We start from the raw sequence: 72,089 nt of genomic DNA, 5'->3' as shown, positions 1-72,089 counted from the left end.
TATTTTTTTAATATTAAAATATCTGTGTAATACAATATGGCAATATGAAAATAATTCTAATAGGAGTAAAGGTCAAACATAAGAACACTAAATTAAAATCGAATCCAAAATATGAAAACGTTATTAATGTTATTAATATGTAGTAAAAAAAAAATCAAAATTGGATGGAACAAACAAACAACAAACTTTGTATTTTATATAATAATAATTTAAAAACCTTCGCAGGTGTGCGCACAACAACTGACAAAAGTTTCATCGCAATCGGATGAATGGTATAGGAACGCATACGAATAGTAGAAGAAGATGATTTTCTAATTCATAAATCTTCGTTGGCATGCGCATGACAACTCACCAAAGTTTCATTGCAATCGGATTAATGGTATAGGAACGCATACAAATAGAAGAAGAAGAAGATGGTTGTACTAATTCAAAAACCTTTGCGGGCGTGCGTACAACAACTGGACAAAATTTCATCACAATCGGATGAATGGCATAAGAACGCATACAAATAGAAGAAGAAAAAGATGATTTTACTAATTCAGAAACCTTTGCGGGCAAGGGCACAACACTTGATCAAAATGTCATTGAAATCGGATGAATGGTATAGGAACGCATAAGAATAGAAGAAGAAGATGATTTTCTAATTCAGAAATCTTCGTGGGCATGCGCACGACAACTCACCAAAGTTTCATTGCAATCGGATGAATGGTGTAGGTACGCATTCGAATAGAAGAAGAAGATGATAGTTTTACTAATTCAGAAACCTTCGCAGGCGTGCGCACGACAACTCACCAAAGTTTCATTGCAATCGGATGAATGGTATAGGAACGCATACGAATAGAAGAAGATGGTTGTACTAATTCAGAAACCTTCGCGGGCTTGCGCACAACAACTGGTCAAATTGTCATCGCAATTGGATGAATGGTATAAGAACGCATACGAATAGAAGAAGATATAATGAAGAAAATGATGATTTTTCTAATTCAGAAACCTTCATGGATCTGCATACAACCACTTACCAAAATTTCATTGCAATCGGATGAATGGTATAGGAACCAAGGAAAAAGAAGAAGATACTTGTACTAATTCAAAAACCATTGCGGGTGTTACCACAATAACTGACGAAGGTTTCATCGCAATCGGATGAATGGTATAGGGACCATACGAATAAAAGAAGATAGAATGAAGAAGAAGAAGAAGAAGGAGAAGATGGTTGTACTAATTCAGAAACCTTCGCGGGTGTTGGCACAATTATTGACGAAAATTTTATTGCAATCGAATGAATGGAATAGGAACGCATACAAATAGAAGAATATATAATAGAAGAAAAAGAAGAAGAAGAAGATGGTTGTACTAATTCAAAAACCATTGCGGGTGTTACCACAACAACTGACGAAGGTTTTATTGCAATCGGATGAATGGTATAGGGACCATACGAATAAAAGAAGATAAAATGAAGAAGAAGAAGAAGATGGTTGTACTATTTCAGAAACCTTTGCGGGTGTTAACACAACAACTGACGAAGGTTTTATTGCAATCGGATGAATGGTATAGGGACCATACGAATAAAAGAAGATAAAATGAAGAAGGAGAAGAAGATGGTTGTACTGTTTCAGAAACCTTTGCGGGTGTTAACACAACAACTGACGAAGGTTTCATCGCAATCGGATGAACGGTATAGGAACCATACGAATAAAAGAAAATAGAATGAAGAAGAAGATGATGATTTTTCTAATTCAGAAACCTTCATGGGCGTACATACAACCACTTACCAAAATTTCATTGATGAATGGTATAGGAACCATACGAATAAAAGAAAATAGAATGAAGAAGAAGAAAAAGATGATGATTTTTCTAATTCAGAAACCTTCATGGGTGTGCATACAACCACTTACCAAAATTTCATCGCAATCGGATGAATGGTATAGGAACGCATACGGGACAGACACACAGACAGACAGACAGACAGACATTCATTTTTATATATTAGTATATCCTATACTCTTCCCGCAAGTGCAAGCAATAAGTTTACAAAGTTTTATCGCAATCGGATGAACGGTATGGCTGCGCATTAAATACGAACAAACAAACAAACAAATATTAATTTTTATATATTAGATAATAATTTTCAACCAGCGGTACCCAAATAGGCGGCTCTTTAACTTACGTGTGTAATTTACCGAGATAGTAAAAATAGTTTTATAAAAACTATTATTAATTATGGATTGAAGCATAAAAATAATTTTAAACCAGCGGTACCCAAATAGGCGGCGCTTTTTCTTGAGTGTGTAATTTTACAAGATAATAAAAATAGTTTTATAAAAACTATTATTAATTATGGATTGAAGCATAAAAATAATTTTCAACCAGCGGTACCCAAATAGGCGGCTCTTTTTCTTGCGTGTGTAATTTACCGAGATTTAAAAACAGTTTTATAAAAACTATTATTAATTATGGAATGAAGCACAAAAATAATTTTAAACCAGCGGTACCCAAATAAGCGGCGCTTTTTCTTGAGTGTGTAATTTACCAAGATAATAAAAATAGTTTTATAAAAACTATTATTAATTATGGATTGAAGCATAAAAATAATTTTAAACCAGCGGTACCCAAATAGGCGGATCTTTTTCTTGCGTGTGTAATTTACCAAAATAATAAAAATAGTTTTATAAAAACTATTATTAATTATGGATTGAAGCATAAAAATAATTTTCGACAAGCGGTACCCAAATAGGCGGCTCTTTTTCTTGCGTGTGTAATTTACCATGATAATAAAAATAGTTTTATAAAAACTATTATTAATTATGGATTGAAGCATAAAAATAATTTTAAACCAGCGGTACCCAAATAGGCGGCGCTTTTTCTTGAGTGTGTAATTTTACAAGATAATAAAAATAGTTTTATAAAAACTATTATTAATTATGGAATCAAACATAAAAATAATTTTCAACCAGCGGTACCCAAATAGGCGGCGCTTTTTCTTGAGTGTGTAATTTACCAAAATAATAAAAATAGTTTTATAAAAACTATTATTAATTATGGATTGAAGCATAAAAATAATTTTCAACCAGCGGTACCCAAATAGGCGGAGCTTTTTCTTGAGTGTGTAATTTTAGAAGATAATAAAAATAGTTTTATAAAAACTATTAAAAATAATGGAATTAACCATAAAAATAATTTTCAACCAGCGGTACCCAAATAGGCGGCGCTTTTTCTTGAGTGTGTAATTTTACAAGATAATAAAAATAGTTTTATAAAAACTATTATTAATTATGGATTGCGTAAAAATAATTTTCAACCAGCGGTACCCAAATAGGCGGCGCTTTTTCTTGAGTGTGTAATTTTACAAGATAATAAAAATAGTTTTATAAAAACTATTATTAATTATGGATTGAAGCATAAAAATAATTTTCAACCAGCGGTACCCAAATAGGCGGCGCTTTTTCTTGAGTGTGTAATTTTACAAGATAATAAAAATAGTTTTATAAAAACTATTATTATTTATGGATTGAAGCATAAAAATAATTTTAAACCAGCGGTACCCAAATAGGCGGCTCTTTTTCTTGCGTGTGTAATTTACCGAGATTTAAAAACAGTTTTATAAAAACTATTATTAATTATGGAATGAAGCACAAAAATAATTTTAAACCAGCGGTACCCAAATAAGCGGCTCTTTTTCTTGCATGTGTAATTTACCAAGATAATAAAAATAGTTTTATAAAAACTATTATTTATTATGGAATGAAGCATAAAAATAATTTTCAACCAGTGGAACCCAAAAAGGCGGCGCTTTTTCTTGCGTGTGTAATTTACCAAGATAATAAAAATAGTTTTATAAAAACTATTATAAATTATGGATTGAAGCATAAAAATAGTTTTCAACCAGCGGTACCCAGATAGGCGGTGCTTTTTCTTGAGTGTGTAATTTTACAAGATAATAAAAATAGTTTTATAAAAACTATTATTTATTATGGATTGAAGCATAAAAATAATTTTAAACCAGCGGTACCCAAATACGCGGCACTTTTTCTTGCGTGTGTAATTTACCGAGATTTAAAAACAGTTTTATAAAATCTATTATTAATTATGGAATGAAGCACAAAAATAATTTTAAACCAGCGGTACCCAAATAAGCGGCGCTTTTCCTTGAGTGTGTAATTTACCAAGATAATAAAAATAGTTTAATAAAAACTATTAATATTTATGGATTGAAGCATAAAAATAATTTTCAACCAGCGGTACCCAAATAGGCGGCGCTTTTTCTTGAGTGTGTAATTTTACAAGATAATAAAAATAGTTTTATAAAAACTATTATTAATTATGGATTGAAGCATAAAAATAATTTTAAACCAGCGGTACCCAAATAGGCGGCTCTTTTTCTTGCGTGTGTAATTTACCGAGATTTAAAAACAGTTTTATAAAAACTATTATTAATTATGGAATGAAGTAAGAAAATAATTTTCTATCTCAATACACATAATTTTTTTAAATGTCCCGGAAAAAAACATTCCCAGAAGAGCTTAAAAGGCTCTCAACTTTCATTCATCTGAATAAAAGTTGGGAACCCTTCACACAATTTATCATACTTACTATCGAATGAACAAAATAATTAATGGATACATATAATTAAATCCTTATGAAGCACATTTTTAGATTATGTTTATAACCAAAAACTTTGGTAGGGCCATGGATTAGTGATTCCAAACGGGTATCGGAAACGATTAAGAAATATACTGTAGAATTTCATTCTATTTTCTTTATAAATCATAGAAATTCTGACAAAAAGTAAAACAAACTTTTCCCACATTTTTTTTATACTACTAGTATGTTAAAGTAAAGATGTCGCTTGTGGCGCAATTTTATTTGGTATTAAAAAAACTGTACTGTGAAAAATATGTACGCCATAGCATATTATATTTTCGATGAATGTTTATCATTTTTTAGCATTTTCTCCCTGGTGAATTATCTTTTATGTTGAAAGTTCACTGTTTTTGTGGAATATAGCAGCACTGGCTTTGCATATTATGAGGCTGTTAATTTCAAAGTTGGTAACCTGCATATTCCACCATTTTGAGACACTCGCAAACAACAGCTGTCAAGCACATTTAGGACTACAAATAGAATATTTTATTTTTGCAAACATATTAATGATCAATTAGGAAAAGCGAGTAGTAAAATAAAATATCCTTAACGTCATAAGAATTAATAAAAAATCATGTATAGAGTTGATATATATAAAAAATGGAGCCTGATGAATGTATTCAACTTTGCACTCGATTTCCTGTTTAATTCTATTTAACTAACAATCGGAGCTGGATTTGATATTTTATGAAAATACATATGTACGATGGAATTGTACTCACAGAAATTGAGTCAAGAACAATATAAATAAAAGTATTTATGAAGGTTACCGACTTTGAAACTAATAACCTAATATTATTTATGTTGATTGAATTATTTTAAAAAAATGCAATTAACAGTGTGACATAATAAGTCACTAAAGATAATGATTATAAGGAAGAGTTTATATTTCATTCATTCATTCATTCAGAATAATTTTTATGGCTACCAATTCAATAAAATCAATGTGAAATCGCTATTATATGATACATATAAAAATGTCCCTCTAGTAATCTAGTTGGTCAAAACTCTGATGTGGTTAAATTAATTATTAAATTAAAAAATGGATAAAAAACGATAATTTGAAAGTCCGAATGAAGTTATATGTCAACCAACATGTTAAGTATTTTTCAATGTACTGCGAAAATATTATAATTTGAAAAGTGTGCCGTGACATGAAAAAGGTTTGGAATCACTGCGATAAAATAAATTTTCTTCAACGTTTTTGTACATAATTATATTTATTTCATATCATTACTAGTCCAAGTCGACCCTGGGTCTCGAAAAGGTCGCCAGTGTTAAGCTAGATTTGATATAAATAAAAGAGATTTCACGATTTTCAAAAATGAAATATAGAAAGTATGATTTATTCAAAAATATTTTTATTAAATTCAACAAACTTATCACACTACATTTTAGTGATAAAAATACCGATAAAATCTGATACCTATAATCAATGACATTAATATGGACGAAGCATCTAGAAAATAGAATGACACTCACTTTGTGTCGGGTCTGCCGGATGGCGAAATTCATATTTTAATATCGGTATCCTACGCTCAAATGAACATTCTGCTTGCAAGCGGTCTGGCGACACCGCTGGGTCTGCCCATACAAAATTTCTGACTGTCAGGTTTCGACTCCACCGTTATTATTGTGTTACAAAATGCCAATGTGCCTAGTTAAAAATTGTAAAAAAATATACTAAACACTCCAAGAAAGATGGGATATCACTTTGCATGTATTAGTATTATTTATTATTTATAAAATGCCATTTTAAGATATTGATGAATGTTTATTCAATGCAATTGAATGACAGGAACCATTGGACAGTCAGTCGCCTGTGATTCGCTGAGCTCACTTGCGTCTAATCTCCGAGAAGTCGTAAGTAACCGAGAATCTGTTTCTAACGCAATGAGTCATGACACTAATACGCCATTACAATAAAGGTTATATTACTATAAATTCTCGAAGCTTGTATCGCATATTGGAAACGGATACATCAATGGTCACGTGACATCTACCTATACATCTGTGAATGACTTTCATGCACAATTTCTCGTGCGCGCCGGGTATGAAGTGAGTCGTCCATTTAATATGTCATTGCCTATAATAATCAAAGACGGGTGTTGAACGAGCGCACATTTTACAACGGTTTTTTTAAATTGTGAGTTTTAAGAAACTTACATATTGATTAGTTAAAATACAAAAGAATGTTATTTAATTGGATGCTAGGTTTTAGAGTGGTGAAGGGTGGAAGTAAGCTGTTAGGATCTGACATAAATGATGCATATTAACTTTTTCAGTTACACGTATTTGTTTTTATTGAACTAAGACTATTCCCACAATGACCGCGTGGCTTAAGCGTCGGCCTATAGCTTTGTGGGTCCCAGGTTTGAATCCTGGGTCTGTGCAAGTACACATATTGCCTTTTCAATTTGTTTATGAGTCAGAGTATGGACAAATGAGTTGAGGAAGTGGCTGACATCCATTTCTCGTAAAAAAATAAACCTGGATCGGACATGGTTGAAAAAAGAAAGAAAACTTACAGATTGAGTTTGGAACATGACTACGTATTAACAAAGCTAATGAAAATGTTATGTATACCTGATAATTATTAATAAAAGACGGCTTTATCACTTTCGTTCTCAGATAAGACCACATTGAACTATCCATCATCAGAAATCAAATTCCGATAAAACCTATAATCAATATACAAGGCTTGTATTGCAAGCGCATTTGATAATAATGATTAGGTTATTACCCATCTAAAATGATATTTAAAATGAAAATTATTTTTGGGCTTCATTCCATAATTAAGAATAGTTTTATAAAACTGTTTTTAAATCTCGGTAAATTACACACGCAAGAAAAAGAGCCGCCTATTTGGGTCCCGCTGGTTTAAAATTATTTTTATGCTTCAATCCATAATTAATAATAGTTTTTATAAAACTATTTTTATTATCTTGTAAAATTACACACTCAAGAAAAAGCGCCGCCTATTTGAGTACCGCTGGTTGTAAAATATTTTTATGGTTGATTCCATAATTAATAATAGTTTTTATAAAACTATTTTTATTATCATGGTAAATTACACACGCAAGAAAAAGCGCCGCCTATTTGGGTACCGCTGGTTGAAAATTATTTTTATGCTTCAATCCATAATTAATAATAGTTTTTATAAAATTATTTTTATTATCTAGTAAAATTACACACTCAAGAAAAAGCTCCGCCTATTTGGGTACCGCTGGTTGAAAAATATTTTTATGCTTCAATCCATAATTAATAATAGTTTTTATAAAACTATTTTTATTATCATGGTAAATTACACACGCAAGAAAAAGAGCCGCCTATTTGGGTACCGCTGGTTGAAAATTATTTTTATGCTTCAATCCATAATTAATAATAGTTTTTATAAAACTATTTTTATTATCTTGTAAAATTACACACTCAAGAAAAAGCGCCGCCTATTTGAGTACCGCTGGTTGAAAATTATTTTTATTGTTGATTCCATAATTAATAATAGTTTTTATAAAACTATTTTTATTATCTTGTAAAATTACACACTCAAGAAAAAGCGCCGCCTATTTGGGTACCGCTGGTTGAAAAATATTTTTATGCTTCATTCCATAATTAATAATAGTTTTTATAAAACTATTTTTATTATCTTGTAAAATTACACACTCAAGAAAAAGCGCCGCCTATTTGGGTACCGCTGGTTGAAAAATATTTTTATGCTTCAATCCATAATTAATAATAGTTTTTATAAAACTATTTTTATTATCATGGTTAATTACACACGCAAGAAAAAGAGCCGCCTATTTGGGTACCGCTGGTTGAAAATTATTTTTATGCTTCAATCCATAATTAATAATAGTTTTTATAAAACTATTTTTATTATTTTGGTAAATTACACACTCAAGAAAAAGCGCCGCCTATTTGGGTACAGCTGGTTGAAAATTATTTTTATGCTTCAATCCATAATTAATAATAGTTTTTATAAAACTATTTTTATTATCATGGTAAATTACACACGCAAGAAAAAGAGCCGCCTATTTGGGTACCGCTGGTTGAAAATTATTTTTATGCTTCAATCCATAATTAATAATAGTTTTTATAAAACTATTTTTATTATCATGGTAAATTACACACGCAAGAAAAAGAGCCGCCTATTTGGGTACCGCTGGTTGAAAATTATTTTGATGCTTCAATCCATAATTAATAATAGTTTTTATAAAACTATTTTTATTATTTTGGTAAATTACACACTCAAGAAAAAGCGCCGCCTATTTGGGTACCGCTGGTTGAAAATTATTTTTATGGTTGATTCCATTATTTTTAATAGTTTTTATAAAACTATTATTATTATCTTGTAAAATTACACACTCAAGAAAAAGCTCCGCCTATTTGGGTACCGCTGGTTGAAAATTATTTTTATCGTTGATTCCATAATTAATAATAGTTTTTATAAAACTATTTTTATTATCTTGTAAAATTACACACTCAAGAAAAAGCGCCGCCTATTTTGGTACCGCTGGTTGAAAAATATTTTTATGGTTGATTCCATTATTTTTAATAGTTTTTATAAAACTATTTTTATTATCTTGTAAAATTACACACTCAAGAAAAAGCGCCGCCTATTTGGGTACCGCTGGTTGAAAAATATTTTTATGCTTCAATCCATAATTAATAATAGTTTTTATTAAACTATTTTTATTATCATGGTAAATTACACACGCAAGAAAAAGAGCCGCCTATTTGGGTACCGCTGGTTGAAAATTATTATTGTTTATATTTTTTTATTTTTCGGGATTTCGGCCTTCGGGATTCCGGCCATTCGGGATTTCGGCCATTCGGGATTTCGGCCTTCGGGATTTTGGCCTTCGGGATTTCGACCCAAACCCATTTAAATGTACACGATCCTCAATAGTGAAGAATGTAAATAAAAAGGAATATATCAAACTAGAAAGATTAAATTTGTAAGTAGAGTGCGAAAATTTTTATTTGATGTGCAGTGGTTTTAAGAACTAGAATCCCCTCTCCTCGCGTTTCAGTATTCATTCCCCTCACCTTGAAGACAGTTCACGTTGCTTATAAGTGCGCGGTACCAGTCATTTAAAAAATGACCAATAGGATGATTATAAGTCATCTTATCTCCTACTGTGAAGAAGAAAAACGACAAAATAACCTCATTCGGCCCTTCAACAACATTATCGAAAGATTTGCCGCGATGACAGGTACAAAAGACACTTAAGTTATTGGGAAAAAAATTTAATGTTGCTAAATAAAATGTATCCTAAGTTATTGGGAAAAAGTGTATATCATGATATTTGAAATTTGTGAAAATATGAACCTATTTAAGAGCATACTTCAGTGAAACGGCAAATAATTTTCAACTATAGGTGCGACGAAATTTTTGACTCGCTGGCAATCGGAGAGCGAAAGTCGAGCTGTGAACACGTCGATTTGTTTCGTGATGACGATGGGGCTATTAATTCTTAAATCGTGTAAAGATGACTACAAACGTTACCCATTTACTTGAAAAAGAAAACATGTCAATGAATATATTATTATTGTTAGTAATAGAACAATAAACAGAACATTAAATGGACGCATGTTGGATTTATATGACAAATTATATTTCGTTCGGCATGCGTCATTTTCACTATCCGCGCATCGCCTAGCGACGATCTTTTTAGACCATGCCTCAACTGAGGTATAGCCTTAAGGAAGTGGGAAATAATATCTTTTAATCCTGGCAATACTCTCACAATACTTCGAAATCGATACAATACGACTGCCGCCGCCAAGACTTACGTTAAACTCTTCGGTCTCTAGTAAAGAATACATTGTGTATCAAATGCAAATGTAACGTTTAGTTTACTGAGGCTATCGATCGATTATAAAATGAAAACTATGATATAAATAAAATAAAAATAGGTACACCGTCAAACCTCTTAGCGTAAATTAATCCATACGTATATTATACGTGCGTAAGACGTTCACTGAAACTACGACAAAGTATTTGGACAATTGAGTGGCATGCATCATTTATTGAATAATCAATTTACCTTAGGCACAAACAACCACTGGTCGACTGAAAACTATTACACAAAATGTTTGTTTAAAACTTGAGTGTATTTTTCTTCGAAGAATTGAGTGTGAAATTATTTACGTATTTTATTTCTTTTCCTTGGGCTGCGGCTTTTCAACTGAAATGTTTAAAATCAATAATTTGTAACCTAGTTATTGTAATTTGGATAATATAATAAATACCTAGGGAGAATCATAATATGAGCTTTTTCGTTTAGTGTTAATTTACCGGGCGAAAAATTATTACGCAAGCAAATATATTTAGAACCTTAATAAAAAAAACCATTGATACACATATTTTAGGTCAACCAACAGGATCAATCAAATATAATAAAAGCATATAATATGCTGGTTCCAATAACAGGTGGACACAAAAACCATAATAAATCAAATATTAAATAGAGTTATAAATAATATATTGGAGAGTTATTGAAAATGGTTAAAAAATAAAAACACGTAAGTAGTATATAATCGTAAGAAAATATAAAAAAAATCTGAAAATCCTAGTAAATATAAAGAAAGAATAAGCAATATAAGAAAAGAAAAATACAATCAAAAAGGCAGTCGTCCAGATACGGTTGGTATATATTCTACAGAATACACCTTCCCTTATAAAATCCAACAATAAAATGCAGTTATCCATCTATCGAATATCTATGGTTGCGCTTTTTGCAATGGACTATAATTTGAAGATGTTTGTGTGAAGACGAATCTAGGAGGGGGGGGGGGGGTTAAACTGGATGCCAGCCACTGACCTTTTTTATGTTTAGAAGGCTGGCGCACGCTGGTTCGGACACTCACGTACTGGTGACGATTCGGGATGTCACTCTCACGGTTCCACTTGGCTCTTGGGACAAATTATGATACCAAGTTCAGGATGGATGATAGATGTGACGTTCACTCAAACCGTATCAGATTTAGAGCAACGAAGGTCAAACAGTCACTCTGTGGCTAACGACGGCTTGGCTTTAATAAGCTTAGGTACGTTTGTTGTCTTGAAGTAACTGGTTGTAACGTAATGACGGTTGACTCATGACCCGTGACTGACTGCTGATCGCTTGGTCTTGCGACAATATCTTGGGATTTAAGGATAGGTGGGAATAAAGGATGAATGCGACCATAATTAGCCCAACCAATCTGTAAAAGTCATCTTTATTGCAATGCAGGTACATTTATTTTTTAGCTACCAAAGCAATTTTTCCGGTAGAATAAACCTGGCTAGTGTGTAATGAAAAACAATCATGGCGGATTGAGTCGAAAAACAAATACGTCCACGGTAGGAAACTGTCAATCGCTCCTCGAGAGGCCTTTCGATTAACAGACACGCGCGCTACCAAATTCATCATTGGAGTAGTCTAATTACATTACTGAAAATTGCAGCAATCATAAAGTAAACAAAAAAGTGATAAAAGTATTTCGCTTATATATAATTCCAGGAAGAGATAGGTATCTTCCTACATTAATATTTTTACAAGTTATATCGGTAGTTGTAATTTATGGTTTTTATTTTTCTTTTTATCGTGAGGGTCTAAGAATTAGTCAATGCATTGGGCCTCTATGTCCCTACTGTACCCGCTACTGTATCTTATAAATATTTTATCAACTAATATCACATATAAAAAATATTTTTAGATATACTCTCATAGTACATATATTAATATGTATAAATGTCATTTAATAATTATTAAAATCTAACGTGATAATGCATAGAAATACTCACGTTAACTTAAATGCATTTTAAAACGCTTCGCTAATGTTCGACTCACTAGTATATAGTTTCAGTGTAAAAATTATATAATACAATATATTCAAAGCATATATAAATACAACCACAAACGGCAATACGAAATAGCTTAGTCAAAATAGTTCACAGTTTCACTACAAAGGAAGTGACTCAATTATCTCAAGACATTCAGATAAGACAAACAGATAACTGCTAGGGTTTGCAGTACAGAAATCTCGCTTGATTTGTTGATCCTAAGATGCCAGAGTTAGATTAAAATGCTAAAATCCCCGGATTACAATATGATTTTCATATAACATAATCCGCGATTTTTGCGAACGAAAGAATTTATACTATTCCACTTTTAGGTTTAATTTTTGAGAGTATTCCTAATATTGTTTTATAAAAAATATGAAATAGATTTTTCTGAATCACTGCAATATAAATAAAGTTTTATATTCACTGGTGGTATAAATATTTACCAATATTGGAGAAGTTCAACAAACTAGTAAATAATCTAATGACATACTTTTCATACCGATCAATCAAGCAACATCGATTTTCTTTTATTTATTTACATATTATGTACCTTTATATCAACGAATCGTCATATTATATTTTAAAATCAATATTATACAATACTTGCTTTCACAGAATGTGCCCAAGAACGTTTATATCTGTCGCTTGAAATATCTTATTTCGAAAATCAAAAATTTCGCATACAGACATGTGGAATAAAACTTTCTTTATATAATCTCTGTAATAAAGTAAGATTTTTATATATGTATTACATTTCACCATATTCGATCATAAAGGATCATATGGGCCGCCACAGGGTAGTGGTTGTATTTACAGATTTTGTTTTTACAACAAATGGATATGATCTACATGCTCAACAATATACCAGGTCCATACTCTGGGTTCAAAAACACATTAAAAACAATATGTGAATTTGTCAGGCCTGGGACACACGACACTTAGATAATCAATATACATTTTCAGCTTACATCCGTTGGACACAACATGTATTAAGTCGTGTACAACTCCAACTTATTGGATTGTCGGATCGATTTTTGAAGCTATTCGGGAGTTATTTTAGGAACCGTCAACAATACGTTTCGTACGGCCTTTATCAGTCACAGACCTTTTACACATTTTCCCCAGGGCTCAAACTTAGGGCCATTGCTGTTCACAATTTTCATAAATGACATAGCATTGGTAATTAGAAATGCTATGTTTTTGTTGTTTGCTGACGACTTGAAACTCTTCATGGAAGTTGTCACCTTGGACGATTGTCGTCAACTCCAACTTGATATAGATAATATATTAGATTGGGGCAGGCGTAATAAACTGGACTTCAATATTGATAAATGCAATGTTTTATCGTTTACTAAAGCCTCACGAGTATTGTTTTTCCAGTACTCGATGCATGGCAGAGTTCTCTCGTGAATATCATCTGTAAGAGATCTTGGAATTACGTTTGACGGTAAACTGACGTTTAGTGGTCATATAAATACCATTTGTAAAAAGGCGCTAAATATGTTGGGCTTTGTCTTGCGTACTTCCCGGGTCTTTTCGGATGTTACGGTACTAAAAATTCTCTATAACTCCTTAGTTAGAAGCAGACTTGAGAGTGGGTCTGTCGTTTGGGCCCCGCATCAGTTGAAGTACGGCCTTATGGTGGAGAGAGTCCAAAAGAAATTTTTAAGACTCCTTTACTTTCGGCTGCATGGATATTATCCGTGGCTCTATCCGACTGATTTTCTCTTAGGGATGCTTACATACTGTAGCTTAAAATTTAGAAGGGATCTTTATTTAGCTACATATTTTTTCAGACTTATACGCGGCGTAAATGTGAACTGCCATTCTTGGTGGTATTGGCTTATGTCTCTGATAATTATCTTAGGAATCGAGGGCATCCGTTGTTTGTTCTCCCACGGTGCAGAACTAACCTGCCATTAGTAATGCCAATTGGGAGGGAAATAACCATGTTTAATGAAATCGCTTCGGATATTGATATATTCCACTTACGTGAGGGTGAATTTAGGTGGACGTTGTTTTTTAAATTCTTAAAATAGGGTCTGCTTAACTCATCCGGTGTACTTCCTTGTACCTATATACTTAATATTTTTTGTATTTACACATTTATACTGTACATAAAACTGTTTTATTAATATTTCTTTGTTTCTAAATGTCATGTTGTGAACGTCTTAAACTTATAATTTGTAATGTCCAAAATATGTAAAATAAATAAATAAATTGAAAAATTGAAAGTTATTACCCAATAAAACCTATTTTGAAAAATCTAAAGCTTACGTCCTTTTTCCTTTCTACAGTCGATATAATATGAAGTGTTTTCGTAAAATTCTGGTTAATGTACTTAATTATACATATTACCCAAATGATATAATGTTTGAGGCTTTCACGGTTGTTTTTTATCGTAGTATATTCTTGGGTTTTTCACCGTGTCTCCTTCTTCCTTCTTTACTCGACGTTTCGGGCTCGTTGCAGAGGCCATTATCATATCTCTTGATAATGGCCTCTGCAACGAGCCCGAAACGTCGAGTAAAGAAGGAAGAAGGAGACACGGTGAAAACCCAAGAATATACTACGATACCCAAATGATCATTTGTATTTTACCACGTTTTTCTTAGCTCGTATTCTTGTTTGTCCGGTGGTTGTTTATCCAACACAAATCTTGCAATCGATTTTTAACTAACTTCCCGACTAGCTAGACATTTGAAACTTTTAGAATATATCAGAACACGATGCCAATGCATTCTTTTAATACTTTTAGCCATCTTTAAGTAGAATTGAATTTATTTTCAGTTAATTCTGTTTTGTATGAAAAGTTATTTTGGAAGAAATCCGTAATCCAATCCACTATTATTGGTTGCTAAGGGGGTCCTAGCAAATAAATTATTAATATATACGTGCGTTACTATGGACATCAAAATGACAATTCAGTATTCTATATTTGTTTGTTTGTTGCAAAATAGCAAAAAAATGATTTGTTGACAATTGCTTTATTTGTCCTAAATTATTAATACATAGAATTGTTAAGTTTATATGATTCAACAGAAAATTTAAAAACGTGGTATATAAAAAGTTCTTTTTATCTTGAAATTATTATTTTACACTTTTATAAAAACATCTTTCTATGAAACGTAATTTAAAAACATCTAAGAAACATAGTCCCCGTCTCTGTTCTGGCAGAACACACTAACTGGAGAATACTAGTTTTGAGTAATTTGACTTTGAAGTTGTTAAAATGTTTGAAAACTGTACAGCACTGAGGGAGATAATATATGATCCTTTGGATTCCAACCAATGTGTTTTACCGATTTTGTCACTTGCGTCATATCTGATTACGATGAAATTAACTATTATTCATACAATTGCTACGCTTCATAAACTGAGTTAATATTGGTAATCGGTTTTTTTGGCTTAAAACAAGATAGGTACCAGTACTATTTATTTAACTTGATTCCAAGCCGACGTCGTATGTCGCTTTTAATATTTCAACCATTTTACCATGTTGACTATGATGACAGCAGTGGCGAAGACTCCATACTAGGCGATTATTTAAAGCCTACTTTCTTAAGAAAAATATTTTTTTATTTTATATTGACATATTAAATAATATAATCACATAATAATATATTCAATATGCCCAACGGCATCTTTCCTATAATTGTGATAATAATTTTACGATCTGTTCCACTATTTCAATAAGCACCATTTATGGCATGTCTCGAAGGCTTAAAAAAATAAGCGACATCTCGTTCGCTATTCATATTGACGCGCGTGTTTGAACATGTACCGTTAAAAAAAAATCGGTTAGGTACATGTTCAAACACGCGCGTTAACATAATTTTACTCCCTACTTTAATTATAGTTTGTAAATTTATGCCGAATGTTGTAGCTTAACCACCGGGGAATGCCAAAAGAAATGGCGTATATAAAAAAAAAAAACACTATCTTATTCTTAGGTCAATAATTATTATAAAGCAATAATTATTCGTAGGATGTTTATCACACTTGAATGGTCAAAGACATAGCTTATAATGAGTATCTTTAAAATTATCTTCAAATGTGTTAATCTTGCCGATTTTTTGAATAATAAAATGCCTAATTCTTGTCAAATTTGGGATCACAGAGATTACCAATATAATTTTTTATCGTGAATATTTTACAAAAATTATCTCGTCATAAATTATACTAATGGTTTTATAAATGCGTTTAAAAATTAATAAATGTAAAACATCTTAACACCACTGCACAGTTATGTACCGAAATATGACTTTATTCTAAAACATTAGAGCGAGAGGTTTAAAATAATACTATTTTATGTAACAAAAATACTTTATGCAGTCATCAAATGTTTAAAATAAATATGAAGGAAAATAAGGCTTCACAATTATATAAATAGATTATTAACAACGTTTAAGGAGTGTCCAGGATCATGGTTTGAAAATACAATAAAAACTCAATTTTGACCTACGACGAGCATGTCCCCCCTTAAGAAGCGCTTACGCTTACATACTACGTAAGTGCACATTTATTCAAAATAATTTATAAGATAATTTAAAAAAATAATTTCTAGGGATTCAATCACATATAAATATTGATTGTTGTTCAAAATAATAAATAATTTATCTCGTGATTTTTATTTGTCAGTTAGTTTATTCATTGACTAAGACAATTTATTCAGCCAATTATGTAAGTTGAAATCTGATATTGTATCTAAGTCTGTGTTTTAAATATAGAAGTATTTTAAAATGTCTAGTTTACGGGTTAAACTATAAATTGTTATGGAACAGATTCACAACAACGGATATTTTCAATATATTTTGAGCGTATTTTGCGTGTATATTTAGGAAAATACATAATTCAAATTAATTGCTCATATTTATACCATCAGTGAGCTTTTGAATTTTCATCGGTTTTTGTGTACCTACCTATTCATCAGTAGTTATGTCGGAGTATCTTCTTATTTCCTGTAAATACATCTAACAAGTGTGCTTTCTCTACAGCCTACCTGTTTCCAAAAGGCACCCTTCGCCACTGGATGACAGTAAGTAGCGATGTTCGAATAGTTAACACAGAACAAATTAACATAAACTTGTAATAAAATATGCATAATATGACAATGACATAATATTTGAATGAGCACCGGTTTACTGTCAATGTTGTCATAATAATAACAGATTTACCGAATACATTATCAGTTTGAATTTTCCATTATGTGTGCGTAAGTCAATTAACACGTTATGTGAATTTACGCGAAACAAAAAAGCGGCATGCTCATTGAATTAACGTGATTATACAACAATTTGCAAGTACATTAAAAATGTATTATCTGTTGTACCTACTGTTAACTAAAGTAATATGGGTTTTACCAATATCACTTAACTCGACTCTTAACACTTAACTAATAAGACGTATTAAAAATGGTACTGTAAGAAAAAGCATACACAATATATAAACGCACGTTCCAAATTTGAAAAAATACGAAAATAAATTAATTGTATATTTTAATCGGGTAGTGAAAGAAACGAACATGATAGTCTGTTTTAAACCAGTAGCATATCGTACATATAAAGTATTAAATAACATTAAGTTTAATTTGTGACATATTAACGCAATGAATTCTTCAATCCAAATTTTAAATATTTCTGAAGGGATAAGGTGAAAGTATTTAAAGTTAACGAGTTAACGTTTAGATGTTGTCAACCGGTTCGCATACCTAGGTTCAAATATTACAAAAAAGAACGAGAGAAAAGAAATAATAACCGCTGCAAATAAATCGTACTTCTCATTGCTACACATATTCAAATCCAGAAATTCCCAAAGAAAAACTATGACCCAGCTCTATAAAACCGTCATACCCACCAGTCTTTGCATACGGGTGTGAGTCATGGACGCTAAATATGAAAGCAGCTGAAATGGTGGACTGCTTTAAGAGAAAGATTCTGAGGCGGATATACGGACCCATGAATGATGGTGGGGAGTGGAGAATTAGGTACAACACGGAACTATACCGCTTATACCAAGATTCAAAACTCTCCACCTTCATAAAACTCCAGAGGCTAAACTGGGCAGGCCATGTCCAGCACATGCCTGAGTCACGGATACCGAAGAAGATCCTCGAAGGAAACCCAGGGGGGAAAAGGCCAGTGGGAAAGCCACGCACACGATGGGGTGATAACATTACAACCAACCAGCTGCTAAAAATTGGGAACTGGAAAAGACGTGCGGAGGATCGTTCCGGCTGGAGGACGACGGTGGAGGAGGGCCCAGGGCTCGACTTGTGCTGTGGCGCCATCGAAGAAGGAGAAGTTTAAAGTTAACAAAGTAGCGTTCGGATAAGAAATTAGTGTGTTATACACAATGACGTATTAAATGGACAACTCATTTCATATCGGCGAGCACGAGAAATAGTGCACGAAACTTATTCACAGATGTATAGGTAGACATCACGTGATCATATGACATTGCATTTCCATTATACGATATCAAGCTTCGAGAATTTAGAGTAATATAGCCTTTATTGTAACGGCGTATTAATGTCATCGCGTTAGAATTCTCGGGTTACTTTCGTCTTCCGGAGATTCAGCGAAACGCTTCCAGGCATTCAGCGAAACGATTCCAGACGCAAACTGGGAATTCTGCCCTTAATTAATAACTTTAAATATTTTTGTAACTCGTTATTTTTATTATTATTCTTTTTGTTGTGTGTATAATAAATACATGCCTTTTATCAATTAATAACACAGTTTCGAAGTATGAATACAGAAGAAAGTAGGTACCTATGATAATAATACAAGAGAACGGAGGTAGATAAATATAACAAAAAAAAATAGTCAAACACAATTAAATTTTTATTGAACGCCATTTATTCGAGATAAAAACAAGTTATAAAAATATATTATTATTGTATGTTTGACGTATGTATCTTCGTACATTTATTTTCAAACAGGCGATACCAGTTTCATCATTACGACATTTTCAACTGAAAGTTGATCCGTGGAAAATGTTATAACAACGATACCCGTATATTATCAAATCATGGTAATGATAACAATGGTATTGTTAATTTAATTATTATGACATAAACAATGAAAACAAAAAATATCAAGAAACAAGTTATAAAAAATACACGATAAGCAGACCAAACGTTGCTTAGGGGCGCCACATTATGAGGGGCGGCAAATTATGGAAGAAATACGAATATTACGTAGTTTTGAGAAAAGTTGTTTGTCTAAACAAAATATTATTTGCTACGGCGCTAACAAACCATACAGTGTACAAATAAATATCAACGAATATGTAATTAGATTTTCACGTTTTGATCATATTGCTTTGCTTAAGATGTTTGAGATTAAACAATAACATATTATGATGGTTATTGAATTGCAATATAATAATTTGGTATAATTTGAAGCGGCGTTTAATAAGAATATTTTGAAACTGAAAATTGATCCGTTGAAAATGTTTTAATGACAAAACCAGTATCAGTTTATTGGAGAAAATATTATTTCAGCATGAAAATGATAACAATTCTATTACTATTTATTTAAATATTATAGAATCACAACAAGAAATGACAATAAAATCAAGAATGAAGTTATAAAAAATACACGATTAACGTTATATTATAGGTGCATGTTTTAATAATTCAGAGAGCAAGCAAACAGAGAAAACAACAGAAAGTAAATATAAATATTCATAAAAAGTAAATGGAGCACATGATATGAGATTATTATCTTTTGTTAATCGACGAAGTCCATTCCTTGTCGTGATGAAATGTTTTCTATCAAAATGATCAGAACATATTACACATTCATCCGATGGTGTCCAACATAGATCGCATCTTAATACTCTAAGTATATATGTCCAATGTAATCGCCTTTCTGCTTTGCGAGGAACTCTAAAATTTAATGAGAGATAATAATGACAATAAAACCGCTAAATCCATTGACATAATACTACTATTCTCCCTTCTTCATTATTTCACTTTTTAATTTGTAGCGATTCAATTATAAAAATATATACTTCACAATACATTTATCGATTTCGCGACAAAAAGTATTTTAAATTAAACAAACGATGTCAAAAAATATTTTTAATTACATATAATAAATTGAAAATAATATTACCAGTCCGTTCATGCAAATCAATTAGCTGAAGTACGGTGCAAACAGTACTACCATATTTGAAAAATTGAACGAATATATACCTTACTGTCATTACAATACGGACCAAATTTATAAATCACCATTTGTGCGTTGAGCCCTTATAGGAACGGAGAAATCATCGCTGCCTGCGTAAAAATGTTCGGCCATTTCTGTCAAATTGTTCTGTCATTGAATTGCATCGATATTTTGTATGGGCAGACCCAGCGGTGTCGCCAGACCGCTTGCAAGCGGAATGTTCATTTGAGCGAAGGATACCGATATTAAAATATGAATTTCGCCATCCGGCAGACCCGACACAAAGTGAGTGTCATTTTATTTTCCACATGATTCGTCCATATAAATGTCATTGGTTATACAATACACAATCAATCAAAAATAATAAATAATATAAACATTTTGAACGAGTTCGAACCACATGTCGACAGGTAGTACAGCCATACGGCTTTTTCCAGTATTATATATATAATTTAAAGCATCTTCTTCTTATTGTGCCATCCACTATCGGTGGTCGGCCACCATCAAGGTGATCTTATCTTTGTCGTCTGCTACCCGTAACAGTTCAATGGAGCTACACTCATACCAATCACGGAGGTTCTTAAGCCACAAAATGCGGCGCCGTCCTTTGCTACGCTTCCCATTGATCTTTCCTTGAATGACAAGTTTGGGAATGCTGTATTTTTCTCCTCTCATAATGTGACCGAGGTACTGTAGTTTCCTGGTTTTTATACTACGTAGAACTTCTCGATTCTTCCCCATTCGATTGAGAACTTCAACATTTGTCACCCGGTCAGTCCAAGGAATTTTGAGGATGCGTCTATATAGCCACATCTCGAAAGCTTCAAGTCTCCGTGACATCTCTTGGTTTGGCGTCCATACTTCCATACCATATAAAATAATTGAGAGAACAACGTACCATACGCAGTCTCAGACCTAAGTTAAGATCTCGATTGCTAAGGAGGCGTCTCATTTCGAGAAAGGCGCTCCTTGCGATCTCAAATCTAGTATTTATTTCCTTGAGACTGGTCCCATTTCTCATTGACCCATGTACCTAAATATTTATAATGGGTCACACGTTCGATTGGTTTGCTGTTAATGACAAAATTTGTGTTGGTGTCTGGTGTCGCTATTTTTGATACTAGTAATAGTTTTGTTTTCTTGAGGTTCATTTTTAAACCATAGCTTATCAAAAACTATCAAAAATAATACCCATAATCTCTATGAAAATAGAATTCTTTTGAGTATAATAACAATATAAATGGACTTGACTTGGGTTGGCAAATTTACGGCTCGCGGCTCGTCCAAATTTACGATACGGCACTTCACGCATACAAGTTATACCTTTGCCTTTGTTACTGACTTACTTCTAGCTAAGCGTACATATAAACAAAAAAAGTTTCTAACCTAATCCTAAAACGTTCAATTCCCCAGAGACAGGTGTATATTTATTTTCCGAAAGGAAATAATTCAATTCAGAAAATAAATACATAGGTGAAACTAAAAATAATAAATTGCATTCAAATTAAGTCAGAATTCATTGAATACGAATAATATTCGTTTTTGGCATCTTAGCGGATGAGTTTTAAGGTATTCAGTTCTGGTATAGTCATTGTTGTAAATATCGATGTTTTGGTGAAAAGATTGTACCTATGTCCAGGTAAATGGGTTTACTATGTAAATTTTAAGATTTGAGATGCATGAGGAATGGACATAATATGTTTTTGAAAGATACAATATCTTCTCAAATATCCTATTTGGACGTACAATATTTTTACATCATAAAGATACGATGCAGATGAACATTTTGTGTATGTTAACTCAATTTCGACTAGACATACAATATTTTGTTATTTATTATTCATATATTGTTACGTCGTTTTGGCAGAAGTTAAAGCCCACGATAATAGTCAGATACGAAACTGTAAACTAGTTTATAGAAAATGAAGATTTTTCATAATGAAGTATGTACATATGCAATATAGTATTCTGACAATTCACTTCATAATAATGATTAAATGCCTACATACATGTCCCCTCACATCCTGAAACGGGCCCCCAGGCTATAATCTTCGGCTCCTCCCTACCTATCGCTAAGGCTAAATATAGTGTGATACTACTATACAGTAGCGTTCTGCAGATGCTATTCAAGGTAAAATTAGTGGTATTCAGTGTATTTTTATCGATTTTTTGAATATTTTTAATATATCCACTTAAATTATGGGTTTGTTCGGGTTAGGAATAAGTAGATGTCGAGTATTGACAAACATTAATCAAAAATTGCATCCCACAATCACATATTTTAACCCAATGCTTACGGGCCGCACAAAATTGTGTTTTTGCTAATTACTTTTCAAATGCAAATTAACACGTTATTTACAAAATTAATTTAAAGGGCCCGTAAGCATTGTGTTATAACCTTAATACCTTTGAAGTAACATAGCGCCGCAGGCGACTTCTTATACTATTAGAGCACATTTTTAATGTATGTTTATCTCACTTATCTGGTTGATCTGCTGCACTAGGCCCTGGACCCTTGACTAGATCCCTGGCTACATGTACATTTAATATAATTTATAAAAATCTTACATACCTACTATAAAAACCAAACCTTTAAAGTATTTCCTTAACGGAATCGTGCGACTACTTTTATTTCATATAATGTTGTATTGTTTCAATCTATGTTTGGATCCAGATAATTAGCTTAATGAGTTAAGTTTAATATTAAAAGATAGGTACTCACTAAAACCGAGATCATAAATATCATATCTACATGAGAAAAATCCAATAACACAGTTAGTACAGATATTCATATTTCAGGTTTTATTGTCGAGCAACATAACACAAATTACATTTACAATTTCCTTTTCATCAAATATAATTTCGGTTTCCAAAATTCAATGTTTACTCGCATGAGCGAATACTATACGCACCTCCACAAAATCTGCCTTCTGTATTACATTATGTTTGAAAACTGAATACATTCGAATTTAAACGATGTTTGTCAATGGATTAACAATGCCATCAGAAATGAATTTGTATTTTTTACGCTAAAATAAATCTATCAATTTATAAATGTCATTTTTATGACAGCATAATATTTATTTAGAATATATGAAATAAACTAAGTAATAATTATATAAATAATTACAAGATAAAAATAACTTTTTATATACCACGTTTTTAAATTTTCTGTTAAATCATATAAACTTGTCAATTTTATGTATTATGAATACATTTTTTTGTACTTGATAGAAATACTGAATAAATATAGAATACTGAAATTTCATTTTGACATTTCATATTGATTTCCATAGAAACGCACGTACATATTAATAATTTAGTTGCTAGGACCGCCCTAGCAACCAATAATAGTGTTTTACTTTTTACGATTTTTTTCCGAAATAACTTTCCATACAAAAAAGAATTAACTGAAAATGAATTCAATTCTGCTTAAAGATGGCTAAAAATATTAAATAATGCATTGTCGTCGTGTTCTGATATATTTCAAAAGTTTCAAATGTCTAGCTAGTCGGGAAGTCAGTTAAAAATCTTCAATCGTCCAATAAAAATCTTGGACAAACAAGAAAAAATGTGTACTGGACAAACAAGAAAACGAGCTAATAAAAACGTGGTAATAAAATGGTTCATGCTTTACACGACTGTAGAAAGGAAAAATGGAGTAACTCTCAGTTTTTTAAAAAAATGGTTTTAATGCATAGTAACATTGTACACGACTAAATACACACCAAAAGAACCAAACGAAAACGAGTCCAAAGGATGTAAGCTGCAAATGTCTATTTTTTATCTAAATTTAGCTGACAATTAAAATAAAGAAAGCGACGTAGAAAAAACAACTTAACCATAATTTTTGTTGGTTGTTTTTTAATCTCTCAATAATTAATATCAGATTAAAGATATAAAAACCAAATTATTAATTATTATCATGCATTTCAATGTGAAGTCTATTTTGTGTTTTAACTTTGGCCGAGAGCCATAACAAAAACGTTTGTTTGCCTCCTGTAAAACTTGATTTATGTGGATTACTCCATTTTTCCTTTCCACAGGAGAAAAAGTGTAGATGTCGATAAGGTTATAGCATTTATCTGACAAAGATGTGTTTTCATCATTCTAAATAACACATAATGTACTAGTCTATGTATTTATATTATTATACAGATAACAATAATAATATAGTTTGTTTTTAAAATATCTCTTTATAAAGATCTTTTTTTTAAAATAAAATATTTTTATATATTTTTATATTTTTATATATATTAAATATTTTTAAAATATCTTTGTATTGTGTATTTAAAGAATTTTAAAGAAAAATAGTTTATCAAGATATTATACAGGTAGATGTGTGTTATTGATGTAGGTTATAACATTGGAGATACTCTTATACTCGAAATTATGTTGAAAGCTCGGATAATAAACTCTGTCTACTGGCGTAATATGTTATTCACCGGAAGTGAGATTTCATTTAAATGCAAATAAATAAGTTCTTTGTTTTCCCTATCAGATGGAGCTACCCCATAGTTGAATACAATCTGAAAACCCCTAAAACTGTCGGATACTGTATACAGATAAGTGATAATGACTCTTTGCAATGTATTTTGAGTAAAAATTTCCTGAATATTAAACAGGGTTGTGACCCCACATTTTCGTATTCTGACTTTCTAGATTAGTACCTCACAGCTTACATGAATACTTTTTTGTAAGAATTTTATAATAAACGTTTATTTTTTTTTAATCAATATTTTTTGGCAATGAAACGCCTTGCAATCGAAATTCATTCGCTTTCCGGATCAGTACTCTCGTCTTTAAGCTATCGATCATTCTATGATACATGCTAATTATTTCTAATAACTACGTTTCAACTGATACACTTCAAAATCTGCCAATCCGAGGCGACGGCCTATTTTTCTTTATGAATAACGAAATTATTTTTTTTTTATTAAATACTGAATATACCCATAAATTCTTTATTTACCTATAGAAAAAAAATATAATTTTGACATACATAAAAATATAAAGAACAAAAGTTGGACCGAGTGGGGCTCGAACTAACATCGTTCACTTTCTATGTGAGTACTCTCACCTTGAAGCTATTGACCCTTTTATGAATCATGCGAATTATTTTTACTGATATAATTACTTCAAATCTTATATATCAATTTAATTTGAATATTTTGACCTGACTTGTAACACTAAAAGAATATTAAAAATAAAAAAATAATTCAGCATTATTGGATTTGGCGAAATACTAGTGGCGCATGCATCTGTCAAACTATTGTGAGAGTATACCATTGTTTTTTTCACGACGCAATTAAAATAAACGATCTTTTTTTTGCATGTCAGTTTATTTTTCAAATTTAGAATTTGCGTTTACGTGTATATTTTCTGTCGCGTTTAATACGTCTTTTTCCTGTCTCGCTCTCTCCTACGTGTTTTTGCTATGCGTTACAGATATACATATTTATAGATACATTAAGAGAAATATAATATCAGGTAATAAAGAAATTTGAATACATTTTTCTTTGCATAGTTATCATTTGATACCTAACATTATAGTAGGTATTAATTTACAAAACGTTGAATACATGTGAAATTTACAATTCTATATTTAATTTTAATTTCGGTTCTCTTGGCTACCAATATATTTGTATTACTTCAATCCTCAACACCTCAATTATTAATTATAGTTGATATCTGATAAATTTTTCTCACTTTTCATTAGGATGAGTAAAACCTTCCTGTTTTAGCAAATATTATCTCCATCGCGTATAAATAAAATTCACGTTAGTACACATTTAACGTCCGGAGTAACATTGAAAGTCAACAAAAACAAAACCATTTAAAACAATTAAAAGCCATATCTAGCACTCTATCTGCTTGTCAGGATGTGCGATCGCGATTTATTTTAGAATGATTTATTACAATAATAATTGTCAACGTTATGCATGCACCGGGTACATCGCCATATTGTATTTTTATTATTTTTTGTTCAAATTTAAATGGACACTGCATATAAATTGCAACTGACATGTATGTATCTAATATAGTTGTTATCAGGCGCGCACATAAAAAACTCTACAAGAACGAAAAAATACAAATGATTTAGGTGAATATAATATTACTTCTTCTTCAGGACTTCGTGACCAAAGATCGAGACCCGGATGATTTGGCTATCGAAAAGCCAAATTTCCTTCCAAATCAACCAATCCATTTGGAAGAACGCTGATGAGTAGGTATTAAAATTGACCAATAGTTAAAATTTGTCGCAATTAGTATGTCACGCCGTAGCATATTGGTTAAATGCGATGGATGGGGCTTAAACCCGGGAGATACGGGGTTCGATTCCCCGTCGGGGTGACTTACTTTTTTTCAAAAAAAAAAGATTTTTTCTATTGGTTATAATATACTCTCTTAGAAAGTGTTTTTCAAAATTATATATGTTTATGTAATCAGAATGATATATTCTTAAATCTTGTGAATTATTCGTTGAATAAAAGAAATAGTATTCTGATATATTCTAAAAGTTTCAAAGTTAGTCGGGAAGTTAGTTAAAAATCGATTGTAAGATTTGTACCGGACACACAACCACCGGACAAATAAGAATACGAGCTAAGAAAAACGTTGTAATAACGTTTTTACCACATTGCAATAATAGAATTTAGGGTAAACAATACCTTTTTAATATCGTATTAATTAGTACATGGAAGAAATTATAGTACACATACTATAATTATAGTACGGTTGGCAACGCTGGCACTGCAGCCATTCAATGTTTGCTTTAATACTCTGACGTGCCAGGTCTATGACGCTAGCGACCCTAATAGTTATTATGACCGTAAGACCACCCGCATTCGATGACCAATTATGGGTGCGACTGTCGCAATAACTCATAAGTTGAACACCCACGGTCATAGCTACTTACGAGATTTTTATAGGTATACTCAAAGTGCGGTGTGTTTAGGTATGGGGAATGTATATAGAAAAGTGGAGGGGATCGATAGTTCATTATTAATCGACAAAACATTTATCTCCTAATCACTTAATATGTTTATAATATATTTATTTTAAGAGGATTGAATGCGTTAGTTTGTTTCAATGTGTCGTAATGTATCATAATGTACCTTATAAATTTAAACCTGGTCAATATGTTTCAAAATTAGTAAGCATAACGGTATTGATATCACTGCAGGTTTGTTAGGTTTGTCGGAAACATAATTGTGGCACATCCGCGAACATATTCAAAGTACATCTACAGAGACGGCGGGTAACCCGTCTAACATGACAAGTTAAAACCGCTACGCCAAAGTGCTACGTCGCTATACGGCCTACGCGAGCCTATCGTTTAAATTATCGTAGCATTTGTCTTTCAAACATATAATTTTGCATAACGCCAGTAGATATCTTCATATATCTGTCCGCAAACAAATAAACAAATTTAAAAATGTTTATTAACCCTTTTTCGTATTCCGCAGTGAATGGAAAATATGTGCAAAAACAAATACACAAACAACTCAGCATGAACTTGTTTACAGGCAAATGTTTACTTTTTTACAAGAAGTAGGAAGTAAAAGATACGTGGTCTTATAAAATGTTGTTTTGGATAAAGTACACATTTTGTATGGTATGGAATATCCAAACTATAACCAAGTTAAATTTAATATTATGTTTTGCAGCTGTGGACATGTATTGAGCTGTAAACAAATTTATCTGTTTATTGCATTTATTAACGTGTATTTTTCTAAAGTAATATACTTACGTATGATAAAATTCAGTATCTCACTATGTAATTTGCCCTATACTTGCAATTTTTACTTACTGATATATCTAACTAAATGGTTAGTTTCTTATTATTTCTACTCAAATATTCGTTTATTTCTCTTATGTTTTACTGATATAATTTACTTGGAATGCTGAGGTTAATAATATTACAAAAACTCATGCACTAGATCCAAATACATGTGTAATTAATTTGAATGTACCTATATAAATTACCATCTAACTCATATGCGATAATTTATAAATGCAGACACATATTATTATTACATGTAATATTTCAAAAATATTATCTCTATGAAAATAATTTCACAGAAATTTAAAACTATCATTAAATTAAATTAAAATTATCATTTACGCTTTTCAGAAAAATATATACAGATGTGGTGGAAAGAGGTACAAAATAATTGGATATCAATAATATGTACCCTGTATGTAAATATGTATATTGTGCGTCTCTCTCTCATTTATGTACTCTTAACTTATAGTCATGTAAACTCAGCCAAAGCACACTTGGGTGTGTGGTGACCTCATTCTTGGATAACTGCTTCAGTCTAGATCAACGGATGATGCTTTATATCTAAAAGTAGAGCCTCGTGATACTCCTTATTAATACCGGGTGTGGCGCGGGGCGATTGGTATGGAATGGTCTATGCTTGTGTTTTAAAAAAATGAGTATGTGTGGCGATCACACGAGACAAATTGTTTTGTTCTCCATTTTTATATATTTTCAAATTTGTAGTTTTCAGTGTATGCCAACGGTGTACGGAATTTTCTACATCACTGTAAACCTTCCTATCTTCACTTTCATTAGGGTTTTTCACAAATTCGCATTGTTGCTCATCAATTCCACAGTCTACATAGCATATTGCATAGCATTGCTCTGATGATGTCGCTCCACCTGGAAGGCGCACGCTCTCGTGACCTCGTTCCTTCAACGTCACCAGCGATCATTCCACTCTCCAGGTTTCTCAGATCTCTTCGTACTATATCATCGAAGAATTGTAAAATGCATCTATTGCAGTTGGCCAACAGTTGCGAAGCTTTTCCAATGTAGAAATTGTACTAATTGTTCTCATTTTGCAATGATACATTTGATAATGCGATTGGCTATTACATAAATGGTTTGTAGTTTGAGGCACACCGTGAGTGTTTTCTCTTTTGGTTTTTCAATTAACTATAACAGTTTTCGTTACACTTCAAACAAAATCACTTTACTAACAAAATTGCTGTACCTACCTTATATAAACAAATGTGACTTCAAAAGTATATTATTTGTGTAAAAGATAAAGAATATATAGAAATGGTATTGTTTGTATTTCATGTTACTCAAATAACCTCTGAACTATGAAAAACTGTTTTACCATTAGGTACTTACTAGTCAAAGTTCCAAACAATCGGTATCTAACAGTTATCTCTAGCTATCGACTAAAAGTTTTTGGTATAAATTTTCGGAACTAAATAGTCTCTCTACGAAAGTTTCTGTTTGAACTTTTTCCATGGTAAGCGTTTTCATTCGCCAGTAGCTCGACTAGATGTTGCTAAATGTCATGAATTAAACCGAGTTACTGAGTAATGTAAGCGCTTTTGTAAAGTTTGAAAGTAAACAAGGATGCATAGTGAAGGTATGCGAGGTTTTGAGGTGAAACATAGAGCTTCTGGGAATTATTTCAAACAAACGTAGGTGAAATAAAATAAACTCTGGGATACATTTAGAGTTAACATAAGAAGAGTGGTCAACTTGTCTGTTTACGTTTTAAAAAAGTCGCAATCTACGTGTCAAATTCTTTAAATTTTAAAAAAATATATAAAATTTAAGTTAAAGAAATTATTTATACATATTAATAGAAATATATTCACTCTGCGGATACCAGTGACAATTTTCAATTTTACAGTGATGAAATTTGAAAAAAGAATTTGATTGAATTCGTCATAATGATAATTTTTAAATATTTTTTGACAAAGTAATGACACACATTGTCAAAAACAGGTGTTGTAACATCTTTACAGAATAGCACTCGTTGACGATAATTTTGTATTTATTATGTATTATGGCGCATTGGCCAATCGCTGTAATGCCGTAATACTCTTTTGCTAAATAAATAAATGTACTTTTGGGACGTTGATGATGTCATTCTATAAAAATTACCCACATAAATAATTCATTATTGCCTATGTCCTTAACGGCCATTTGTGTTGGTACCTTTGATACGTCATAACATACGTATGTTTGGAATCCACTTCGTTGGCACTATACGTGTCAAGATTTTTTTACGTACGCCTGCAGTTAGCCGTGTCACGATTTCACATTGAGCTATTGTATTGGAAATAGATAACCGTATAGTATTGAGATCAAATTCATGCATAAATAAAATACTTAAAATTAAATATTTTGAGTCTATTTGAGATAATATTATATTGAAGAAACCTCTTGGGCCGTTAGTTATATTTCGTCATCGAGTTCAACGAAGTCGTTCTACTTTGGAATCGATATAAAGTTTTAAAAAAGATAACTTATAAATAACTAAAATTTTATTAATCAGAAGTTTATATACATATTGTTTTCTACCAAGCGTATATATTGGGATATCAATGGGCAAGGATAAACTTAATTAATTTTTAGTATGGAAATCAGTAAGTTAGACTATCGTTGTCTTGTCAGTTTTCGTTAATTTCATATATAAAGCTGACACACGCCAATCTAATACATATATTTATTAATAACCGGATATTTTCATGGACTACAATATTTCCAAAATCTATCTTCGTCGAACATCTATGACCTTGGATTTTAAAATTAGATCAGATTACAGCGTATTAATTTCATCATTAAGATTTTTATAATAAATGTCTTATAAATATATTTATATCAGGTTTAAAATACATAATAATATGTACTGCTAAATATCTTTTGAAATCATTGTCATCAAAATTTTCTATAACGTTTTCAATTTTTACTGTGTATTATTTTATAAAGCTATTTTATCAAAACTTTAATATTACTAATACAGCCAAAGTCAACCTAAATTTGATTTGCGATCATAATATCTGCTATAAAAGTATTACGATGAAATATATTATTTGGTAGAGTTTGGCGAAGAAGTTTGTATAAAAATTACACTAACGAACAAATACTCAGCGGACACTACTACAGTCTGTAGAGATTCTTATATATGTGGGCAGTAACATTTTTTATATAACATTATTTTTATCGTAGTTTTGGATGCATCAAAATTCTCAATAAGTTAATAAAAAAAAATATTACACTACTTTATTTATTACTATACGAATTATACTAATACTAATTAAATTAAATAAATTTTGATGACATTGCTCTCAGAACTAAACTATCATGGAGTGCATTTGGGAGCCTGAATAATATTTTCAAAAGTGACTTGCCATTGTGTCTTAATCGTAAAGTATTCGAATAATCTGTGCTACCAATGCTCAGGTATACGTGTAAAACATGCACTGTTAATGTAATAAAAAAAAATATGAGTAGCCCAATCACAAAAAAACAATGGATAAGGCAGCGATGCGATAGAGGTCGCTAAGCAGATGAAATGACAATGGACTGGACATGTCGCTCGGTAAGTGGACAATGACTGGACATACAGTTATACCCGACTTGGTCCCCACAAATGCCATTTTTTGCATTTAGAAAATTTGCGGCGTCATAATGCCAACGTGAAGATCTCTTCACTTAGAATGTTCGGCAGATTTGTATTAACTTTAATTTGTTACTTACTACAATTTTCAAAATTGCCTCTACGTGCTCATCTCTCCTATGGTTACCTTAACTTAAAGTCACGTAAATTCAGTCAAAGCACATTTGAGTGCATGGCGATCTTATTCTTGGGTAACTGCTCCTGAGATATTCCCAGTCATAAAAAAAAATATGGTTCACATCCAAACGTAGGATCCTGTTATACGCCTGATTAAGACCAGGTGTGGTGCGGGATGGGAGTGGTTTGGTGGGGCCATTAACTTCAATGTACCCAAGAGTCGCTAAACGCCCACAGGGACTCTCTAAAACCCACTGGATAGACGAACTCATAAAGTTCGATGGATGTACGTGGTAGTGAATAACTAGGAACCAAAAAGCATGGATGGAGCTACGGGAGACCTTTATCCAGCAGTGGATCGATCCCGGCTGATTATGATGATGATGAATAAATTATAATTTTTATTGACTTTTAAAATTAATAAACGAGAGAAAACTGGCACCCTTGAAAGAAATGTTAAAAATTGGCGTAGAAGCATACATAAAAATAAAATAATAAAGTAGAAGTGAAGTGTATGAAATGAAGTCGAGTTTTAAAAATTGGCGACATTCTTTGCGACATTTCTCAATCTTTGGAATGTCGGAATAAATCCAGGAAAAATGTATATTGTAGAAAAGACATATCGATGCATTCAAGTCTACCATATGCCTTAGATTCTGATTAACATATTCATATAAATATACCTCTCACATTTAGGGTATAGCCAGCAACTGAGTGTGTTGCTTTTTACCTAATCGCTAATGAAAATCATTATAAACATTTTGGTTTAATCGTAAATATTATATTGAAACAATCTATGAAGTCTGTAGAATGGATGAAAATATAAATACCTATATTAAAATATATAAATAATAAATCGGAAATTATATACAAAAAAAAACTTTATTAATAAATGCTTAAAATAAGGAGGGAATGCAAAATTTAAAATAATGATCATCACACCCAGTATTGAATAATTGAAATTAAATGTTGGTATTCTTAAATATTATATGTAATAAATAATCACTCGCCTACTGTGAATTGAACCTAAAGAGCTTCAGGGAATAGAAGTTCTGTCAGGCGGTATGTAAACTGAATGCAAATTTGTTCTGTATTTTTTTCTCTATTTTCCTATAACACGCAGTAAAAACTTTTTGATTGTAATTTATGTAAGTATGTCTCTTACATCATACCTAAAACTGACGTGTTCTTATTTCTTAGAAAAAAACTACTATTTACAGTTGACTTGTTTTCATATAAATTCGGTATTCTCAGTATGGATATGATATGTCCAATAAAAAAAATCAATATAACGTTAATCAAATGCATCAGTCATGAACTATGATATTGTTATTACATACATAAGCACATATTTCCCAAAAACTTTAAAACATGACAATAGAAATATAAAACAGTAACGTTTCTAATAATTTCTTAATTATAATCGACAAGTAATCGATTTGATGAATAAAAAAGTGTTGTAATATAATAAGCCTCCAAATTGTGTTGACAGTTTAGAATATTTAATTATTTAAACACGACTGTTTTCCTCGAATTAATAAAAAATAAACGTTGGTTATCTTGATGACATTAAAATGTATGTATTTTTTGGAAATAATTATTCAAATACTCAATGAAATAAACATTTTACTTCAGAAGCTTTTTCTCAAATACACTTATTTTAGACTATCTTAAAGAGGAAATCAAATTTAGTATAGTTTCGATAAAGCACCATTTTCACTCCAAGATAGAGTCTATAAATCTATATTATGTGGCAATATCTGAATAAACTTTTATGAAGATTGTTTGCTATACTATCCACTGTATCTATCAGGCATATTAATTGAAGAAACTAGTGCATGAATTTGACCAAGCTGCGAAATTGTTGTCGCATACATGTTTTCAGTTGTAAAATCAGATAGATAAATTGGTTTATTTCACGAAATATTTAAAATCGATACCACGTGCTCTTTGACGATTATGAGAATTGAAAAGGTTTGAATTAAATTTAAATAAAACACAATATTTGGTGGTAATTCCATTAAGTTTACCGGTTTCATCTGCTGCATAGGAACGTTTTCAACTAAAATTAATACCAGTTAACTGATAGGTAACACTAGCTGAATGACAGTTAATACCAGTTGACTGACAGCTAACTAATAGGTAACACAATAAAAAAAGATTAATTAAAGTTATTCATGAAATTATATACTTATCTTTTTTCACCATCTCTGATCCGGACGAAGGATATAATAGATCTTTAACTATATTATGTAGGCGATATTTTTTTTAACTATTCGTTTTATGGAGACGGGGAAGCGATAGGAAAATGTACATAATATTATAGTGGCTATGTAGGAACAGATAAATAATATTATATTAGTAATTATTGAAAAATAATATAACATGTTTATTTCACCCAAGCAACAGAATTTTAACCCCGAACTCCTGCCTCTGAAATACGGGGTGTCAATTGATAAACATACCATTTGTGTAATCTGCTTCTGATATAAACGATTTTGAAGTTACAACTCCTATATAGTATATACTATAGGATATGATGTATGCAGCTGTTATTAGAAGCAAAGTCAAAAAGTACTAGTTTACTGTTTTTTGTAAAGCAGCAAAAACACTTTTAACTACAGTATTATTTTTAACAATTTGTGAATGAATTGTAAAATATTATCTTTAATCATCGATATTATCGTTGAATGTAATGAATATTAAAATATCTTTCATTTTATAATTCAGATTTCTGGTTACTACTGACGTTCAACTTTTAGATAGATATTTATTGAAACCAATACAATAAGACATTTTTAAATTTTTTTTTTTTTTTAAATAAAATATGTTCACTTATTTTAAATTATCTTTCTTCCATAATAATTATGAATCAACAAAATAGAATATAAATATCTATCTGAAAAAATCGAATACCTACTTCTGATGGTTTTGAACTTATTTGAATTTGATTCTACTATATTCGTATACGATGAAATATTATAGGGTATTAAGTATATAAACACTACTCAAGTTTTAGATTCGGTAGTTTTCTGTCAATATTTAATTAAGAACTTATCTTTAATGTCCCAGCAAATAGGCAGTAGGCACGATTACAGTTTCCGCGAACACAAAGGATCTCTACAATCCGGATTACTAAAGCCTGCTTTCGGTGAATTGTTATTTAAATACTCGGAATGTACTACTATATGATAGATTTTATACATGTTTCTAAAAAATATTATTGGTTTAGATTTCAGATGAAGTTTTACTACAAGTTTCCATAGAAAACATACTCACATGACTTCTTTAAAACTTTCGTTCTTGTACATTCATGTTTTCAATAAAACTCTAAGTAATTGTTAGTATATCTTTTTCAACATTTTTAGGTCAAGCTTAATGTAAATTTTACTGACTATATATTATAACTATCACATGTCGTTAATTAATACTTTTAGATTTATTAATGGTTTTATTTGTTCCAGGATTGTTCCGGCCAAGAAAGATCTTTCCAGGATTCTGGTTTAACCACAACCATTACGTAATATATCCTCGGAATGAGCACGCAATACAGAACACATACTTTGATGCGTATTTAGTCAAGTCTCTAAGATATGAGTCTGCCTTTAGGAAGCCGAAAACGACATCATTGCGTCGCTTACTGTATCTATACATAACGTATGTCTTATAATAGTAGGGATTGCAATACCGAATAAATATAATCAATACCGGTATTTCAGTATTTTATTATTGAAAAATTATTGAAAACACTATTTTATAGCTACCTCAAGTACCTACTTACCTACTTTTATTATGTTGACTTTTTTAAACATGTATAAATCATAATATTTTAGAACTGATAATTTTTGCAAATACCATAAGTCCGGGTACAGAAAAATCTCTCTGAAAATCTCAATAGTTATACGAAAATCGGAAATGTTTACCATGAATGTTTTCTTTTTCGAAATATGTTAATTCATCGCAATAATTCTATACATATTTTAGAGATTTTGTTTTCATGTTATTTAACTTTTGTTGGTTTCAGTAAATATAATTTGCGTTTTGGCAGCATAAAACGTATACACTAAATTTAATATACAATAAATAGTAGTTAGTAATGAAAAAATAATATTAAAAACATTTTTTTAAAACATATAAATACATATAATATGCTTTTTTAATACCGTAAATACCAGTTTTTTGGATTTTTGAAACCGGTACTTATTTCAGAATTACTGTGCACTATTTACGGTGGATCTTAACAGCCTACAGCCACCCTTTGCTACTGGTAGTTTGTCAATGGGTAAAAGTTTGGGAAAATACTACGTCTAGATTTGAGAAACTACGTCTGCGATTAGTCCAAGAGTAAAATATGACTGCTGTACAAATTATTCGGTAATTATTATAAAACGTGTTTTCCTCACCATTTAACAAATGCCTGCGAAAACTTCCGAGACGTGATGCTTTATATGTAAATTATCATACGTATCTCGTAAAACTTTGATATCATTCAAGTAAACAACTGTAATGGTATCTTTTCCCATTGAATACATATTTTATACACCTCTACAAAAAGCAAGAACGTTTGCTAAAATGCAAATCTGCTATCTTTTTTTTTGTATTAACATTTTAATTCCCGTATTTTTCTTTTAAGTTTCTACATTTCCTGGAAATTCTACTCGGAAAGATTATGAAAATTATGCAAACGGCGACGTGGATTTCTTTTTATTTCAAATGGATGCTTACTCGTGTTAAAATATATATATTTTACAACCGGTGTGGTTAATTAATTCTTTATGACAACTGGATTAAAATAAAACGTGCAAGGAATAAAATTTGTGACTGCCAGTGTATCATCCTAACAATTTTATTTCAACATTAAGATAGAATTTGAAAAGAAAAACTATTATTATTAAAATTACATTGAATTAACAAAAACTTTGTATTAACAAAATTGAACCTTGTTTTCGTAAAGGATTCGCGGTGTGCATTTCCAAATAGGTACCAATAAGTTACAATTAAATATATGTGATAGGTTTCTGTTTCAACGCTTAAGGGGGGACATGCTCGTCGAAGGTCAAAATTGAGTTTTTATTGTATATTCAAACCATGATCCTGGACACTCCTTAAACGTTGTAGATGATCTATTTATATAATTTTGAAGCCTTATTATCTTTTATAGTTATTTTAAACATTTGATGACTGCATGAAGTATTTTTGTTACATAAAATAGTATTCTTTTAAACCTCTCGCTCTAATGTTTTAGAATATAGTCATATTTCGGTACATAACTGTGCAGTGGTGTTAAGATTTTTTACATTTATTAATTTTTAAACGCATTTATAAAACCATTAGCATAATTTATTACGAGATAATTTTTGTAAAATATTCACGATAAAAAATTATATTGATAATCTCTGTGATCCCAAATTTGACAAGAATTGGGCATTTTATTATTCAAAAAATCGGCAAGATTAACACATTTCAAGATAATTCTAAAGATAATTATTATAAACTATGTCTTTGACCATTCAAGTGTGATAAAAATCTTATAAATAATGATTGCTTTATAATAATTATTGACCTAAGAATAAGGTAGTGTTTTTTTGAAATACGCCATTTCTTTTGTCATTCCCTAGTGGTTAAGCTACAACATACGGCCGTAGCCATAAATTGACAAACTATAATTGAAGTAGGGAGTAAAATGATATTGACGCGCGTGTTTGAACATGTACCGTTTAAAAAAAAATAAAAAAAAATTCGGTTAGGTACATGTTCAAACACGCGCGTTAACATAATTTTACTCCCTACTTTAATTATAGTTTGTCATTTTATGGCTACGGCCGTATGTTGTAGCTTAACCACTAGGGAATGACAAAAAAAATGGCGTATTTCAAAAAAACACTACCTTATTCTTAGGTCAATAATTCTTATAAAGCTATCATTATTCATAAGATTTTTATCACACTTGAATGGTCAAAAACATAGCTTATAATAAATATCTTTAGAATCATCTTCGAATGTGTTAATCTTGCCGATTTTTTGAATAATAAAATGCCTAATTCTTGTCAAATTTGGGATCACAGAGATTATCAAAATAATTTTTTATCGTGAATATTTTACAAAAATTATCTCGTAATAAATTATACTAATGGTTTTATAAATGCGTTTAAAAATTAATAAATGTAAAAAATTTTAACACCACTGCACAGTTCTGTACCGAAATATGACTATATTCTAAAACATTAGAGCGAGAGGTTTAAAAGAATACTATTTTATGTAACAAAAATACTTCATGCAGTCATCAAATGTTTAAAATAAGTATAAAGGATAATAAGGCTTCAAAATTATATAAATAGATTATCTACAACGTTTAAGCAGTGTCCAGGATCATGGTTTGAAAATACAATAAAAACTCAATTTTGACCTTCGACGAGCATGTCCCCCCTTAAGGCTTCAAAATTAGTTTCCTTTTTTTATCGCATTGTATATATTATATATATATATATATATAAACATACCCATCTTTATTAGTCGATAAATCCTTTATTGCAATGAATATAAGCAAAATGAAGTAAGACATTTTTTTATGCAGATTGCATTTATTCATTCGGTAATCGTTTTATGTAGTACTTAAGTTTTTTAAATATTTTTTCAGAAGCTATTGATCTTTATAATAGCAGTGGCGAAGGCTTTTAATATCCGACATAAATTATGCACATAAAACTATATTAGTCATATGTATTTGTTTTTATTGTGCCAAGACTGCAATTTACAGACGGTGTTGGTTAGTTTTTAAAAATCAATTAAGCCCCGCCTAACCAAACAATAATATTGTTAGTGGGAATGGGACGATTTGGCACCGCGAACTGGCCTCCGGCGATTGGCCTCCGGTAATTGGCCGTCAGTACAATCGGACGCCGACCCAATTCGACGCCGGGAGATTGGACGCCGCACAGTTGAATTAAATGCGCAAAGGAATAGACGTACGTTACGATTTGTTGGATTAAATAATCAAATCAGTTTAATATGCTTACATCTTCTCAGTAGTTTTACCTTATACATTTCGCGCTTCACACATTTTTAATAAGGATTGAAAATAATTATTATGCCTTATGATGATTATTAAAAGAAAATAAATCTTCCTTCGTTAGACCTTAAAGATGTGCATAATCAATTAATTTATTGTGTATTCTACATGGGTATTTATTTATATTTACAACAAATATTAAAAATAGTGTTAGATGTTAGAATGAAAATAACATTATATTTCAGCGTTTTATCGACTTAATATTATAATAAAGCTTAAACATGTATATTATTATGCATAAATGCGTATTTTAAGATAGTATGAAATTACAAACAAAATATTAAGTAAGTTATCTGCTAAGTTTAAATGTTTCAGTATTTTGATTGATAAACTACTTAGGTACTTACTTGACAGGTACCTACCTACCCAATTTTTATAATATTGATTTAGATTGAGAAGTATCATGCCTTACGATGTTTATTAAAATAAAGGAAGTTTTTAGTCGTTAGGTATAATTAAATATATTTTATAAATCAATCAATATTTGCGTGATTTTATAATAAATTAACAACAATTATTTGATTCTTTCAGCGTCTTCAGTACAAAACAGTACAATTAAACGTATGTATTAACATAAATAAAAGAGTATCTTCAATATAATATTTATTTATTTAAGAAAACACAACATTGTGGACATAACAAACCTAAATTCAAGACGTTCACAACATGAGATTTATATAATAATAAAAAATAAACATAAGTATAGGTTTATACAGAAGAATAAAACTAAATATTATTAAATTACGAATAGTAAGTAATATATTGTACCTACTTTCAATGCATCAGTGGCTTGATTAATTATTAAAATGTAAATATAAGAGCAAGTGGCTGACATCCATTTCTCGTAAAAAACCAAATCTGTTAATACAAAACCCTACTCTGTGGAGGCCCATATGATCCCATTAGGATCGGACATGGTCGGGAAAAAAATATAATTCATATAATGTAAGGTAGGTATCCAGGTATAATTTTATAATAATATCGGCATATTATTTTTTTTATTGGTAATAAAAATGTTAAATATCAATTTATGGTCGAAAGACATTGTTTTAAATTCAATAAAACTCAATAGGTATGTAGTACTTAGGTACGTCAAAATATTGAATAATTTCTGATTTTTATGTTTTCTGCTGAAGTGAAGACAATATTCTTTTTCTTCGTTAGGACTTCATGACTGAGGATCGTGACCCGAATGATTTAACCGGTTATTGTACCTATACTTATTAAAGAATAGATGATACTGAGGTAAGGGATGGTGTGATGAGGGGTATGTAATGGATAGAGTCAGAAGGTTTTGATGCGTATGAAAGTAGCCCCAAATTTATTATCCCTTAACACAAATTACAAACTCAAATTACAGTTTGTTACAATGCGAAGTTTAAAAATTAGATTTACGAAGATTGTGTTTGTAATGAAAATCACTCTTGCGTCGAAGCGAGAAGCGTGTGATTAGGTTGAACGAATTTAAGGTACTAGTCAATTGTTGGATTGTAACATTTGTTTTTATATTGAAAGGAGACAAAGAAAAATGCTATCCACGGCGTGGGTAAATTACTGTTGTTTTTGTTCCCACACTGCGGATTGCTTCCTAGAATTTTGTCTGCGAAATTTGACTATGACACAAATGTTATCAATCCAACAATGGATTTCTCACGACACAGTGGCAGAAATGCACTATTTACTTGTTAATTCCTGTGATACGACGAATGAAACCCGACACGTAAGCATTCCTTCGGCCTGCGGGAAAAGCTCATATGTCATTTCGCACGGACGAGTTTACTGATTGTAAAATATTTATATTGTTGTAAATTTTAGGTTTGCAATGCACTTTAAGATTAGTTATTAAGATGTACTTATTTCTAGGTTTTCTTAACTGTACTTAACTACTATTGACACATTGCACTTGTCTGCGGACTTCCTTTCACCCTCAATACTATTTGTATTATACTTAACATTATTTTATACAGGTGAATAGATAGATACTTTGAAGTTCGTTTCATATTTTTTATTCTTATGTATTCATGAGCCCCTGTATGATACAATTTCGTTCAACAATTAGACAATAAAATTTAATACGTTTCTATTTACTTAGTAGTTGTAATACATTCTGTGCTTTTGGATGAGCGGATAATGCGTCGGCTTATGATGTTGTGGATCCCGGGTTCGAATTCTGAGTCCGGTAAAATACACATGTTATTATACAATATGTGTTTATAATATGTTGAGCAATACTTGAACTTAACTATGAATAGTTATTAGGCCTGACACTGTTCATAGAAATAAAAGTATTCCTTTTTAATATAATATTATTAAATTAAGAATAAGTATATTGTACTTTGCATCAGTAACGCAAACATGCTACCTACCTGGATACAGGTAATATTTTCATAACATGTGTATTTTACCAGACCCAGGATTTGAACCCGGGATCCACGACATCATAAGCCGATGCGTTATTCGCTCAGCCAGAAGCGCATAATGTATTACAACTACTTAGTAAATAGAAACTTATTAAATTTTTTGTCTAATAGTTGAACGAAATGGTATGTTCATGAATACATACCCATTAGAATAAAAATATGAAACGAATTTCAAAGTATCTATCTATTCACCTGTATAAAATAATGTTAAGTATAATACAAATAGTATCATCTATTCTTTAATTAGTATAGGTACAATAACCGGTTAAATCGTTCGGGTCACGATCCTCAGTCATGAAGTCCTAACGAAGAAAAAGAATATTGTCTTCACTTCAGCAGAAAACATAAAAATCAGAAATTATTCACTATGTTGACGTAAGTAATACATACCTATTGAGTTTTATTGAATTTAAAACAATGTCTTTCCAACATAAATTGATATTTAACATTTTTATCGCCAATAAAAAAATAATATGCCGATATTATTATAAAATTATACCCGGAAACCTACCTTACATATTAAATGAATTATATTTACACGTTGATAATTAATCAAGCCACTGATGCATTGAAAGTAGGTACAATATATTACTTACTATTCGTAATTTAATAATATTTAGTTTTATTTTGCAGTATAAAACTATACTTATGTTTATTATTATTATTATATAAATCTCATGTTGTGAACGTCTTGAATTTAGATTTTTTATGTCCACAATGTTCTGTTATTTTAAATAAATAAATATTATATTAAAGATACTTTTTTATTTATGTTAATACATACGTTTAAATGTACTGTTTTAAACCTAGAAGACGCTGAAAGAATCAAATAAATATAAAATCAAGCAAATATTGATTGATTTGTAAAATATATTTAATTATACCTAACGACTAAAAACTTCCTTTATTTTCATAAACATCGTAAGGCATAATAATTCTCAATCTAAATAAATATTATAAAAATTGGGTAGGTAGGTACCTGTCAAGTAAGTACCTAAGTAGTTTATCAATCAAACTACTGAAACATTTATACTTAGCAGATAACTTACTTAATATTTTGTTTGTAATTTCATACTACCTTAAAATACGCATTTATGCATAATAATATACATGTTTAAGCTTTATTATAATATTAAGTCGATAAAACGCTGAAATATAATGTTATTTTCATTATAACATCTAACATTATTTTTAATATTTGTTGTAAATATAAATAAGTACCCATGTAAGTAAGTATAAGTATACACAATAAATTAATTGATTATGCACATCTTTAAGTTCTAACGAGGGAAGAAATATTTTCCTTTAATAAATATCATAAGGCATAATAATTATTCTCAATCCATATTAAAAATGTGTCAAGCGCGAAATGTATAAGGTACAACTACTGAAAAGATGGAATCATATTAAACTGGCTTGCTTATTTACTCCAACAAATCGTAACGTACGTCTATTCCTTTGCGTATTTAATTCAACTGTGCGGCGTCCAATTTCCCGATGGCCAATTGGGTCGGTGTCGAATTGGGTCGGCGTCCGATTGTACGGGCGGCCAATTACCGGAGGCCAATCGCCGGAGGCCAGTTCGCGGTGCCAAATCGTCCTAGATTCATTGTTAGTATGTTATGGGCGATCCCACAAAATAGTGCAGACTTTCTTCGTAATAATTATTTGTTGTAACCTAAAATCCTTTCCATTTATTTCAAATCATATTTCGGTATTGTCTATTCCAATAATATATACCATGTCGTTCTGTTGCCGAGATCCAATTTAACATCAATAGGTTACGTATAATTATATGATGTGTTCAAATGGCTATCTAGGTACATGGCAAATCTCTGAGTTAGTCCCCGTGTTTTTTCAATCATTCTCCGTATCTGATTCGGTCAAAGTCATATGATGTTGCATTTACGCAGTTTGATTATTACTAATATAACAATAATTAGCATTGCCATATTAAGTTACCAAATTAACTCGCTCGACATGACCACCGTTAAAAGTGTTATTATTAACGTTTTATAATAAATGCATGGCATGCAACATAGCATCTGTGTCATAATTTTCGTTATTTCAGAGTTGTTATTTTTTTTTTTTTTGACCATGTCCGATCCTAATAGGATCATATGGGCCTCCACAGAGTAGAGGTTTGTATTAAAAGATTTTGTTTTTTTACGAGAAATGGATGTCAGCCACTTGCTCAACCTATTAGGTCCATACCCTGACTCACACACAAACCGAAAAACAATATGTGTACTTGCCAGACCCAGGATTCGAACCTGAGACCCACAGCGTGATAGTCCAACGCTTATGCCGCTCGGCCACCGTGGGTGTTTGTTGTTATAGAGGGTTATTATAATTCAAATTTATTTGTTTTACGTATAAAATGCACATGACATCATTAAATTTAAAGCGTCCATGATATTACATAAAAAAATAAGTGTTAACAATATTTAAATAATAATTACAAGATAAAAAGAACTTTTTATATACCACGTTTTTTAATTTTATGTTGAATCATATAAACTTGACAATTCTATGTATTAATAAAAACTTTTTATTGTACTTGATAGAAATACTGAATAAATAGAGAATACTGAAATGTCATTTTGACATTTCATATTGTTTTACATAGTATCGCACGTATATATTAATAATTTAGTTACTAGGACCCCCTTAGCAACCAACAATAATAACTTTCCATACAAAACAGAATTAACTGAAAATGAATTAACTGCTTAAAAATGGCTAAAATTATTAAAAGAATGCATTGTCGTCGTGTTCTGATATATTCTAAAAGTTTCAAATGTCTAGTTAGTCGGGAAGTTAGTTAAAAATCTTCAATCGTCCAATACAAATCTTGGACAAACAAGAAAAAAAAATTACCGGACAAACAAGAATACGAGCTAATAAAAACGTGGTAAAAATCCATGGCAATATGAGTAAAATAATAAATAAAGTAGATGGAAGAAAATCGGGTGAACTAACCCTAAATAAAAACTTATAAAAACAACATCTACCTAAACTCACCCTCGGTTAAGTTTAATATATCAATATCCAAAACGATTTGATTTAACACGGCGATTGCCCTCCCGATTAGTATTATCAATTTTAGGTTAATTCTGCACCTTAAGAGGACAAATAACGGACGCTCCTAATTTCTAAGATAATTGTGTCAGGGACACGTAAATCAATGCTATCATAATTACAAGATAAAAAGAACTTTTCATATGCCAAGTTTTTAAATTTTCTGTTGAATCATATAAACTTGACAATTCTATGTATTAATAATTTAGGACAAATAAGGCAATTGTCAACAAATCATTTTTTTGCTATTTTGCAACAAACAAACAAATACATAATATTGAAATGTCATTTTGATTTCCATAGTAACGCACGTATATATCAATAATTTTGTTGCTAGGACCACTCCCTTAGCAACCAATAATAGTGTATTGGATTACGGATTTCTTCCAAAATAACTTTTCATACAAAACAGAATTATATGAAAATGAATTAAATTCTGCTTAAAGATGGCTGAAAGTATTAAAAGAATGCATTGGCATCGTGTTCTGATTTATATTTAAAAGTTTCAAATATCTAGCTAGTCGGGAAGTTAGTAAAAAATTGATTGCAAGATTTGTACTGGGTAAACAACCACCGGACAAACAAGAATACGAGCTAAGAAAAACGTTGTAAAAAATGGCAGAGTTTCCGTATAAGTCGGAAAAATATGTAATTAAATAAATATTCTTAATAAAATATAGAAATTTTATGTTGGCAATTAGCATACATAAGAAAAAATCTAATATTCATACTGCCTGCAATATAATATATAATTAGTGAGACAATACGTGACTAAGAAAGACTAAAGCTATGTAGTAAAACTTTAATTTGTTATACCAAATTATATCCTTTTTTGATTATGTTCATGCTATGATGGCATCATTATTAACTTAATAATTATTTCATTGTGTAAATATAAGTTTATACCCCCTGTTTCCAAGCAATGGCTCTGTTCTTGAGTCGTCGCCTCACACTTGGCGTAATTTAACCCCTCGACCCCAACAAAGAGTAGGTCTCCCGCCAAGGCAAGAGGTGTGCGAAAATATGTTTTCTTCTTGTTGTGTCAACGTGAAAATTATACTACGCCCATCCCGTAAAATACAGCGACACGCTTAAAATTGTCTCTGTCGCAGGGACGACTTACCTGGTATGGCGTTCGCTGTTCACATAGTGGAAAGTAGTATAATTTTGTCACAATTATAACGTAGCTCTTTCATTTTCCTATACAATACTAATGATATAGTAAATTCGAATATATTATTCATTTGGTTATATTAAATTATTGATTTAAATAAAAAAAATAAACTATAATTTTCATATTCCTTGCCACTAAAGAATTAAGGGACATATTACGAAAGTTAACAGTTCCGCAACTAACCATGTTATTTTAACGAATAAGACGCAAGGTTTGAGAATGTAACATTCTATATATTGAATATTCATAATTTGAAAACATCTCATGCATATACTAACTAGTAAAATCTTTTTTTTTAGAAACTTGAACCTGTAACCGTTGGATTCGCGCCAGTGTGCATTTCAAATAGAGCTACGGGCATCCTTAATAAATCACTTAATTTCGATAAGTTAATTAATAAATAGTTCTTACATGAAACGCTAATCAAATTGCATTAGTAATTTAGGAATTAATCGATACATACATTGTAACAGTAAATTCTATAAATTATGAAATAAGAATATAAGGCTGTTGGTTCACAATAGCCGAGCGGTAACGTGTCGGCTTATAATATCGTGGATTTCAGATTGGAAGTCTGGATCTGGAAAATAATATGTTGTTTTTCAATCTGCCATATCATGCATCTCATGCATATAGACACTATAAACAATCATTTTGTAGAAACCCAACGGAACTTGAACCTGTATCTGCTGGATTCACACCAGTATGAATTTCCAATTAGGCTCCGGGCATCTTAGTTAATTACAATGATTTTAACTAGTAGTTGTCACATGAAATGCTTATCATCAGTATTCAAAGCCATTGTCAATTCATGGCAATATATAATTTTGTTAATGAGTTTCTTTTTAAATGTTAAGTTAAAACACTAGTAGTTAATTATTGAACATAATTTTGAAAACACTTCTGAGAAAATATATTATAACCGTCAATCACTACCAGACTATCATATTTCTGTGATTTTTTGTAATTTGATTTCTTGTCGTAGTCTATAGTAAATTTAATTTTTGTAATAATATTTATATTTATGGGGGAATAAACTGGGTATTTCTCTCAATCACACGCATCCTATATAAGTATTGTCATTTCAACCTCACCTACCCTCGTCCTCATCCACATAGATGTAATGTTGACAGGTGGCACTGCTACCTTATTTTGAGTATATATTTTTTTTATTAATCAGCATCATGTATAATATAAATTAATTGTTTTCTTTTACTTTGTTTCAGGTAATAACAACATCTTGCGTCTACAACATTTAGTCCATAACGATAATCGTCACAATGGGTAAGTAGATGGACATTTTAATTTAATGTTAGGTATCTTTGCTGGCACAAAAGAGCGTAAACGTCGGTGCGAATCGGTAAATTATACAGTGGGCTTAACATTGGCCGCGAAGTGTTAATAGACACCCAGGTCTGCAGGTTTACTTAAAGCAGGGGTTTTCAAAATCGTCAAGCGCTCACTTACCTAGCAATATTACACAGTTGCTAACACATCAAAATCATGTAAGGACTTTTCAGTGAAAAACGCGACCTATTGTATTATTAAAATTTCACTTACTTAGGTTATTTACTTATTTAATCAAAATAGTACAGGCCTTTTAGTCAAGTATTATTATTATGCGTTCGATTAGCGGTATAAATGGTGGAAGCAGAGTGCGTGTGGTCTGCGCGCCACTCCGCGACTTTTTTAAGTTATACTTCTTTTGGCGCGTTTGGGAAATCAGATCAGAATGTATTTTTGGCGTGTGACATGTAACACATAATTTATTTTTTCACACGAAAAAAACGCACTCGATTGGATTCGAGAACCACCGATTGTTCGGTGATCAGCCGAACGCACTACCTTTACGCCACAGTATGATACTGCAATCGTAACGATTATACAGTATAATATTATAGTTTAGAATTGTTCCGTTGCCTAGGCAGCGAATTTATTATTGTCGACCATTTACAATTCCTTACGTAAACAAACGATTAAACGTCATAGTGGCAATTTGTTACTTTAAAAATAAAAACAACGATAAATAATTATATAATTTAGTTAATATAAGTTAAAATTTAGAGAAATAAATCAACGGCGCTTCAATAAGCGGCCCGTTTTCTTACGTGTGTAATTTAACAAGATACATAAGAGCTAGTGGAAGAATCAAGATTATCACAAGTTTTGTTTTTGTTTTGTTACGCCAAAGAACTATAACTTCTAACGCGCGTACATAAGTACACACACCGATTTTTTTTCATAACGGATTGCGACTCAAAACAATTTCAAGCAATATTATAAACACAATATAATTTACGCAGAACTTACTATGAATCTCGTTCATACCAAATTATAAGTTCATACTTAAATTGTTATAGCTATAGATTCCTTGGCCAAAATTAAGATTAACGCACGAATTTTAAGCTTTCTATGTATTTAATTCACGAGATATGAACATCTAAAGTTGATAATCTATGGATATTATCAAAATTTTAATTGATTTTAATTTTCAATTTATTTATTTTTTAACTTATTGTGTACATTACAAATTTTTAAGACGTTCACAACATGACACAAACTATTATTATAAAGAGAAAAAAAGTAATAAAAGGGATAAAACTGAAATAATATAAAATAGGAATAATTTGAATTATTACAAAAGCAGTGAAAATACAATTTTACATCTATAGAAGCTCAAATCAGTACACCGAGTTTGCTAAGGAGACCCTATTTTAAGAATTTTTAAAATAGCGTCCACCGAAACTCACCCTCACGCAAGTGGAATATATTATCAACATCCGAAGCAATTTGGTTGAACATAGTTATTGCCCTCCCAAATGGCATTGGACTTACCTACTTTACCTAAGAAAAGATACTGTCTCCACATTTTTAAAGTGATGTATTCGTTAAATAATGCTAACTTTCATTTATATTTAATCTCATAATGGAGACGGGTATCTTTCTGAAAACGTAGAATATGTCAAAAGTTACTCAAATTTATAATCGTTGTGGATAACTACTGGCCGGGGTAGCTGTAATCTCTGTACCAATTTTACAAAATTTGAGTCTTTTACAACGAATTATCAGCATAGATTTAGAGCAATCTAATGAACAGATACCTGATGGTATTTATCGAAAATGTATCTCAATCTTGATATGCTTTGCCTACACCACGCTCATGGCTTACCATAAGCTTACCTGCGCAAACCAGTTTTTATCGGGAAGCCCGTGTATATGGACGGGAAAACTGAACCTCGCGCAAACCGAAAAGTGCTGTAAAAGTAATACCGCGCAGGCAAGTCGCTGCCTTCTCGCCGACGCATAACAAGAAGTAACAAGGTCAATCGTCGAATGTGACATATAAATAACTTTCGTTATGAATGATTGTCCCGTGGTCAATTCTATGGCCCAACGTAATTAGCAGATAATCCAATAACCTACTGGTAGATGAGGAAAATTTCATAAAAAGACTGTCGTATGTCAAACGTTAAAAGAACTTTCAGCAAAAGGATGTAATCTAATCAAGCAAACACACAATCAGAACCTATGAAGTCTTGATACTCTGGCAAAGAGAACTAATAATATAAAATTCATTGTTTTATTTTTCGTGAAATAATATGGGAACAGTAAAAATACACAAACACTAAGAAAAACCCACAAGGAAAACTGGGTAAAACCCTAGTATAATAATTAATATAATAAGTAAATTCATATAATTCTTAAAATTATATATAAAAAAATCATAATGGTAATATTCTCCCTTTGTTCTTTAAACTAACTCGATCATTGACACCTATGTTACGTTGAACCAATTAACATATTATTATAGGCCAGTTATACAGTTCTCCAAGACAGCGGCCGTAGGATAGCATGTATGAATGTTGATTTTTGTATATTGTTACTGAGCACTATCATTGTGCATACAATGCAAAGCCTTATCTTTAAAAAAATATTTACGAGTAAAATATTTCATGAGAGATTTAATTTTAATAAAAACAAAATAATACAACTAAAATTACGAATGAAAAATTCATATTGCAGTCATAATATGGTTTTACCTGGTAATAATTTTATTCTCCTCAGGGGAAGCTTTGTATAATATGCAAAATTTATAATAAATACATAGTACAATCATTCAGTAATAACATGACAAGTAAATCTCATTACGGTTTCAATTAAAATACATACTAGACATAATTAAAAATGGTACTGTTCGGTTATGAGGAATACAGCGGAAAACACATTTTTTAAATACCCGATATACTGGATTATTTGTTAGTTTGGGTTAGCTTAGGTTGGGTTAGGTTAGGTTTTGTCAGGTTAACCGAACAAATAATCCAGTATATCGGCTATTTTAAAAATGTGTTTTCCGCTGTATTCCTCATAACCGAACAGTACCTATGTATATAATATGTTACATTATTTGAAAATACATCCATGAAAGCACATTGGCACAAATCCAGGTAGGCGTTGTATTGTTTCAAAAAAGAAAAAAATATCAAATTATGTACGTTCAATATAAAGAATGTTACATTATCAAACATATTATGTGAATTATTCGTTGAATAAAAAAATAGTTTATTAAATTATTCGCAAGTGCAAGTAAAACTAAAATTTTGCGTGATCCGTAAGTCGGATAGTAATTAAGGCACTTAATTGACACCTTGATTTAAAACACAAAATTTAACTCAATTTAATAAGAATTTTATGTAAAAACTACTAGTTAATCTCGTCGTAATTATATACGACACCTGTGGCTTAATTGGTAAATCACATTGGCGCGAATCCAGTGGTTAGTTGTCAGGCGTCGTATTTTTTCAAAAAAGATTTTTTCTAGTTAGGAATATAATATTATGTAGTCCTGGAAGGCCTCTAAATACTATCTATGCTATCGATGCTGGTTTGATCTGAAACGATGCAAGAAGACTGGTGAGCGACAGGTATTCTTGGAGACGCCTCGTGGTGTCCATATGTTCCAACTAAGGGGCGGATATGGGCGAAGAAGAAGATATTATATTATATTATATAATATAATATATGCCTATGAGGTGTTTTCAAATTATTTATGTTGAAACAATTTGTGTTTTCATTTTGCACTAAATCCCCTTTGGAATGTCACTCTTGTCAAATATTATAAGTAGACAATTTTCATACTAATTGGAACGTAACATAATATTAATTAATGACGTAATTAATCACCATTGTATAGCCCTGCTGTGCCGGAATGTGTAAACGTGACTGTCACAGTTAGGGCCGTCGAAAAACTATCGACAGTTCGATACTTTAGTATCGTTATTTTTCTCCCAATACCATACAGGTATCGTTAATTTTTCCACAGTTGGAATAATTAAATACTGATTGACAATGACATGACAATGCATTAAAATATTTACAATATTGTAGAGATTATTTTCAGTAAACTTGAAAGTAATTTGTTTTTATATTTTTTTGTTTGTTGTTCGCCAATAAATATAATAATAGCGTAAATGATGTTAAAGTGCCCACCACCACCCGTCATATATGCACAACCGTGGATATGCACGGCCGCTTTCTATGACGCTTTAAACGTGTCTGAAAGAAGTGATTTTAAGTGCTCATTCCGTCCCGAGACGGAGCCGCACGGGACTGATGCTGCAACCATGCACCGTAGTGCTTAAAGAAGAAAGTTAAGAAAGAAAATGTTTGTTTTTGGACTGGCTCTGCTGTCCGCTGACGTTAAGCGCTTTGTGTACCCGCATACTGAGTGTCACGAATTGAAATGGATGAGTCTACAGAAGAGTCGGGACTATCCCGCTCCCCATACGACGCTGCAAATTTCTCAAATGCCGCAAAGTTGGCCTCGGTTGCTACCAGATCTCCATGACCAATTGGGCCCGTGTGAGGACGGACCCTGGCAAACAGCTCCGCTCGTTCGAATTCCATAAGCGGGCAATCCCAGAGGATGTGTTCAACATCTTGGTGGTCATGCCCGCAGGTACAACCCGGCCCATCTACTATCAAGCCAAACTCGTGGAGTCTGGCGGCGAAGTTGCCATGGCCGGTGAGGAACTGGCTAATCCAGTGCGAAGGTTGGAGTCTTCTAGTTTGGTGCCTGCAGAATACGTCTGGAAAAAAACGGTAAGTGTGCCGCCCCTTGGGGGAGGCGGTCCACCTCGCCTGCCATGCCGCAAATGCGGTCTTGTACACAATGTCACTTACAGTCTTTCTGTAAGGAACGTCCTCGGATCTCTGCGGTGGTGTCAGATGGACACCGGCGAGTATTGTGCTGATCCCCCTCAAGAGGAGGGTGATCGATCCTCTGACTTGGACGTGCAGATCGAGGGGTAGCACCCCCGCGAGTACGGCAAGCGCGTCAGTAGAAGTTGTGCGGTAGGCTTTGGTAAGCGAGATCAGCGCAAGTCGCTGCCCGCTTAATAGTGCGCGTCTCACGAGAGTTAAGGAGTTTACTCGGGAATGCCAAATGCTGGAGGCGTAACCGGCAATTCCCATGAAAATTGCGCCATATGCAACCTTAAGGGCTCTAGGCTTAAGTCCCCAATTGCTGCCCGCCATTCGGGCCATTCTCTGATAGGCCGAATTGGCCTTAGAGACGGCCGTCTTGGCGTGGTGAACGAAAGACAGCTTGTCATCAAGAATTACTCCCAGATACGTAACCCTTTCGGAGAAACGCACTGAGGTCTGGCCAAAACGAACCGTGGGCGGCCGTCGAGTTATGTTGACCCGAGAACTACCCCTGAGGAGGACAGCTTCCGTCTTGCTCGGGGCAAAGGTCAGCTTGTTCAGCAACCCCCAATTAAGGATTCTGCCCAAGGCGTCCGTGGCTGCACGCTCAAGTGCCGGTCGGCTCGTCGCCCCAACAAGCAGGAGCAAGTCGTCGGCGTACGCAACGAGCGTGCAGCCCGGAGGCAGTGGCAGGGACAGAACGTCGTCAAACAGAATGTTCCACAGAAGGGGTCCCAGGACGGAGCCCTGGGGACACCCCATGGTGGTCCTCCTGTGAATCAGGCTGGGGCCGGAGTCGTAGGTTATCTCCCTATTGCTGAAGTAGCTTTGAACTAAGGCAAAGAGGTCCCCGGGGATCTGTTTCAGCCTAAGCTTTGCCAGAACCAAGGGCCACCACGCAGTATCAAACGCGCCCGCAATGTCGAGAAAAATCCCGGCAACGAGGTCCTTGCCAGAGCTCTCCACAGAATCGATCACAAAGCGAATCGCATCCTCGGTGGACTTTCCGGGTCTAAACCCAAATTGTCTTTGCGAGATTGGACAGTTTTCCGACAGGTGGGACTCAATCCTGCTGTTTATCAATCTTTCCAATATCTTCCCGAAGACGGGAAGGAGCGTAATCGGTCTATACGCTTTCGGGTCACAAGGAGGGCGACTGCCGGCTTTGGGGATCACCGTGAGATGACCCTTTTTCCAGCAGTCGGGGAATATGCCACTACTCATGCATTCTTTGTAGAGTAAGTTAATAATTTTACAGTAGTTGTTTGAGTCGATGTACTAAAAATATTCAACCGCCGTATTGGTGGTAATTAATCACATACCAACAAAAAATATTTAAACGTTTAGAAAATAGTTTTTACATATATTAAATAATACCAAACAAAAGTAACGTATCATATTTTAAAAATATAAGTAAACTTAGTTTTGACAACTAAATAATTACAAGATAAAAAGAACTTTTTACATACAACGTTTTTAAATTTTCTGTTGAATCACATAAACTTGACTTGACTAGCTTAAACGATCAAAAAAATTTGTGCTTGATAGAAATAATACTGAAATGTCATTTTGACATGTCATATTTATTTCCATAGTAACGCACGTATATATTATTAATTGAGTTGCTAGGACCCCAGACCCCTAGCAACCAATAATGGTGTCGAAATAACTTTTCATACAAAACAAAATTATCTGAACATAATTCAATTCTGCTGAAAGATGGCTAAAAAATAATGCATTGGCATCGTGTTCTGATATATTCTAAAAGTTTCAAATTTCTAGCTAGTCGGGAAGTTAGTTAAAAATCGATTGCAAGATTTGTACCGGACAAAAAACCACCGGATAAATAAGAATACGAGCTAAGAAAAACGTTGTAAAAAGGAGGAAATTCACAAAGCAAAACAATATTTCACCAACCAAAATAATCCTTAGTCTATTTTCACTATGGCCAGCTATGGTCACGGCATGTTTCAGACCTTTCAAATAAAGTATGATATTATTATACAAATTGTCGTTTTAATAGAATATAAGATAATATCGATGGATAATATATTTTTTATGATATACAAAATATCATTTATGCTCTATCTGTATAATAATTATAATCTTTCAATTTTAATTATTCATATACTTATATACTATTATAAATCTATAATATGTATTATATTGTATTATTATTATTATATAATAGGTACAATGGTACTCGTTTGAAGGTATTCTTTTATTTAATTTAACCACAAAGAAGTGCAAAATATATTCTCCATCGAAACACATATTAATTTTTGAGTATTACAATAATCAATAAACAAGAACTATTTTTTTCCATAGTGAAAAATCTACGATTTGACAGCTGTTGTCGACCATTTGTGAAACCAACCATTTCCGATATGAATTTCATCTTTTTAAATATTGTTGGCACTTTGTGGAAATAGTCTATTTAATTTTTCGAATAAATTATATTCCCCTTTTTAATGGATAACGAATTAAATCTGTACAGTGAAATGTGATGGGATTATAACAGTACTATTTTTAAAACTTTTTGCAAGTACTTATTTCATTGCCTCAAATTTCGTCAGATGATGCACGATTTAAATTTGGAATTATGATTCTATTGCATTTTTTGTAATATTAAAATGTTTCAATACTTTGGTTCCGGTACTTTCTTTCGATACGGCCCTAGTCACAGTGGCGCTCAGCCGAAGCGGAGACACCTTTGAATATTTATGAGGGAAAAGGATAGATTACCACCCCTAGCCAGAGACTCTTAGATCTATTATAATCGTCAAGTTTGTCTTTTGACACACAGGGAGAGAAGGACGGTAATCTAGCAATTTAGGTGCGAAAATGCAACCCCAACTCAAACTTCGTTGGAAGGTTACCTTGTAACGTTACATAATTCAACGGCTATGCCTACAAATGAATTGGTTTGTTGTTTTGACTTATAGTATACTATTATAAGTAGGTAATGTAAAGTGTCTAATAAGCACTTCAATAGTTATCACAGAGCTTAAGAATACCGTAAGATATGGTCGTGTACTGCAATGTTCAATGGATAGTTTCTATCAAAAGTTCAGAAAGGTATTTTTTTTAAATGTTATAACAGTGACTTATTGATACATAAAAAAGTTATGTTCTCTTAAACAAGCGCGACGTTGAAAGAATTATTGAAAACTTATCATTATTTATTGTTATTTAATTTAATAAAACGCATTTTTGTAGTACTTATTCCACTTTTAATCAATAAATTAGAACCGGTTTCGTCCGCCTCAAAGGGACATTTTCATCTTTCAAATTTTAAATTTTCAGTTGAAAATGTCTCTCTGAGGCGGACGAAACCGGTCCTAATTTATTGCTTAAAAGTGGAATAAGTGCTACAAAAAAATGCGTTTTATTAAATTAAATAACAATAAAATGCAGTTCCACCATGAATTGACAGTTAACAAAATAAACAAAATTATCATTATGTAATTAACTTCATTATTTAGAATACAAGATTATTTTTTGCTGTGCGAATGACGGTCCAACAAAAATCAATTTTAACTGTTTTTTTATTTAATCATGCGTTTTTATGGTGTTTAAATGATAAATCTATATTACAAACATTTTCATCTGGTTATTTTTTTCCATATGAAATGGAACTGGAATATATACTTACACAAAATATATTATTTAAGATGAAAATAGTAATAAATACGTAATTTCATCTCAGTTTCTTATTATATGCTCTTCTTTGTTCTATAGTTAAATACATACATGTATATTATCAATTAAATAATCTTGACTACCTGGAAGGTGTATATGATTATTCATCCAAAATATTATAGTGTATCAACGTTTTTTAAAACTTTAACCCCTGTATCTGGAAAATAAACCTCAAAACATACTTGTGAAATTTGATTAATTTTATCATTGACCTTAGTAACTTTTTTTTGCATCACTTTCATAATATATTTTGAATATATTATTTTCGTATAAGAAAATTAAGTGTTTATACCACAATGTAATTTATAATGGTGTATGTGTGTCTATATTATATGTGTCTACTGTCACTAATAACCCGCCAATGCATGTATGAAATAACCTGTCTTCTTAAGAATCTTAGTACAGTGTATCCAATAGAAGATTGGCTGCCTGAGATTAACCCGGAAAATTTTCTAGTTAAATCAAAATTATTAGATTATGCATATAACATTTCTTTTTTATTCAAATCAAAGTGTTACCATGAAAACGAAAATGAATCGTATTGTCAAATATTGAATGGCTTGGAATATGATAAAATGTCATAGACACAACATAACATAGGTGACAAAAGGAGAGCGATTTAAACCTCACTGTGTATGTTATATGTACACTATACTATATCTACATCATATTCGGTTAAGCAATAGGTAATTGGGCACCTTTAAGATTTTCCATTGAGCTTATGTATAAATAAGTGGTAGTTCCTCACCCAAGATGCCTCTCCTCCATCTACGACCAAGATTTCTTGATTTTAATAGGAAAAGACGTTAGTGTGAAACTGAAATATATATTTTGGAAAATTTTGTTTTTATCTTGAATTATAAATTGTTATTTTATTTAAGTACAATTTATTGTATCGTATTCCAATATGTTATGTCACATTGCTTACATCAAAATTAAAGATTATCATGACAGTGAAAAAAATTCAATTTCATGAAAAGTTGCAGACTAAGTAATTATTTTAAGCTTTGGCCCAGAGTAAAGATTATCTTTATGATTTTTCAAATAAGGCCGTTCAAAATTGAAGAATTTTTTTCATTAAAACGACAGATGGTTCCAGATCTCCCTTTCAATTCTCTTCGTAGAAAGTCCCGATAATGGGAATTGAATCGTGCTTAATGAGCCAGCGACTGGAACGAGTTGAACATTCACCCCCTCGCCGCCCGCCACCGACGCCCTATGAAGATTCGATCGTTTGGCCGTATTACAACCCCAAACCGCAATTCTATTTTTTACTAACCTTGTAATAATTTAGTCTCTACTAATATACGGTCATCCGTCATTCAAGTGTCAACTATTGTTGTAAGTGAGATTTATTTAATAAAAATATATAAATAATAATGAAATTCTTAAACATTAATTTCAATAATTAATATTATATTCATGATTATATTAATTTATTGAGAGAACACTGCTATGATACTATAACAGTGATTAGTCAACACACCATTATATACAGTAAAAAAAATAATTACCTGTACAATTATAACGGCCAACGATGGCCGAACGGTTACTGCGTCGGTTTGTAATATCATGGGTCTCGTGGTTGACTCCCGGATCTAGCAAATTCACTCGTGTGTTTTGAGTTACAGTATGGACCTCAGTTAGCCACTTGTTCAACCAATTAGGTTCATACTCTGACTCCAAACACACACTGAAAAAGAATGTGTGTATTTGCTCGACCCAGGATTTAGACCTGGTACTCACAAAATTGTAATCCAACACGTCAACTGCTCGGCCATTGTGGATGTCGTACACATTAAACAGGCAAAAAATACTAAATTATTATTAACAATGTGGAAAAGAAATATATAAATTCAATTAATAAAGGCAATTGCAAAGGGCATGATAAATTAATAACTTGGTTGAATTCGTGTAATATGGTCGTCACAGGGCGAGCGACATAAGTGCCACATTGACTAGATGGGATAAAAGAGTAATTCAGGATACACTGGAACCTTTCATAGAATAACGAGTGCTATAAAAGAACAAAGGAATTAAGTATGTTTAGAAGCCTTGATAAATGAATTTTTCTTCATGAACATGGACGTACGATATAATTTGTTACTTTAAAAAAAATATAAAGATTAGAAGTGTTTTTTCGTAATATATTAATACAAATACTAGAACACACACAGTGTTTTAACGGTTTTATTATTGGTGCACGAATTAATAACATGGCATTCATACTGTTATTAAGCCAGGCCTAGCCGGTGCGGTGTATTGAAGCTCGTCAGTTTTTTTCCCGCAATGACCGCTGTGCGACTAGCCAACAGCAAAGTAACAACACGCACCAGACACTCACGTTAGGCATATTACGTGCATCTTAAATGTTGTGCATCGTATAATTTAAAAAAATCTCAAAAAAGACTTTGTTAATTACAGTTTTATACAAATCGATTAGTTTATTATTCTTAATATATTGTTTTAAAGAATCCATTTTAATATATGACAATTTTTTGAATCTTAGTATATATGCACTATAAAAAATATTGCATATCCATAAAGCTACGAATTAATATGTGTGTATTAATTTTGAATATTATTATAAACGTGACGTATATTATGAAAATAAATTTCATATATCCACGTGAATATATACTTAAAATATTTATTAATGCACGTGTCCCTCTTTTCTTCCATGTCATTTAATAAATCAGTCCAAATTATGTTCAAAATTAGAAGGTAGCGTATATTTTCAAATCGTCCACCTGCATTGATTAAATTTAGGATTAGCAATACCGGTATTCATAAAACCGGGATCCCGATAATATAATAAATACCGGTTTTAGAAATCCACAATACCGGTATTTTTTGTATTAAAAAAACAGAGAAAACTAAATCTAAAATAACTGAATCATCACACAAAATAACAAAGTGAAAGAATATAAAAAATAGACTTTTGGATAGAATACAATTTTGATAGGACGAGATAAAAAAGCTCTAACTCTCAATGTGATTTTCTTTCATAGTATAATTTGATAGCATTTTCTTACGAATATCGGTTTTTACTAATAAATTCCAAAATATTGGTATTGCAATCCCTAAATATATTCAATGTATCATCAATCGTATTATTCCCTCTTTTAATTGATAAAATTATGTATTGAACTGACAATACGTATTTTTTGTCATTATAGTATGATAATCCACAGAGATGAGAATAAAAATAATTTGCATTTCATCAGCACAAATGCAAACTTTTCTTTTTTAAATTGAAATTATCCCTGCCCTCTGACAGCGAATATAACCAAACAATACAATCAACACAAAATTCATTTCGTTCGCCGGAGATTTTTTAAATATTCAAATTCGGCCATTTTTTCAGAATTATTATATTTTTTTTGCATAGCAAGACCACAGATGAGCGAAAAAACGAGGAGGGGCCGGGGGGTGAAATCTTTTTGAGCCGGACATGAGAGAGAGCGGAAAAAGAAGGGAAAAAACTTTGTAAAAGGCTTCAAGTATCCTCGGTCGGTAATCATATTTAGACAAGGCGGTCTCTGCAAAAGAGATTTCCCATTTTTCATGTGTGGCACGTGAACGTATAATAAAATATATTCAGCATGTGTATTTAGTACTTTGTAAGTGTTATTTTATGAAAGATTTTATATTAAATCTCTATATGCAGCAGTGGTGAAGGGTGCCATTTGGAAAGAGGTAGACTGTGGACATTTGAGAAAAGAGCATACCGTCGTTGTATATTAAATATCTCATATTAATGTGGTGATTTTGACAAAAATTAATTATTGATACCACGTGATGGGAATTTTTTTCTCTATCATATGCATTATATTATTACGACTTGTGGAAAGATCAAATAAAAATTAAATCACCAAATAAAATCGATATTAAATTAATACTATGTCAGAGCATCCAAAATCATGCACCGTAATTAATCCTATATGAGTGTCCACCACAATAGATCGATATTAAAATAATCTTATGTGAACACGGCATGTTTACACATGATTCAACGTATTCAACACAGTGCATATAGAATTAATCCTATGTGATAAAAACATGAAAAAAACTACGATTTTTCTATTAAATAATAAATATATTATCAAAAATATGATTATCCCATTTTAATTTATGATTAGGATCTACAAAAAATGTTAAAACATAATATATCATTTATGATTATTTTTGAATACAGTTTTTTTTCGATTATCTCAGAATATGACTCAAACCACATAGGAGGTATTTAAAATACAGCGACGATACTTGTCAGATATACTTACGGGAAATAATGAAATAAAAAGATAATACAATATTAATACACATGAAAAGCAACGACACACTGGTTCAATGAAATTTCAAAAACTCACTGACGACATAAAATTGAGCGATTGTTTATATTACCCATTTTCCTATTTATACACGAAAATCATAAGATATAATTATTTTCTATTTTAAATATAAACTAAGTATATTTATGTACTTACATATCGATGACACAGTATTAAACAGTTGAAATGCGAATAACAGGTTAATTACAAAATTAATTAAAAAGGTCAGAAAGCATTGAATTATGTTGATTATTTTACAATACACAAGATTCGAGTTTTAATCCAAGTTTTAAAAGGATACATGTCAGAATTTATCTATTCTAAATAGAAACGTATGGTCAATCGCCAGATTTAAATGGAAACAATTTGAAATGGATCTGTACAAAACTGGTTTTTTTTAATGTTTCTAAAATTTCATTTGGAATTATATACAAAATTGATACGAGCTTATTTTTACGAGTATTTTGATACGAATATCGCGAAATGTCGAATTTTTGACTTGACATCGATGATTAAATGCCATAGAAAAAATATATGTTTTTAATTATCGTCATATTATATATTTTAGACAAAGTGCAGTCATGACAACAATATTATGCGCAAAGACTTTAGGCTACGCGATAGGAGCCTACCATATTACATGCTACGCGATAGACTGACTGATGTCACTTGACGTAAAGTCCATACGAAAAAATTTCAACATTTCTTGACGAATGATCCGGCATGTATTTACATTAAAACAGATGGCGCGCTGTGGTATGTTTTTTTTTAAACCATGGCAGATTGTTCTGTAATCTGTACATCTACATTTTTACATATTCTTTAAAATGTCGTTGGCAAAATAAATTGTTTTTATAAAATATAAAATATTCAAGTGATTATTTAAATACGCCGATTGCAATTAATAATTATTTTTCTTAAGAATGTAGGCTTTATATAATCGCCTAGTTTTAAGTCTTCACCACTGATATGCAGTAGGTAACCGTTATTTATTAAGAGTATTTTTTAAATTAATTATTGGCCAACACGCCATATATTAAACAGTGTAGTACACTGAATGCACTTAATATAAAAACATAATAGTATTTGCAAGTTAAGGGAGAATAAAAAATATGTTTAATGCGGCTGTTAGTTTCAAAGTTTGTAACCTCCATATTCCACAATTTTTAAATAATCGCATAAAAAAAACCACAATTTTAAGACTCCAAATTGAATATTTTCTTTCTAAAACATATTAGTACTATTAAAAAAGGTGAATAGAGAAAGAAAAAATGCCCTCAAGGCGATATCTTTACCTACCAGAGGCACCTATCGGAAAAATACGAACCTTGCAATTTGAGACATTTTTCTGATAATTTACAATTTCAACTATATTAATTAATAAATATGTATCTGAAAACATTAAAAATAATAATATTTTTTTTATTTTTAGTCAAAGATAAACTTACAATAAAATTGTAAAAAAATGTTATAAAATGTGAATTTGTCATAGGACCCCATCTTATTTTTACATATATTTATTATTAAAATTTAGTTTATTAAGTTTCCTATGCTGACTCTTAAAGATTTTTACTAATTCATAGTTTTAATATTTTTTATATTTACTTTCAAAACATCGATTCTTATAAAAATATAAATTTGTATAACTTGCAATCCTTTTTATTTATATAAAATTTTATTTAGGTATGGTCCCAATATTGAAGCTCGAAGGGGCGTGGGCTTTCTCACTACGGATTTTTTTTTGAAAATGATCACGTTAGCTGGTTAAGGAAATAATAATAATAATATGAATGATTAATGCTTCTCATTTAAAATATCAATGAAATTATAATATATTATTACCATAATATAAACCAAAATCAATATGTTTAAAAAATAGAATAACTTTGTCGATATCATACATACAAAAAATACAATAAGTACCTTTTCGCGATTTTCCACTTATTGTCCACCAAAACTCTTGCTTTCAAGTTGCATTTGAATTATTCAATATGTCAAGGTGAAAACGCAAAATTGAATGAATAAGAACAATTTTAATTTTTTTTTATAAAGTGTATTTCTTACCTTCATTCACTGTTGATTAGCATATTAATCTACATACAATAATTAATATACTTGACAATCCAAATATTGTCCATTACCTTTTTTTGGTGTCTGGATTTAATATGGTTTAAGATAATCAAAGTACCTCTTAGCGCAAAAAGGTTGGACATTACTGCTTTATATTATACGGTTTGTAGTTAATATGAAATAATCTATTTCTATGTTTACATTTTTGTTAAATAATCGTAATGATGTTTATAAAATAATTACCCCAATTTCACTTCTAGGCCTTATTAAATCAGGCTAATAAGAAACTAAGGTGAGGGTGACATGTACGAAAATTGAAATGACGGCTATTGAAAATCATTATAAATATAATCATCTATAGTGAAAATGCGACAGTATGCGATTTTACCGATTGGGTTTGTTTATTATTTATTATAAAATGAGAAAATGTAGAGAGTTCCATTGATGTGGTTGTCATTCATAACTCCAAAACAGTGTGGCTTTTGTCAATTGAGTCAATGTAAATTGACGCTCTTGCTGCGGTTGGATTAAATTTTATATTTTCAAATCCGCTCATAATACCACATTATAATAACTAAAACATCTATATAATATATAATCTATATATATAAAACAAAGTCGCGTTAGTTACACCATTTATAACTCAAGAACGGCTGGACCGATTTTTATGATCTTTGATTTGTTGGATTTGTCTCCGCCCCGAATAGCAGAATAACTATTAAAACATCGAAAAAATCACGGAAAAAAATTTGTAAAGAAAATTCATTTTCTCCTACATTTCGTATGGAGCGGCTTTTTTGATGATATCTCGAGAATCGATTGACTGATTTCGATGATTTTTTTGTGTCATTTTTTCGTCGTTTGTTGTTCGTTTTCGGTTCGCGTTCGGCTTCACTTTCATTCGGCTTTCATTTGGTACGCAAGCCAAACTGCGTTCGGAGGAGTATATTCATTTACGCGATACAATCAGCACCGAAGGACATACAGCTAATATTGGTCGATTGACTATTCTACCGCGGCATATGCATGAATATGCGCAATATGCAATGACATAATATTATGTTCGTCATTACGGTCGTCCAGATCTATTCATCACCTTTACATGCAATCAGAAATGGATAGAAATTGTTCAATTGCTGCCCCCGGACAAACATCAAATGTTTAGCACGACATCACCGCACGTGTCTTCAAACATAAAATCTTGTCACTGATGTTAATCATCGCGTCTTTGGGGATACTCGATACTGGATGTATTCGATTGAATGGCATGGTCGTGCATGGTCGACGGCAAGTGTTACAAGCGTTATCCACAAAATTTGACGGCGGAGACTATCACTGGGAACGATGGTTATCCACTTTATCGGCGTCGATCACCCAATGATAACGGTAGAACTATCACAACGAAAGTAAAAGGAAACAATATCGTGGTCGACAACACTTGGATTGCTCCGTATTTGCCACTTCTTTCCAAAACATTCAAGGCGCATTGCAACGTGGAGTATTGCAATTCAGTGAAGTCCATCAAATACATCTGCAAATATGTCACCAAAGGCAGCGATATTGTGGTTTTTTGCGTTCAAACTCCCAATACCAACGATGAAATCACGCACTATCAAGTTAGTCGATATGTGAGCTGCAATGAAACGATTTGGCGTATTTTCTCATTCCCCATTCATGAATGTCATCACACCGGTGTACATTTGGCGGTGCATCTAGAGAATGGTCAACGAATTTATTTCAACGCATAGAATGTTGTTGAACGTGCTGAAACACCTCCAGCGACAACATTGACCAGTTTCTTTTCGATTTGCCAAAGCGATCCGTTTGCACAAACGTTGCTCTACTCTAAGATGCCACGTTATTACACTTGGAATGCTTCATCGAAGAAATTTCAATGTCGGAAGCAAGGCGATGCAGTTCCTGATCATACGGATGTGCGTTTTGCTGATGCTCTTGGTCGCATTTACACAGTTCATCCGAAGAATGACGAATGCTTCTACTTGCGATTGTTGCCGGTGAATGTTCGCAGGCCGACATCATTTGAATCACTTCAAACTGTCAATGGTATAGTGTGCCCAATATTTCGTGCTGAATGTCAACGGCTCAATTTACTTGAAAACGATACTCATTAGGACATGACAATCGCTGAAGTAATTATTGTTTCTGCATCTCCAAGTCAGACACACACATTATTTGCTATAATTATTTCGACATGCTTCCCATCGAATCCACCTGAACTGTGAAACAAGTACAAGGATGACATGTCAGAAGACATTTTACATTGAATTCGTGTCAGTTCAGGAAATCCCGATCTCGGGGTGAATGAGTAGATATATAACCAGGCTTTGCTTTTGATCAAATACATGTGTTACCTCATGTGCAGCAGTTTGTTAGTCAAGTTAGGAATGCCAACGCCACATCGTGGAATGAACGACGCTTTCAATCGAGAATTGGAACGTGATCGTGAATATGATCGAAATGCATTGAAACAATCAGTTCGAACGAATGTACCACTGTTGAACCCTCAACAGAAGGAAGTGTACGATACGTTAATGAAGGCAATTGATGATGAAAATGGTGGCTTAATTTTTCTCGATGCGCCCGGTAGAACTGGGAATACATTCCTCATGTTCATGATTTTGCCACTGTTCGTGCGAGATCCGAAATTGATGTAGCAGTTGCTTCTTCCGGGATTTTGGCCACGTCGCTAGGAGGATGCTGAACGGCTCATTCAGCGTTGAAATTTCCGATAAACCTTCAAACGACTCAAAAACCGACATGCAACATTGCGAAACACTCAACAATGGCCAAAGGTTTGCAAGCAAGTAAAATTATTACCTGGTATGAGTGCACAATGGCGCACAAAAGCGCATTGGAAGCACTCAATCGAACTATGAAAGATCTGCGCAATGACTCGAGAAGTTTTGGAGGCGCAATGATTCTACTATCTGGCGATTTCCGCCAAACACTACCAGTCATTCCAAGATCGACCGCTGCCGATGAAATAAGCCCTTGCCTCAAATCATCGACTCTGTGGCGCTATGTGAAGAAACTTCAGCTGACGACGAACATGCGTTGCATTGCTAAACGATCCATTTGCCGAAGATTTCTCCAAGCAATTGCTGACTATCGGTAACGGCCGTGTTCCTGTCGACGAATCGAATAGATAGATTTCGTTTCCGCTGAATTTTTGCAATTTCATCTCAACGAAGGACGACCTCACCAACAAAGTGTTCCCAAACATCATTGCTAACCACGATCAACAAATCACAAGGCCAATCCTTGAGTATTTGTGGCCTGAATCTAGAAATTGAATGTTTCGCTCACGGTCAATTGTGCGTAGCATGATCACCATCCACTTTGTTCGTTCTCGCACCTGACAACAAAACGAAAAATGTCGTGTAGCACAAGTTAGTTCAATGAAGGGAATCGACCCGAGTGCAACCCTAACACCAAATAGTTTAACAGAAAGTAGTGCAACAATGCTACGCGAATCATATCTATTCGCTTCAATAAAGCAAATGCCTTGCTGCCATTGAATGGAATATATGGAATAATGGAAAAGCTGAATTACATTCATTCCAATGTAATTAAAATAATTTTCATTTTGATTTGATTTTTGCCCATTTATTGAATTTAATTCATTTTAAGTATTCATTTTAACTTAATAAAAAACTGAACTTAATTCAGCTAATAAGTTAACACAATATTTCTTGATTCTGATGCGGTACGAAGTTCGCCGGGTCAGCTAGTTTTTTTAATAAATAAGACCCATGTTGTTTATTTCCAGATCAAACTAAAATCATACTATTGAAATTATATACATTACTTCACTTAACATGTTTAGAAATATATTTTTGAGGTTCATTATAATGCAATCATTAAAAAAATTCACATACCTACACACTTCTCTTTTTAATTATATCGAATAGAATGTCCCAACTCCAAGCTGAGGTTAAGCCTCGCAGTATAAGCAAAAGTTTGACCGCAAACTGGAACTAGAACAAACTTCGAGAGTTGCGCAACCAACTAAGCTGGTTCTTGGAAAATGTAGCACATTTGTATCGTGCACTCAAACTGCACTTATGAGTTAATCCACACAGATGGAGCTACATATTTACCTTCAGAATGAAGATTATGAAGACTCTTAATAATAATATTTTAAATACATTTATTTTACACACAGTAAATATTATAACTTTTCAAATAAAAAAATAGATCTAAGTAGACAAAGTGAGCTTAGTAAAGTAGATTGTATTCTGAGAATTTATAAAACCATTCAAACTCGCTTGATGCAAGTAGAATCAATAACCGTAACGATTTTATTCAAATCAGTAGTGCCCTCCCAAATTGGCATTACCGATGGTAGGATAGTTTTTCCCCATGGGAGAATAAATAACTGATGCTTCCGGTTTAAAATATCGTTACCAGAGACACATTGGGTCAATACCTACTACTGATAATTGCAGAGTTCTCACTTATATCGCGTATATGTCGGAAAATTTTGAGATAAATAAAAATCTCTTTTAACTTTTAGAAGTATATAAGCTTGCCCAACAGAAAGTCAGTTAAATAGAGCCATTGATAACATCCATACGGCCTCAAGTAAAGGAGTCTCTTAAATGGATTTTGCATCTCGAGTATTATATTCTTCCGCACCGTAACCTGCCATTTTTATAAAGTTCAATTAACCACCTGCAATTGCAAATCTGGACCGGTTTCGTCCACCTCAGAGGGACATTTTTAACTGAATAATATTTATAATACAGGTATTAACCAAAACAAATTCAAAAGGCGACACAAATAATCTATCAACACATTGCATTATCCGTCCAATAATACTTTTATATTAATTAAATTGGATATTAATATTTCATACTACATCATTAAGGACATTAAACAAGATATTCTAAAGCTATTAACATATATCATAATAAGAATCAATAAGCACTTACAATAACATTTCAAGATATCACCAAACAAATATTTATAATTAGTTATTATTTAATAACACAGTAAAATTTAATTAATAATTCTTTTTATAAAATTTACAATAAAATATAAACAATATTACCACTTGATGGAAAAACGAATATAAACAAAAATATGAGATAAAATTTGTAAAAAAATAAATAAATAGTTAATATTCATAATATAGGCATGAAATCTTCATAAAAACTGTCGTCACCTAATTATGACATCTGTAAATATCACGTCTTGTAACATTATATGAATTGATTGTTAATCGTTTATACAATCCTTTTTATTATTTGAACAGAGAGAGTGAGCATTTAATGGCATATATCTTTGTCTCGGATCACGATATACGGTATTAAAATAACAGTCTATGAAATCGTTGTGGAAATTGGAAATGAAACTTAGGAACTCTACCAAAATAGTATTAATATTCAACTAATATGAACATGTAACGGCATAATGTTTGTCATATTAGTATGATTTTGATTTAGATATTTATATACGTATTATAACAATAAACGTCAATTCATAGATCAACCTCAATTACGAAATGCATAATATACTTACATATTTGAAGCATCGATGCAGCACAGAGGAAACAAAATGCAAAACAAATATGTGCATAAAGCTTCCGAAAATACAGGATATTGCTACGAAATAATATATTTCCTGTAGTTTTATTTTCAATTTCACATGAAATTTATATTTTAGTATTTAAAAAAATTCCAATACCTATCTTTTATAAGAAATGAAAATATAATTAATATTAAATTCTACAGGTTTTTTTTTTTTTTAAAAAGGTTTGTCGATAGCTATTTCGGTTGTAACACCATTATCAAGACTATTCAGATAGGCCGTTTGCCTTTGCTTAAATACTATACGTGTATAGATAGAGACAGAATACATTTTCTTATTCGTTCCAGCAATATTATGAATTTTTACATTATTATTAATTGTAATATTATTAATACTTTGAAAACCCTAAGTGGGTTTTTTAAAATGGATATCGAAATTTTCAAAATTTATCAAAATTACAGTGTTCGATGGTTATTTATTGACATTATTAATCAATTAAAATATTATTAGTATAATTGTCTTAATCGTGTGCTTAGATTATATTTAATAGTGGCGACGAATACATTACCAAATTTTCATTAATTATGTGATTACTTTTGGATTCCTGTATCATTCCTGGTAAAACAGATTCTCAGTTTGCTAAACATTTGATATCAAACTCGCATAGCATCAGTAACAATGAAACGCCACAATGTTTGCATATATGTAATAAAGGTCTAAAATTAAATTTACTTGAACAGTTGGAAATTAATCGCGAATTATCCAAAAGTAATCACATAATTAATGAAAATTTGGTAATGTATTCGTCGCCACTATTAAATATAATCTAAGCACACGATTAAGACAATTATACTAATAATATTTTAATTGATTAATAATGTCAATAAATAACCATCGAACACTGTAATTTTGATAAATTTTGAAAATTTCGATATCCATTTTAAAAAACCCACTTAGGGTTTTCAAAGTATTAATAATATTACAATTAATAATAATGTAAAAATTCATAATATTGCTGGAACGAATAAGAAAATGTATTCTGTCTCTATCTATACACGTATAGTATTTAAGCAAAGGCAAACGGCCTATCTGAATAGTCTTGATAATGGTGTTACAACCGAAATAGCTATCGACAAACCTTTTTTTAAAAAAAAAAAAAAACCTGTAGAATTTAATATTAATTATATTTTCATTTCTTGTAAAATGGAATTCTACCAAGTAAATGCTAACTCAATTAATATCTTTTATAAATGCGATATTTTAAATTTTTAGTATCACTTTTGGTTCATAGTGCATAAGTTAGGTACGTATTTATTTTATTCTTCTTTGTAAAATTTTCCTACATCATATTAAGTATAAGAGCTGAAATGAGAATTAAATTTTTGTAATATTAAAGTATATTTATTAGTTAAAAATAGTTAACTGTCAAATCTTAATGGAAAGCCGTCATAATAGACAAAATATAAGGCACTCAAGGTGGCATGGCGGGAGGCGCGAGATTTGACGATGGACCGAGGGAAGTGACGCAAACTTGTGCTTGCCCTATGCCCCAATACTGGGGCGTGATAGGGTGAAAAAAGAAAGAAAGAAGAAGACTCATTCCACTTAATGTAATAAATATCAATGAACCGTTTTATAATTTGCTATACTATAGAAATATTTATATCTTCAACTAAATCAGTGAAATTGCGTGGAATTATAAGGTGGGTAGTTAAAATATTATATCCAATCATTTTTAAAATTAAATATTTATTCAAACTCTTCAAAATTCTTAAATAAATATGTTTCCATGATCATCACGATCATCACTGTTGGATCCACCCCTAAATCCTTCCACGTTTCTTGGTCCCTAATTCTTCACTGTCACCACTGTATCCACCAAATTTTATGAGTTCATCTACCAAGCGGAGTAAAGGGAGTCCTTGTGACCGACTTCATATTAATGTAATCGTCAATAGCCTTCGACTAAGTGTAAAAATCCTAATTTAAAATATTACAATGGCTCAATCGGTTCGAGTTTTTTTTTAAATTCACGGTATCACAAAAGCACAGCCTCTGTTGGTGTGCCCAACTTAAAAGCAGTTTTCCAAGGCCCTAAGTAATTGACGTATATAAACACAGCGTTATTAAAACGTGCTTTTATAGTATTATATCATCTCTGCGGGGAAAAAACCAGGCATGTCCACAAGATTAAATTTACTACACTTTTTATCAAAAATAATCCTGTAGAATGTGTGAATTTACTTACCTTATCCGATACTTCAAAGCTTTCGTAGGCTTATTGGTCAAATTGTATCAATCAAAATCAATATATCCAAATGACGAAAATTCATTTTCAAATTTAGATTTAGATTATTAGAAATAAATTGTAATTATTTTGGCAAAGATTCGATAGCAAACTATTCTATTTGAGTCGTTTTTGAGACCCGATTTTTGCTTTACGACATCTTCATGCACTATGCGCACTCACCAATAGTGAATTCACACTGACAACGAATACAGTTAATACTATTAAACTGTACCTGAAGATGCCGAAAGATGAAAACAGGCTCGCAAAAAACAACTTAAATGAAATAGTACAAAACTTAAATCAATTAGAATTTAACGTTTATAAATTAATATTAACGACTGAGAGTAAATACCACTTGATGGAATTTTTAATTAAATTCTAATTGATTTAATTTGTGTACCCTTATATTTGTGTATTTATTTGCAATCCGGGATTCGCCTTTCGCCATCTTCAGGTGATATAGATAGTGTAACAGCTGTTCACGCACCTATGATGAATTTCCCCTAAACGGAAAATAATTATTTCTCATTTATACCCAAAATATACATTAAATTATCGTGAAAACATTACTATTATAGTATAAAATCTTTAGAGATATCCTAGTACATTAGAAGCCGATTGTCAATACATTTATTTACAAGCCTATTAAAAAACTATTATTCATTAACAATGAGACTGGGTAAAGTAGTGGAAACTTTATAAAGTTAGTAAAAATCTAATTTTGGTTAACCATAGCCTACCTATATGACACAAGCACTCTACGCCAATGATTTAAGTACATAATTTTACCTGTGTTAGGCAATATTATTATGGAAGTATTAAAGTAAAATTTTCGTCTATAAATATATAAATAAATGTCTAAATAAACTAAGCTGGTCTTGATACAATTTTTATTAACAAATTTTAAAATCACTATTAATAATTATACGTACGTAATTTTGATTGTTAAAAATTCTTATTTGATGCGTAAAACGGTAATAATAATTTTTATTAAAAAAAAATTTTTTATAAAAATGGACACAAATGCTCCTTTCGAAACGCAGCAACATTACTTTCTTTAGTGCCGTGAAACAAACAACACTTTACTCGCTGTTAACAGGGTTTACTTATTTGCCCGCGGACTTCGAAATTTAAATTTCCCCGCAGTTAACTGTTAACTGAATGTTTTACATTTTGTTTACTGCAACGCCGTAAAATTTCACCCCTCAATTAAATCGTTATCTTTTTGATGATGAAATGTTCTGATTTCATACGAAATTTATGGTTTTAACCGCGCTCGCTAAAAACTCTGCAATTGAGACTATAAATTTTTTGTTCTTACTCAAAAATAACGATAAAAATATTAATACGTTTTAACTAAAGTATGTTATCTTTTTGTCATTAAAATTTATAAATGGATTACTCTGTAAAAAGTATTGAGGCCATCTGACTATTATTACATCACATCTGAAAGATTTCAAGTATTCATCATAATAAAGGTCTTGTCACCTCTTTTTGTCTGGTTAATAATTTCAACTACATAACTAGAACAACAATAGAGTAGCCAGGTTTAAATTGTGAGATTAATATATTAATTGAGAAAAAAAATACGTGGACGGTATATTTAATTTAAAAGTTCATAAAAATTCACTTAATCTTAATATATTATACCTAATACAGGCAGTCTAATTAACACAAGAAGGGGAGAGAGGAGGAACGGGGTTTGATTCCTCGCTCTCTAAAAAAATGGCGTAGTTAAACTGGAGTAGATACTGAGCTTGGTCCAAGCTGGGCAGCTGCCTCCGCCCGCTCAAGACCCCTCGTCATATATTTTGTATATTCTTGTGATGCATTTTTCCACAATTGTTTGCAAACATATGGTATCTAAAACAAAGAACAGAACTCAAATTTAATAAGTTTATCAGATAGAATATACCTAGTACCTACAGATAAAATACCTTCTTGGATCGTTGGACAATTCTATGAATTCAGTCGCAAATGTGCTGTGG

This window comes from Rhyacophila brunnea, unplaced genomic scaffold, assembly GCF_057557595.1.
Source record: "Rhyacophila brunnea isolate RB1 unplaced genomic scaffold, BYU_Rbru_1.0 scaffold_6, whole genome shotgun sequence".
NCBI classification, from domain to species: Eukaryota; Metazoa; Arthropoda; class Insecta; order Trichoptera; family Rhyacophilidae; genus Rhyacophila; species Rhyacophila brunnea.
This window is presented reverse-complemented; position numbering follows the sequence as displayed.